At 40.7% G+C, this 68,167-nt stretch overlaps 9 protein-coding genes and 4 non-coding genes across 19 annotated transcripts in view; 7 read left to right on the plus strand and 6 right to left on the minus strand.

The window, feature by feature from the left end:
• Positions 1–1,682: 1,682 nt before the first annotated feature.
• Positions 1,683–2,975, plus strand: LOC115828891 (P2Y purinoceptor 3). The gene has a single exon (XM_030792990.1). It carries the CDS (start codon positions 1,683–1,685, stop codon positions 2,973–2,975), a length of 1,293 nt encoding a protein of 430 aa, XP_030648850.1.
• Positions 2,976–4,978: 2,003 nt separating this feature from the next.
• Positions 4,979–9,897, plus strand: LOC115828951 (protein FAM122A). The gene is made up of 9 exons (XM_030793052.1): positions 4,979–5,987; positions 6,260–6,344; positions 6,445–6,501; positions 6,691–6,737; positions 6,860–6,917; positions 7,100–7,167; positions 7,334–7,389; positions 7,480–7,564; positions 7,650–9,897. Exons 1-9 carry the CDS (start codon positions 5,887–5,889, stop codon positions 7,765–7,767), a joined length of 675 nt encoding a protein of 224 aa, XP_030648912.1. The 5' UTR covers positions 4,979–5,886; the 3' UTR covers positions 7,768–9,897.
• Positions 9,898–11,872: 1,975 nt separating this feature from the next.
• bacc1 (BPTF associated chromatin complex component 1) lies at positions 11,873–14,185 on the minus strand. Its single transcript, XM_030792995.1, has 6 exons — positions 14,106–14,185; positions 13,909–14,003; positions 13,219–13,320; positions 12,682–12,902; positions 12,460–12,561; positions 11,873–12,089 (listed from the first exon to the last, which is right to left on the minus strand). Exons 1-6 carry the CDS (start codon positions 14,124–14,126, stop codon positions 12,025–12,027), a joined length of 606 nt encoding a protein of 201 aa, XP_030648855.1. The 5' UTR covers positions 14,127–14,185; the 3' UTR covers positions 11,873–12,024.
• A 1,039-nt stretch (positions 14,186–15,224) lies between these two features.
• Positions 15,225–16,733, plus strand: rnasekb (ribonuclease, RNase K b). The gene is made up of 3 exons (XM_030793120.1): positions 15,225–15,302; positions 16,211–16,293; positions 16,589–16,733. Exons 1-3 carry the CDS (start codon positions 15,225–15,227, stop codon positions 16,731–16,733), a joined length of 306 nt encoding a protein of 101 aa, XP_030648980.1.
• A 1,383-nt stretch (positions 16,734–18,116) lies between these two features.
• On the minus strand, positions 18,117–19,631 carry med11 (mediator complex subunit 11). Its single transcript, XM_030792867.1, has 4 exons — positions 19,586–19,631; positions 19,240–19,327; positions 18,833–18,963; positions 18,117–18,563 (listed from the first exon to the last, which is right to left on the minus strand). The coding sequence occupies exons 2-4, from the start codon at positions 19,307–19,309 to the stop codon at positions 18,420–18,422; spliced, it is 345 nt and encodes a 114-aa protein (XP_030648727.1). The 5' UTR covers positions 19,310–19,327; positions 19,586–19,631; the 3' UTR covers positions 18,117–18,419.
• A 4,493-nt stretch (positions 19,632–24,124) lies between these two features.
• arrb2a (arrestin, beta 2a) lies at positions 24,125–29,633 on the minus strand. 6 transcript variants are annotated; one of them, XM_030792364.1, is made up of 16 exons: positions 29,530–29,633; positions 28,371–28,401; positions 28,167–28,227; positions 27,957–28,001; positions 27,567–27,763; positions 27,189–27,248; positions 26,885–26,952; positions 26,648–26,783; positions 26,364–26,448; positions 26,165–26,237; positions 25,649–25,786; positions 25,462–25,545; positions 24,938–24,961; positions 24,616–24,692; positions 24,438–24,492; positions 24,125–24,248 (listed from the first exon to the last, which is right to left on the minus strand). In XM_030792364.1, exons 1-16 carry the CDS (start codon positions 29,550–29,552, stop codon positions 24,158–24,160), a joined length of 1,248 nt encoding a protein of 415 aa, XP_030648224.1. In that variant the 5' UTR covers positions 29,553–29,633; the 3' UTR covers positions 24,125–24,157. The 6 variants fall into 6 exon arrangements, with proteins under 6 accessions (XP_030648224.1, XP_030648225.1, XP_030648226.1 ...); XM_030792365.1 differs by lacking the exon at positions 24,938–24,961; XM_030792366.1 differs by lacking the exon at positions 24,938–24,961 and having other exon boundaries at positions 24,598–24,692.
• A 1,452-nt stretch (positions 29,634–31,085) lies between these two features.
• ap4m1 (adaptor related protein complex 4 subunit mu 1) lies at positions 31,086–35,350 on the minus strand. 2 transcript variants are annotated; one of them, XM_030792884.1, is made up of 15 exons: positions 35,293–35,350; positions 34,988–35,073; positions 34,664–34,770; positions 34,346–34,442; positions 34,106–34,216; positions 33,828–33,908; positions 33,488–33,550; positions 33,255–33,321; positions 32,963–33,016; positions 32,712–32,818; positions 32,534–32,625; positions 32,353–32,397; positions 32,012–32,062; positions 31,711–31,828; positions 31,086–31,446 (listed from the first exon to the last, which is right to left on the minus strand). In XM_030792884.1, the coding sequence occupies exons 1-15, from the start codon at positions 35,348–35,350 to the stop codon at positions 31,255–31,257; spliced, it is 1,329 nt and encodes a 442-aa protein (XP_030648744.1). In that variant the 3' UTR covers positions 31,086–31,254. The 2 variants fall into 2 exon arrangements, with proteins under 2 accessions (XP_030648744.1, XP_030648745.1); XM_030792885.1 differs by having other exon boundaries at positions 34,976–35,073.
• Positions 35,351–38,904: 3,554 nt separating this feature from the next.
• and3 (actinodin3) lies at positions 38,905–41,241 on the plus strand. The gene is made up of 4 exons (XM_030792991.1): positions 38,905–38,953; positions 40,141–40,295; positions 40,531–41,067; positions 41,137–41,241. The coding sequence occupies exons 1-4, from the start codon at positions 38,905–38,907 to the stop codon at positions 41,239–41,241; spliced, it is 846 nt and encodes a 281-aa protein (XP_030648851.1).
• Positions 41,242–41,786: 545 nt separating this feature from the next.
• Positions 41,787–41,868, plus strand: trnal-uag (transfer RNA leucine (anticodon UAG)). The gene has a single exon. It is a non-coding gene; the product is annotated as a tRNA-Leu (tRNA).
• A 638-nt stretch (positions 41,869–42,506) lies between these two features.
• trnat-agu (transfer RNA threonine (anticodon AGU)) lies at positions 42,507–42,580 on the minus strand. The gene has a single exon. It is a non-coding gene; the product is annotated as a tRNA-Thr (tRNA).
• Positions 42,581–45,407: 2,827 nt separating this feature from the next.
• On the minus strand, positions 45,408–45,489 carry trnas-gcu (transfer RNA serine (anticodon GCU)). Its single transcript has one exon. It is a non-coding gene; the product is annotated as a tRNA-Ser (tRNA).
• A 906-nt stretch (positions 45,490–46,395) lies between these two features.
• trnal-aag (transfer RNA leucine (anticodon AAG)) lies at positions 46,396–46,477 on the plus strand. The gene has a single exon. It is a non-coding gene; the product is annotated as a tRNA-Leu (tRNA).
• A 15,641-nt stretch (positions 46,478–62,118) lies between these two features.
• per1a (period circadian clock 1a) overlaps positions 62,119–68,167 on the plus strand; it is a 9,676-nt gene continuing 3,627 nt past the window's right edge. The window contains exons 1-15 of the mRNA XM_030792561.1: positions 62,119–62,505; positions 62,783–63,036; positions 63,130–63,251; positions 63,352–63,553; positions 63,662–63,853; positions 64,065–64,143; positions 64,279–64,385; positions 64,548–64,701; positions 65,330–65,570; positions 65,755–65,863; positions 66,008–66,170; positions 66,375–66,493; positions 66,650–66,826; positions 66,955–67,263; positions 67,490–68,167. The exon at positions 67,490–68,167 is cut by the window's right edge and continues 410 nt beyond it. Of these exons, the coding sequence (XP_030648421.1) occupies positions 62,183–62,505; positions 62,783–63,036; positions 63,130–63,251; positions 63,352–63,553; positions 63,662–63,853; positions 64,065–64,143; positions 64,279–64,385; positions 64,548–64,701; positions 65,330–65,570; positions 65,755–65,863; positions 66,008–66,170; positions 66,375–66,493; positions 66,650–66,826; positions 66,955–67,263; positions 67,490–68,167 (3,229 nt within the window). The 5' untranslated portion in view covers positions 62,119–62,182. The remainder of the gene's footprint in view (positions 62,506–62,782; positions 63,037–63,129; positions 63,252–63,351; positions 63,554–63,661; positions 63,854–64,064; positions 64,144–64,278; positions 64,386–64,547; positions 64,702–65,329; positions 65,571–65,754; positions 65,864–66,007; positions 66,171–66,374; positions 66,494–66,649; positions 66,827–66,954; positions 67,264–67,489) is intronic.

A 68,167-nucleotide genomic window follows, 5' to 3' on the forward strand; every position in this document is an offset into this window, starting at 1 on the left:
CTTCTCGATAATGCAATAAATCTTATGCATTTATTTTGTATGTATCACGTGTCGGTATTCGTTTGCGTAACACTCCAGTAATGTCACAGTTCTCAAAGTCAGTTTCGGATGATCGTATGTGAGGTCAATATATATATCGGTGACAGTTTATTAAAAGAGCTATGCTGTGTTTTAAAACGAAATGAGGAGGGGCTTGGACATACTCCCCCCTTGTTCCGACTGTCGCTGTCAGACGTGCGTATACACTCATTTGATCATTTTAGCACCGCTCGGCAGGACAGAGACACGAACAAAAAGAGCAAGCAAGGTAACAGACAATGAAGTGACCAGTGAAGTGCAAAATGGACACAAAGTCATATGAGGAGAACAGTGAAAACATTGTTCTTACATAAAGAAGTTTAAAAGGTCCTGTTATCATCCTCCTCTTTTACCGAATGGAGGAAGAAGAGTTTTTTGAGGGGATATTAGATTTGTTTTTGTATGGACTTTGCAGTTTGGCAGCCTGACAACTAAAACAGGTAAGCATTACGCACACAAGTGTATTATTTCTATTTTAAAACATACAGATATGAAGGTAGTGAAATAATCTAATGTTTATTGATAAACATATTTAAAAGAAAAAAAGCATAAAATGCTTAATAATGATCTTGTGTTCAATATGCATCTCAGAAAATGATCTTGAATGTTTAGACTGACAGTGAAATGAATTTAATTTTTTTTTTTAAATGTTTCCAACTTTTTCACTCATTGTTTCATTGGCACTGGAGGAGTATACAACTAAGGTGTATTGGGTTTCTGCTTAGCATTTTTGTCTGAATGAATGGATATTAATTATTCACTAAAGCTCAGATGCCATTTGTCAGCGACAAACAGAGCACATGCCATTATTCATATACCATTTCATTTAGTAACAAACTCAGCATTTGACAGTCTTCACATAAAGAAATATCACTTATTTGTGCAGCGTCCATGTAACTGATGATTTTCTCACAGTTCTCCCATTAACATTTCTCAAGCCAAATATCTTTTTTTTTTCTCTTACTTCATCAACCAACAAAAATGTTTTCTGTTTACTGTCTGACTTGTGGCAATGATAAAATATCTACTGCTCATGGTAAGCATGTATGTACACTGCAATATATTTTGATAATGCAAAATGAATACCTACAATTACCAATAAATGGGGTAGAGAGGAGGTGGAAAAGCAGGGGGATCAATGGTATGAATGAAGCATTTTACGGAAAAGCCTGTTACTGATTGAAAGGTTAATAGACCAAGAGAGGCTGAATCAGCCAAATACACTGAAAATGTTTATGACCATGGAAGAGACATGGTCATTGACCAACTTAGGTACCTTCTGTCTGACCAGTCACTGCAGGTATACAAAAGTTTCACATTTGAAAACACCAGTTAAGAAAGAGATCTGAGAGAATATATATTGATGAGCTTGGTTTGCAATATATAAGAATTATGAAATCAGATTTAGATCACCGTGAAATTCTTCAATGTTGTCTTTTTAAAACCAGAACCATTTCTTTTGAAACTCACAGAAAACCTTGACATGGAAATATGGGAACTTAAACATGATAACAGGTCGATACCAACAATGAGGAACTCGTTAAAGAAGAAAAGTGGGAAAAAAGGGAGACAACTGTAACAAGGAGACAAAAAAACTATTGACTATGAAGACAACTGTTGCATCAGGAGCCATTATGAGTGAAATGCTGACCAGGGTCAACAAAACAATCTCTCTGAATAGCACCATCTCCCCGTTACCACCAAACTGCAGTAAAGATGAGTCATACAAATACATCATCTTGCCACTCTGCTACTCTCTGACTTTCATCCTAAGTTTAGCGCTGAACTCCACGGTTCTGCTCCGTTCCCACCGTCAACGCAACAACCACAGGTGGAACGCGTCGGTAATTTACATGGTGAACCTTGCGTCCACCGACCTAATGTATAGTTTCTCTTTACCGTTCCTGGTGATAAGTTACCTTATGCGCGACCACTGGGTCTTTGGGGACTTCATGTGCCGCCTGGTGCGTTTTCTTTTCTACTTTAACCTGTACTGCAGTATCTTTTTCCTCACCTGCATATCAGTGCACCGGTACATGGGCATCTGTCACCCAATCAGGAGCATCACTCTCGAGAGCAAGCGAACGGTTAAAGGGATCTGTGCTGTGGTCTGGAGTGTGGTATTCGCGCTCACCTGCCCCATCTTTCGTTTCGCCCAAACTGGGCAAGTTATAAGGAGAACGGAGGAAGAGGGACAAGAATTCGGGGACGCGGAACAAGGATCAGGAGACAAGGAAATCGAGGCGGAAAGATTCTGGAATTGTTGGGACGACGCAATCGACAGAGAATTCTCAGAGTACGTGCCCTACGGGATCGTCCTTCATCTGCTGGGCTTTTTCGTCCCTTTCGTCATCATCGCTTGGTGTTACTCGCGAGTGGTCCGAACCATCTTCCAGACGCTTCACTCTCAGCCTCAGCTGCAGGAGTGTGTCGTCGTTAGCGGGGGGGCAGAAGGTGGCAGGGAAAGGACTTCTGTCTCGTTTTCTGGCTCTCAGCACTCTCCCTATGTCAGCAGGCGCCGCAGATCAATCAAAACCATTGTCACGATTACCCTCCTATTTGCGCTGTGCTTTCTCCCGTTCCATGTCACACGCACCCTGTTCCTCGTCCTCAAAGAAATCAAAGAGGTGGAGTGTCACACCATGCGCACTGTCTCCATTTGCTACAAGGTCACGCGTCCGCTCGCCTCTTGCAATTCCTGGCTCAACGCTCTTCTTTACTTCCTGACGGGCGACAAAAACATGCCATGCTGTGTGAAGACTGACAAAGCTCCTGACAGACTGCTCTGGCCCCTGAAAACCCTTCATAAAGCCAAAGAGAGAGAGGTTCCAGAACCAGAGGAACCAGAAAAAACACAGCACGAAGAGACAGATTCAAAATCTTCAGGGATATCCTAGATGTTTTAAGACAATACAAGACTGTTCTATTGTATGATGGCGATAATAGGAATTTTTGTTTTTGTTTTGTGGATGTCATAAATATTTAATTTTTCTTAATAAACCAATATACTACGCTACATTACACTATGTAAGAACTGTGTAATACAATCTACAGATCCTGTAGTTCTTGCTAGAATCATATGAAAAACAAATTTCCTAACTGTGCTGCTTTCCGGACTAATATAAATGAAAAACATAAACAACCATGTGTTAATCACCTAATCAGTGATACAGAGCTATCTGTCACTTCAGGAATGTCAATGTTTTCTCCCTTTTAATCACGAGTCTCTTTGTAGAGTTGCTTTTAGTCATTTATGCCCTGTGGTAAGCCTCTTAACTGCTAGTCTGAAGAGCAAAACAAATTTTCTCATGAAATTACATCTGGAGATCAGGATTAAGGAGTAAGAAGGTTTTCACTGTAGCTGTGTTTATTTTGTTGTCATACTTGGATTGACATTCTTATCCAGTTAAAACCTCCTTATGGAACTTTTTTTTTTTTTTTATCACATCTTGCCTCCTGTAGAGACTATATAATCGATTAACTATTGCTGTACGGACTATTTAAAAGTCTATGTGATCAATAGCTTCTTAAAAAGTGTTTTTAAAAAAAAATCCCAAACTATACACATCATGCTAAACATAAGAAAAATCTTATTTTCAATTATTCTGAGACAAAGAAGAAAGAAGAAACAAAGAAATGAGACTGTTCTGCTTTTAACCCCATGCATTTACCACACAAATGACTCAAGAGGAAATTTAAGCAAAACAAAAACAAAAACAAACAAACAAACAAACAAAAAACACTTTAACGGTCACGTCCGAATGTTTGGGGACCACTTGACTGCAGGGATAACCTATGGACCGCTAGCTTTATGGTGACTGATACCCAATATCCAGTTTGATGTTTTAACCTCATTTAGCGCTTCTTGAGATCACAATGTCTTTAAAACACATCTCTTGTGGTTAGATTAACTTTGCCTGTATTCGTCAAAGTTGTGAATAAAGCAAGGTGTCATTACATTCTGTCTTACCTGACTGCACTATGTCGTACCATTTCATTTTTCTCACCAAGAAAAATGTGGGGTTTTTTTTTTTTTTTTTTTTGCAGTGACTCTCTACTTCCATTGACAAAAATGAAAATGTAAAAATACACATATTCATTAAAAATAAGTAAAATAAATAAAGGTAAGTTCAGCACATGGTGCATGTAATTTAATGTGGTGAATGGGTGTTATGAGTCATTGACAAGTTGGTTGGCAAGAATAAAACAGTTACGGAACAAAGTTATTCATCTACACTGTGTCAACACAAAACTGTGTCACCAAGCTATTATGCATGTTATGCATGATATGCATGTTTCTCACTGCTTCTGATGCTTCGTTACCAAAGAAGGAGTTAAGAATGGAAAATCACAACCGCTGACTGTGTAACATCATCATGACATCTTGCTTGACACATCACTGAACTGTAATCTTAAGACCATAAGACTAAAATGATTTAACCACACCAAAAGCTGGTACGTTAAGCACTCTTTCAGTAAGCATCCGATGACCCATAAGGTCCAGGCTCACCAAAAGCCAACTTAATTGCAGCCGGATGACCAGTTGACCCCAGTGTGGAGATAATGATTAAACTTGGTAGTGTAAGTGACCATGCACTTTCATGAACTTTCATCGGGTTAATATACAGGAGTGACATCTATCTTCATCCATATCAATTTCTAAACATATATTTGTGTGTGTGTGTGTGTGTGTGTGTGTGTGTGTACAGTAATCTCGCATGGAACACCATATGCTGCGAAATGCATCACTCATCATGCGAAAGTTCTAAAAGCGTAAAAGTTGCCAAGCTGAGGCGAACAATCACGATTTTCATTTATCACATCCCTCTCATGAAGACCTGCATAACCATTTGCAGTTCTTTTTCTGTCCAGAACGAGGTGTTGTTGCCTCCATGCAAGAACTAACTTATCTCAATTTGGTTGCGGACAATGTTATTTCTTAAATTAATGAAACACAGATGAACTTTTCTGTTGTTTGAAGATCTGAGGCTTTTTCGTAATGAAAGCGCTGGATATCGGGGCAGGACAATGCATTCTTTCTGTGAATTCGCGCTTCTGAATTTCTTACCGAATGTGTTATGTCATTTTTCGACGGGTTTACAAACTAGCAGGTAAACTTGGTTGCAAACGTAGACAAGATAATCCGATGAAGAGTACAGTTAGTCGTGTTACGCTAACAGTGTCTTGCTTAAGTGTATGAAAGAGTACGATTTTTTTCCTCTGTTATACCACTATTTGCTGTCGTTGACAGCGCTACAGATAGTTCGCTAGGTTAATAACGTTAGCTGACTTAGCTACATCCCTAAATAGGTGACTTATCTATCTTGCTGCGAGTTAGCTAGCTCAAGTGGACTCTCTACTTGGTATCCATCAACGCGTATACTCAATAAACTGACTAGGTTGTCTCTGACTGGACGCTTTAACTCCATTAAATCTAACATCTGGACAAGTTCCCTGACAGCACAAAATCAGGGTCTTCAAACACATCTGAAGCTAGTCACAAAGATTATAGGAGCAACTAACGTGCCTAACTTAGCGCATCTGATATCTTGATACCCAAGTTGTCGATTCCTTTTTTAAATTCGAGCCCTTGTGCTGTTTCTCTCTCGTCTAATAAAATGCTATAGTGGGAAAATATACTGGGAGTCGTTCCCATTGAATTATCTCGCGGCCTGAAATTGAACCGAAGACCGCGGCGTTTGGCCTGCTGGTCAGGCTTTCGCCGGGTTCGACTGGGGGTTCATACCGTCTTTGAGCGGGTTAAGTCCAGCCGCAAACATAACGCATTCTCAGGCCTGGGGACCAGCAATGGAAAGAATGGAGGTTGACCAGTGCGCAGGCGCATCTGCCGTAAGCGGAGGCGGAGCTCTTCGGAGGTCGAACAGCGCCCCGATGATCACAAGTGTCAGGTGAGAGCAATGCGGCGTTCTCTCTCAGAGAAGAATTAAATGATTCCGTTACCAACAGACTGTTCCTCTGTACTGACAAAAGGATTTAATCAGTGCCTTCGGCAGTATCATATCTTTCTGTCCTTGTGGGTAAAATGTAACATCTCAGTGAAAAAGTTACAGTAACTTTATCAGCTATGCCATGTATGAATATGACAAAGAAATATATGATCATCACGTCCTAAGCATAATCAAATAATCAAATGTTTTATCTCTTTGAATGTCTTCATCAGCGATGGGATGACAGTATTTAGTCAAAGCACTTCAGCTCGCTATCGACGGAGCAGTGTCTCTGTAAACCCAAGCTGTCCCTCTAGAGTGAGTCTGTTCATATGAGTATGAAAAGAAGATGTTTAGTCTTGACAGTCAACCCCAAATAAAAGTCAGTAATACATAATTCTGTTTTTTTCCCCCCCAGGTGCTCCCCCTTTCACCTTTCTCATTTCCAAACGAAAGACCAGAGCACAAAAGACAGGTGTGTGGAGACATGACATAGAAATAGTATGTCAGAATTATTTTGTCTGTAGTTTTCACCAAGGTTACAGCAAAGGTTGGCTTAGTCTAAAACTCTCTAGTTAGGTTATGTTCCGAATATCTTTCAAAGATTCATTGGACTAGATGCGGGTTATTTTTATTCGTATTGTCTGGATTTTTCTTGTCTCAGGTAGAGAACATGGAGCTAACACTCAGAGATAGTCTGCAGAGGCTAAGGTAAATAGAGCGAATATTTCACTGCCCTTTTCTCAATATAACCTAAACCACGTAGACCCAATTTAAATCTCTCTCTCTCTCTGTCTCTCTCTCTCTCTCACACTCATGTTCTCTTTCCCAAGTGCCTCTCCTGTGGTACCTCTGCCTCCTGTCAGTCATTGGCACGACCATATGTCAACAGTGAGTACATTTGTCTCTGTAACATGACCATAGATGATGTCTAGGCCACGTTTATCAATGTTTTCTCAGACAATACTAAAATCAGCATTGTAATTGGAGAACATGTTCCCCTAACTTAGTTCAGGACCGAGTCCTTGTCTGGGGGACCAGTTGTCTTAGTTCGGTTGTCTTTCCTGTTTCAGGGATTCCATTCCCAGGACACGGGTGTCACTCCCAACTCGTCACCAAGTCCAACACGCCGATTCAGGCCGTAAGTGTCACTCTGAGCCGCTAAGTAGTTGTTGTTTTTTTTGTTTTTTTTTTTAAGACGGACCCATTTTTACATAGGCCCTCAACAGTCAAATCTATGAAAGTCATAATTGCCTATGTTGTGGAAAGTGTGTTTAAATGTCTACTACACATTTGTCTCTGAGCAGGGGGACAGTAAATTCTAGTGTGAGATGGCCTGCTCTAACACCTCTCAAAAGGAAAGGCAAGTACGATTCAATTAATTTAAGTTGAAATGAGCTTAAATTCATTATGTTCATGATGACTTAAATATGTTCTGTTGTTATTCATACAGGTGGAATAGAATCTGATGGCCCACCCAAAAAGCTGTTTGTCGCCGGCGTTACAGACCCCACCCACATACCTAGTTACGCAGTCAGGTGAGTCTCCCAAAACCCAAACAAAATGGATCATTCAACTATTCTTTATACATTTGATATATTCCCGTTTTTGTTCTGTCCACAGTGTTTCTCAGTCTTCAGACTGTCCCTCTGGAACTGTCCCTGTATGTACAAGTCCTCAGAGTAGCCCCCTTTCCATTTCCTCACCCCCAGCATTCACCTCTCATCATCAGAGCCTCTAGATATCCTCGCACCAGCATTAACCAGCTCAAGAAACCCCTTTGACAGTCTGTCTGAGCCAGGGAGAAAACCTAGTCTGTCTGAGACCCAGAGTCAATACGGACTGACTGTCAAAGAAAAGGGCGAGAGGGTTCATGCAGTTCACCAATCAGGTTCCAGAGTTTAGTAAGCCAATTGGAGGTCAGTTTCCCTCTTGGTTCATCCGGATCCCACCTTAAAAGAGTCTTGATAAACTCGACGGGCTCTTCGTTTTTCGGAGAAGCCATTTCGGTCCGTAAAAAAAAAAAAAAGTCAAGATGCAGTATGAGGAGGCAAAGAGAAGAGGGCGTGGATTTTATCCGATAACTGCGCGAAATGCACAAAGACGGAGGTCTCCTGACCCGTGATTTGTTTTAGTTGTACCAATCTTTAGGTCTTCAGTGTTTATGGAATTGCACATATAAATACTTTTGACTTCCAGACTTGCTCAAGGCAATCTCAACAGTGTGTGTGTGTGTGTACTGTAGTGACGGCAATTAAAGTTTTAAAGAAAAGAAAAAGGAACATGGACCCTTCACCGGTGTGCAAATAAAGACCAGAGACAAGCTCTCCTCTCGATTCCCCCACCGTACAGGATAAAGAGAGGCAAGTTGTCTTTTGGTTCGGAGATCACTGGTGCTGTCCAAAGAGGTCTTCCAAAACGGAGTCCGTATAGTAATTCAAATACCCTTTTTGAAGGGTTTTATTTCAAAGGGTGTTAAAATCAGTGAGCTTTGGGTAGCCACGTTCCTGTCTATATGTGTATACTGTATGTGAATAATCAAGCAAGGTTTAAGATCTTCATTTTTTTTTTTTTTTTTTCTTTTGAAGGAATTTTTAGGATATATTTTTTCAGATATCCGAGAGTATGTTTTCCTAGTTATGGGATCTTCTCACTATATTAATATGCTGGGTTTTTTGGAACCACATGTTTTAGTTTTGAATAAAACATGGGTGTGGCTAGAAAGAATATGAAATCCATGACAAGGATGAGGAATTCTTTCTCCAAATTACATGTGGGTACTGAAGAAAAGGATATTCATAGTAAGATTAGCATTTTCTTAGCCATTCATACAGAAATTTTGCATCGTCAATGCTTACGTTTGAGTCGGTAAAGCAAACCAAACAAATAATTCATATCATGTTTATAGAGTAACAACCTCCTGATCCTTAACTTGAAGTATGTATATATAAAGAAAGTATAAGCTGCTTGGAGAAGGTGGTCATATATGTAAAAACGTAAGTAAATGAATTTGTGTATCCTTCACACAATACTTTTTTTTTTTTTTTTGTAATTTCGAAAAGAAAGGACAAAGTTTCCTTAAATGTATATCAGTTTGCTTCCAACTGACTATTTGCACATTGTTAGACATTATCAATATATATCAGTATTGCTGTTACGTGAGTGGGATCATATTTCTTTTAAAAATTGTTTTATTGTACGTTGGTCCGCTTGTTTTTGATTCTAATCGGCGGATCAGCGTTTTGGTCTTTTTTTTTTTTTTTTTTTTTAAAGCCAAGTATAATTTTTGTGTACTGTCAGTCATGCTTGAGAATCACACGCCACATTGTTGGATCAGTAATGTGAAAGTCAAGATAGTTATTTCTGATTGACACCCAACTAAAAAATATTTAGTTAACATCCCCCTGAAATCAAGTTTTGTTTTTTTGTTTTTTGCATAAAACTGTTGTACGTAATTGAGTTCCTTCTCTGTCTTTCCTGTCAGTTCAGCCAGTTTTCAGAATTCACATTAAATCAAAATGCAAATGCAGTAAGGTGAGATTTAACAGGTGGGACCTCCACGTGTTTCATCCATTTCATACATACAAAACAGAACTCTCTTTACAAGTTTGATTGTATTGGTAGACTGGGTTATTCTGCCTGTAGACTGGCTAGACTTCAAAAATGCTTTTTTTCGTTTCCAAAGCCAAAGGTGTCTTGGCTACGTTTAGACACAGATAAAGAGTTGCACAATTACTGTGCATCTATGTATCATAGATGTACAATTTTTTTTCTCTGTCAGCCTTAGACATGTTAAAATTATTTTATTGCCTTCTTTTTTGTATTTCATGGTTTATGAACATTATTGACTAGTAATGCAGCTGAAAAAAAAAAACATGGTATTTGTTATCATTTGAACATTTATTATTACAAATTTACTTTCTTTAGTTGTCAGATACTATTTCCTGTTGTATAGTTTGATGTGTGTTTGCATCTTAAGTGGTTTGGTATTCCACAGGATGATTATTTGGGTTCTCAAAAACAAATAAGAATGTCCCATATCTTTTTTTAGTATGTTCATGAAATACTGAAAACCCATATTATTACTGTAAATTGATTTAATGTCCAGTGAACATGCCCAGTGCCTCTTTTTCTACGTTGATTGTTTCATTGCAATCAGTGCACACCTCAAATAATTTAAAACAAATTCATAATAGGGCAGATTCGCCAACTTTATTTAACGCCATGGGAAAATAGGTAAACCTGAGATAGAGATGCTGAATGAGGTCTCCATAACATGGAGTGGACCCTGCTTTTCCCTGTTAAAATCAATGCAGTCCGCAATCAGTTATTTTCTTTAACATTTGACCCATTACTTCTTTTTTGGATGACCTGGGGACATATAATGAGTCATAGCTTTTGATGTTCATTTTATTTTAACTTCATTGTCGTAAAAGTCAGCGTTTGGTTGTTTTAAATCCATATCAAACGTACCGCAGAAGAAAAGAAGGGAAGAGGGTAACAGGAAGATTCATGGAAAAAAAAACTGGAATGAATCAGTAATGGGAGATAAGACAGGGCAGGGGATGGTGTGTGAGGACTTCAGGTGGAATGTTCTAGAAGCACATGACAAAATACTCAAATATGTGCCACAGCCTACGGCTCTCATATTGTATTGGGATGTAAATACCTTTTAGGAGGACGCAAAAATAAAACAAAGATGATGTATTTTTATGAAACTGTATCATAAAACAAGGAGGTAACAAATGTAAATTCATTCCCTCTGAGTAACTCATGTCTGTAAAATTGACAAAATTTGTCTCATTTTTAGTGTACAAAAATTCTGTACACCTTTTAATATACATTATATATTGTATATGAATAAAATCATGAAAATAAAAGCGACATATTGTATCGGAAGTTGGATGCTGCTTCATCTGCATTGGATGAGATTTCTCGTCGTTAATATAACATTGACTGATATGATTGCTTACGTGATTGCTTTGATTGCTGATTGCTCTCGCCCGTAATTTGAGGGCGACTGATTTTTGGTTGCAGGCGTGTTTTTCATTAGAGGTACAGAATTCGTGATCAAAGATCAAGCACTTCCATCAATCACTGGCTTTGCTAATTACATCTTTCCCTTTGAGTTATAGTATTCCCTAAAGTAACACCTGTCATGTGACAAATGCCAGATTAGACGTCCTACGATGAGTCAGCTCTGCTTCCCATCTTCTCTAACAGCAATGCTATTAAGTCATTATAGACGACTGAGGCTTAGAAGCACTATGATACATTACCTCCATTACATATGGCCATGTTTTCTGATTCATTTACGAAGTTACACCTCTGCAGACAGTTTTTTTCCATATCCCTGTGGCGCTTCCATTTTGTGAAGTATCTATATTTAGCTTAACTCTGACAAACTAAACCCCCTCCCCCCAAAATCTCTTATGACTACTTCTAACACAGTCAAAGGAGACTGCAATTACTTTAATTGCCTTTACGTGTTTTGAGAGATGCAAGGGAATAAAAGAGAGTGAGGCATTTAATCTCGTCTTATTTTCCATAATCAGATGACATTTTGAAAAGAGCCGTGTATGAGTCTTCTTGCTCATCCAAACATATAAAATAGATTTCTCTCAATTTTCTCCAGAACTAAGCCATTCAATACAGCATAAAAGTGTTTAAATGTCTAAAAATAAAGAAAAAAATATAAAAATATGGGATAACACAGTCAACAATGTATAACAAGTTATTTGTCACTTAAGTAACAGACAAACAGGTAACCTACACAATAAATTACACTAAAAAAAAGGGCTAAACCTTTTGACAAGCTGTACTTCCAGGAGGAACCATCTGTATAAACCACCTTTTGACATCACATCATTTAGTGATCTTAATGTGGTAAGAAGCATTTTTGCAAATGTTTTCCTCATCGAGCGATCATACGTTCGAACGATCTTTATACTGCGACGATTCAGAGCTTGCATCATTTTTAGTGACCGAGAGGCTGGAGTCAGCGTGAGAGGAGTGGAAGATCACTGGAGTTCATAATGAGACTGGAATCCAGATTAAGGCTCTCTGGGTTGAAAAACAAAAACAAAAACAAAAAACATGGCAGGTAAATGAAGAATGGGGCACAGATAAGACCAGGATCAAACTCTGAATAAGTTATAAGTAATATTCACAATTCACACGATAGCAAACGAATATGATAATGAAATAATTTAGTCATTTTACCAGTGTGAAAACTCACTACAGAGCTACATCTGTTTTTGTTTTATTACAATTTTCCTGTCATATTACTTCGTTTTAGGGTAAATGGCAAACTTTCATGGACAAACAATTTTACACTATACAAACACTAGCTTGAACTTTTATGAACAAACAACTTTTCTCTATGCAAATGCTAAAAACAATAATGTTGACTTGTCAGCAGACCAACACTCACCTTGATCAAAGTTGGGTTTTTTAGTAGAGCCCTCACCGAGTTCTTCAATATCCACCAAGTCACTGTTTACATCAGAGTCATTCAGTGCACTCAGCGTCACGTCTGAGTCAGAGACATGCGCAAGAAAGACAAGCAAATGCATCAGGTTAATTGAGGTTAAGAGATCTTAAATTGCTGAGGAAAAAAAAAAAAACCTCCTCTGTGATTGAAATTACAATCCACCTGCTGTTTTCGGTTTCTTTATGGCTGATGCCATAGTGGAGGTGTGCAATCCCGTTGTCACGACAACTTGCGAGCTTGGCACAGCGACAACAGGGGCAGGTGCAGGGGCTGCTGCCATGGCAACGGTGGCTTTCTTCATTATTTTTTTGGGAGAGTCAGATGAGAGCGGCACCCTGCTGTCCTCATAGAGCTTTCTCTTCACTGTGGTCTTTATCTGCGCGCTGCGCGGGGAAAAAAAACAAAACAAAAACGAACAGGTAATGTGGGAAGATAAATCAAAGCGATGACTAGTCACAGATCAAGACACGATCTGATATTCAAGGACACGTTCAATTAATTTACAAGTTAAACACTGAAAATTCCTTCTAGGTTGCACGACACAACCCTTCTGTTCTGTTCAATTTAATTTTCTAAACTCAGAGGAATAGAGAAAGAAAAAGAAGATTAGCAGAAGCACAGACAGCATCTAGGACAAACCTATAGATAGTGTAACGATATGGAGAGAAAGAGGATGGATGGAAACAGACAGACTCTTACACTGTGCGCTCCTTAATAACAGAGCTGATATTGTTCAGGTCGTCACCAAAGCGCCGCACTGCTGAACGCAGCATCTCAATCTCGGTGTCTGTCCACTTGGCTCTGAGACACAAAATGAAGACAAGCAGACAGGATGAATGAAAGGAAGAGGACTCTTACATATTTACCATGCACTGTACTTATTACATAATATAATGCAGTCTTTTGTGCATTTGAGCAGGAGTTTGTACTAACTCCCACAGCTAGAAGAACGAATAAATAGCAAACTACAACATGGTTGTAAAGCATCATACGCATGAATTACGTCACTTAATGACCTAAGACTGAAGTGTCTCTGACATTTTTAGCCTGCTGCCTGACCAAAAAAGAGATTAAAAATAAAAGGAGCGTTCGGAAAATGCACCGCCACCATGATACATGGTAGTGTCTTGAAACTGTACTTCATATGACTGATGTATTATCCATATGAGACAATGCAGGCCTATAAAAGGTATTGTTTAAGTAACTGTAACATACCCTAATTCACCTACTCAAAGAACCGCTTCTTCGCCACTGGCGGCGATAAACTACCCTGAGACTTTTCTAATGACACTTCAGTCATGAAGAGAGGAGTGAACGGAGTTTAAATAAAAGTTTGAAAGTGCACGAGAGACTGTATGAATATAAGGATGGTACTTTAAAACCACTCACCCCGCAGGAGACGAATCGGCTACAGGGTGCAGTTGCATGGTAAGTTCACCAAGTTTCGTAAAAGCTGCACCTGCCGCCGAGAAGATTTCTCCCACCTTCCCAATAAAGTGATTGAAACTTTAAGGTACTTCTCAGTGTTACACAGAAAGGTGTCATAAATATTTTCTCTTACGATATAATTTAAAGTTGACTCCTACCTTGGTGGATGCTGAAGTCATTTTTGTTTAGGAAAAGTCGACCTGAGACTAAACACTTAAAAACTACAAAGAACCGTGCAAGGTCCAACGTCTGTCAACAGTTATTCTAAGTAGCAGTTGCTGCAGCGTTACCTAAAACAACCTTATTTAGATGCTCACTAATGATAGCTAACCCTTAAGCAAACTATGTTATTCAGTCAATCTTGGTACCTCACAGAGCATCACAGCAAAAATCATGTTAACCTAATTTCATGGATCTAGTTTTGTTTATGTACCTTTAGCACGAACATAGTTTTATAAACGTTAAGCACGTCAGCTAACAATAAGAATTAGTGCAAGGGAAGTAATTTAAAAGACTGGACAGATCTCAATAACGTCTCTACTGAAGTTACAGAAATCATACAAGATAATGTTGGCGTGGTATAATTAATTTAGGCTAAGCTATCCATACTGTTTGAATGGCTTGAGGTTGCTAACCCACCCAGTATACCGATAAGGAAGCTATCCCAGAAAACTTTGCGATCATGCCATAGTACCTCTCATTGGCTAAGAGTTATTAACGTCAGTAGATAGGTCACGTTCCTCTTAATCTATACCGTAATGGATAGTATAATGTAGCTCTATGGCTTTCTTATTTATAAACATTTTCCAACCGTGAAAGCACTCAAATAACTTAATTAATAAATCTCAGGTGAAGGGATCCAGAAATTCCTTTTATATGAAACTCGTCTTGATAATATTAGGGCTAAATGAATCGTCTGGAATAACGTCAAGGGAAATATTTAATTGCTTGTAATACCGAGCTTTACTTATCGAATCGAAAAATCGACAATTTTTCACCACTCTCCTTATATAAATTTTCTTACATACACAATTAGGTGCTTACTGTTTTTATATTTAGTGCAGACTAATTTTAACTGAACCACAGAATGCCGTTTCAGTGGATGCGACCAATGCAACGAATACAGACGATAAGAATCGGAAATAGCCGATTGGCCGCTTCCTTCGTGAATGTTGCCAAGCTGTAGGTTTGACACTACCGTTGGTTGAAGGCTATTTTTCAGCGTTTCTCTCAGAATAAATAGTGAAGTTCAGCAGGCCACATAGATTACATAAACAATGCCGTCTCTTTTATTTTGTGGCCCAAAATTGGCCGCCTGTGGAATAGTACTAAGCATATGGGGAGTTATCATGCTGGTAAGGTGGATGCTCATTGACGTTGTCGTATATTTAGCGAGTTGATGGCTGTTCAGTTACATAGCTAACGTCCTTGGTTAGCTAGCTTGCGAGCGGTGACCAGTGGAATTTCGTATAGCAGACAGTTTGTATAAGTTGCACTTTCTGATTTCTATGATCGTTTTGTAAGAATATGACATAAATCCCGACCGACTGTGGCTAAGTATACAACATAAGCCTGGAGGGCTTGACAAACCGTAGATGCTCTAACATAGCTAGCTAGCTCAGAAAGAATGACAGGGTGTCTCGGAGTTATGTTAAATATTAAATGTTATGGCAATGGAAATTCTTAATTTCATAGTAATCCAACCATACGTTTTTATTGTGCAAATACTAATGTGGTGATTCTGCATTCTGAAGAGCTTTTTGGACCGATTGTAGGCACTTGTGCCATCGTTCCATGATTACTCATACATGTCGCGGAAATTATTCCTTTTTTTACACTCAATAAGTGAGGTTCACATTTAACATTCATTTTGTTTGTGTAGCGAGTGATCAGTGGAAAACAGCATTCAGTGTCAGTGTGATGTACTACAACATTTACCTTAGATGTGTAGCAGTGTTTTAACCAGAAATCTTAGGCTAATAGACACTACGCCATACCAGAGGTAATGTTAATAAATCAGCAAATGAACGAAAGACCGAATATTTTTTGGACTAAGTGAAGTTTTATTATTTACACAGATTGGCAACTCTATAAGTGACACACAGACAATGGCTAAGCCATGTCCTGGGCTAAATTTTCTCAACTTCATTCTGAGGAGGAAATACAATGTCTTAATCCCCCTGAAAAAAGAAATTTATAACCTAAATCAGTCTTTGCTCTGTAAATTCAATATGAAACTTTTTTTTTTTTTTTTTTTAAACAGGCTATGCTTGGGATCTTCTTCAGTGCAAAATCCGCTGTTCTGATTGAAGATGTCCCCTTCACTGAGGAGGATATTCGTAACGAGTGAGTAATTTCTGATTACATCAGAGCACAATATTCCAAATTCTTAGTTTTTCCCACAACCAGCGTAACTTGTCGAGAAGGTCCCCATAATGTTCACCTAAAAAGAATGTTCAGAAATGACTCAAAATCATTTTAAGAAACACATAGAAATGTTCTGAAGTCCCTTAGTATTAATCTTGTTCTATGAGGGAGGACAGAAAGGGTATCTTTAACGTTTGTTTTATTGCTCTCTACTTAAGTTCGTGTTTTCAGTGGTATGCTCTTGTCACACTCTCATCATCTCTTCCGCTCACAGTAAGAACCCACCTCAGACGGTCTATGGATTGTACAACCAAGTTGCTATAAACTGCTTCATTGCGGCTGCCATCTACGTAGCAGTTGGTGCTGTGTCCCTCTGCCAGGTTCGACTTAACAAGCGCCAAGAGTACTTGGTCCAGTGATGCTAGTATATTTCATGCTGCTCTTCCAAGTCCTTTAAGAATTCAATATTATTTATTTGTTGGTGGATTGTAAGAGTGCTATGAATCATTCCTATCTCAATTTGCTTTAGATGCCCTACTTGAACTTTGAAAAGGTCATAATATTTGGAAAAATGCACATTTTTTGTTTTATGATGTCTAATTAGAGCATAGCGTTGAGCACATTGGAGCGAATTCACAATTCTGTAAGATTTTCAAAGACATTATTATTAGATGAGTTAAAAAAATAAATAAATAAAACCGTGCTGATGACATCAACTGTGTAAACAGGGAAATTCAAAAAGTGAAAAGCTTATGTGACCATAAGCATGTATGTTAAAATAATGAAACATGACAATACAGAAGACGACAAAAGTGAAAATGAAAGTGTTATTACACATTAGGACCATTTAGTAGATATATATATATATTTATGGAGTTTTATCTCTTGGTCGAGAAATCAAGAAAAACAGTATGAAAATAAGTAGTTCGTTAAGTAATGTGGAGCAGATAATAATCAAAGCAGTCAAGTATGTTTAAAGAAGATGTATTTGGATGTAATGGAGCAAAAGGAAAAATATTTGAATAGCTGGTGAATTTTTTTGTTTGTGTATGTGTGTAAAAATACTTTTATTTGATGCATGTGTGTGTTCTAACTGATGTTATGTATAATACCTTGTCCTGTTTGTTTTGCATTGCCCTGGCTGGTCTTGGTCTCTTGATCAGCCGTGATGTATGCAAACCTTTGTTGCACTCCTATACGAACACAGCCCTAATACTTAAGGTCAGATGGATCTTACTTGTATTTGTAGTAGCAGGGATGTTAAATGAAGGAAACACTACTGTACTTTTCCATGAAGGCAGCCCACTCCTGTTAAATGTTTGACAATATTTGCTTTATAGGTCAGCTCTGTCTTTAGACCACTGTTTTCCTAAGTCATATTCTAGGGACATTCCTTAAAATAGACCTGGGGTGCCCAATTTTTTTTTTCCTGAAGGCTTGTGTGTGCACAAGTTTTCATTGTGCATTATTTGGAAGATTGTACGACTGATTGGCTGGAGTAGCCACATTTGGTTTGTGTAGAAAATCTTCCTAAGAACTAGTCTACACACTGGCCTTCTAGAAAAGAGATTGGATGTCCCAGGATTACAGCATTTCATTGGTAGATCTTATTTTAATGTTAAACAAACATAAATGTTATTTGTGATGGAAACAAATGGTGGTTCTGTGATAATGTTTCTTCCAATAAAAGGAAAGAAAACCCACGGGTTTACTGTGTGCAGACATTACTGTGACAGAAGAAATGCAGAAACTCCAGAATTACGAAGAAGACTTTTTTTATTATGATTGTTATCACTGTTATTGTTAAATGTTAGTGGAATATAAATGAGGATTTGATAAAACTGCAAAACACAACTGGCAGATTCTTTGTCACATCTTGTTCTCATATGCAGGGACAAACACATTCATACAAATATAAAAACACAGGCGGTCTGATCTCCCAGTGGCTTGATTTGCCATTTCCAGTGAGCATGACGTCACAGACAGAGCCATACTCGGGTAAACGTGTCCTATAGAAGTGAGCACATTTCCTCTGCTCATTTAGTTAAGTTTTCCGTAAGATTTTGATGTTCCTGCAGAATAAACGCAATTTTAACACCTACAGTTCATGTCTGTGGATCCAACATGATCTCGCAGGTCCTTGCCAGTTCTCCCAGTTTGACACGGGCGTAGTCAGCACGGTTCAGGGCCATCTGACAGTCCTTTCGTGCCGAGTATGTTGAGCCTTCGTGAGGCTGACCTGTTGCAACCTGTAAAGGAAAGCAAATTGCCAGTCAACACATAAGGGAGAGAAACCTTTATTTCCTCTCTTGGGCCTCGCAGCGAGAAAACACATCAGCCCATCTTCATTAGGGTGGTACATTCCCTCTAGACGTGTTAACATTTGCATTGGTCTGACTGGCTCTATGCAAATATTTAGAGAATATTACTGTATGTAGGGACTTTGTGAAATCGACAGGAAAGCGTTCTCCATGTTCCATTTATTTGTGTAGGCGTGTGAGTGCACAGACTTCATAACCTGTGTGAGGTAGCGGATCTGAGAGCTGAGTTCACTCTCCACTCTGTTGATAGAGCTGGTGAATTGGTTGAGTTGGCGATCTAAAAAGCTAGCGTTGTGCTTCTCCTTCGACAGCTCCAGAACAATGTTGCCTAGTCACCACAGAGAATTTTATACATCCATATTAAGTTATTCAACAAATAATCGGTCCCGTCCAATAAGCACAACACATAAGACATTCATTATCATTTTAAATTATGAGCGGGTATACTTGTTTGTAGGTACATTAAAAGTGTAGTCCGATGTCATCAAGTCAGATCTGGTACAGTAACATTTACAGTATACTGCTACAGGGTATATTCAACATTTATGTAACAGAAGTATTGGGCTGAAGTGATGAACACACGAGAAAAGGCTAAAATACCAACCTGCACACTGCAGCACAACTGCGATCTCCTTTTCTACGTCTTCAAGCGCTCGCAACCTCTCATTAGCCATTTCGCTGACTTAATTAATCTACGAAATAACAAGGGGGGATATATAACAACAGTAAATTCAATTTATGCTGTACGTTTCGATGAATATTCCGACCAGTCCAAGTTAAATGCAACAAACTTAGCAGTCGAAGTCAACTTAAATGCAACAAACCCAGATACGTTACAAAGTGTAGATTGAGATAAGAGCAGCAATCAAATTAACAACATTTGTGGCTGCATCCCAAGGCGAGAAATTAATGATATTTTTAAGACAATGACGACGTTGAAGTAGCCATACCAATGTTTTTTTCCGCTTCGCCATCCACCGTGCTTGAGACTACGGCGTGCAGTGTGGGACAAGCTTTATTCCACAGACCACCGCGGAATAGTATTTTACTTAGAGATAGCCTACGGGAAGATGGCGTGAAAGTTCCCCTGAATCCTTTGTCGATGCTATATGTTTCAAGATTAAGTGACAGGCTGTGCCACAATAGTTTTGTGACATTTAAGATTTTTGCGAAAAAATAAACAAAACAACAGAAAGCCAACTAGAACTATTCACTTTTTTCGGATTTAAAAGAGGTTTGCACTCTAGAAGTGACTGCAGAAGACAAGCCATGGAGCCTTGGAAGAGTCACGTGCGTGTGGAATTGTTCAACAGGGACTGTGCTCAAAAGGATCCCTTCTTAGGGCTTTTCACCTCACGTAAATATCATCTATTTATAGTTACATGTTATTTTGACCGTTAACCGTGTAGATTTAAAGTGAGCATTTTCTACCCTGCCATTTTGCAGTGTGTAGACTTGAAGCAAGACTGGACTTACACCTAAGACTATCGGAAGACATGCAAAGATGCAGGTAAACAAGCCGACTAAAACAGAGAGGAGAATGATTTGTAGGGAGGCGTTGAAAGGCGTTAAGGATTGCACTGTGCTTCTGCCTTCACCTGTTGTGATTTATAGTCTGTGTTCATTTGTCTCTTTTCCATCAGCCCCAATGGAAAAGCTAGATTTCAGTTACAAAGTGATGGAGAGGAGATACGCAGGCTGTACATGCAGCTGAAAGAGGGAGAGAATGCCATTCATGAGGTGAATTAGTGAGAGTGTGTTCCCTATTAAATGCTATGAGGAGAGATTCAGTTCTCCTTTGATTTGACAGTCAATGTGAGCATTCAGTGTGCAGAAAAAATCTCTTCCTCTGACGGTTAAGTCCAGAAATAATACAGAAATCACTCAGAAATCACACACATTTGTGTATACATCATATGAAAAGTGGGAATACACTCTTCTGCAATTTCTAAAGAGTGAAAGTGCACTTGTTTTACCCCGTCCTATGTAGTATTACTTGGGACTGCTGTAAAACCTTTCTCTGATACAAGACCCAATTGATTTGTCTGTCATTGTCATTCATTTTTAATTTTCACTTTTGACTTTAAATGATCTGTTTCAGTCATAATCTATTCTTGCTCTACATGATAGTCGTTTGTTTGTGTGGCTCTGTTTGTTTTTACCTTCTCCCTGCCTCTCTGATTCTTCCATCTTGCACTCTTTTCATGACCAGCTCACTGAGAGGGTCTCAGACCTGACCAGCACAGCGTATCTAAAAGAGGCAGAGTTGCAGTATTGTCACTCACAGTAAGTAGACAGCTTATGACAAACTGAGAAATGAATCACCAGTCACAGGGTTTGTTCAGTGACAAGTTTGATCCCTCCGGTTTTAATCCTTCAGAGTTCAACGTTATCGCAGTGAGGCCGTACTTTTGGCCAAGCAGGTGTGCTCTTTAAGGACTGACTTGTCAGAGAGCGAGTTTATTCTGGAGTGTCAGTCAAAGGAGCTGGCAGCTCTTCGACTGGAGCAGAGGACACTGAAAGAGGAGCTCGCAACAGCTCGAAAGGAGAAAGATGAGCTCCTGGATCGGTGGTTGCAGGAGAAAATAGAAGAGGCGGAGCGAGTGAACAAGTACAATGCCACGCAGGAGAGGTGAGTTATTTGTCATAACTGCCTGGATATCTTTACAGTGTTTTTTTATATATATAATCAGCTGTCAAAAGCACAGCTGAATTAACAGAAGATGTAAAACTTTTCAATGTTATCAGAATTTATACTGAGTTGATGCTTCCCATGAAAATGTATGCATGCGTCTTGTTTTGTTTTTTAAATCCACCACTAGGTGGCATCGTTTTGCTGGTCGGTTGAACCATTATCGCAATGGGGGAGCTCATAAACCATCTTCAGCCAAGAGAGGCCAAGTCATCTGGACATCCACAAAAGAACAGTCACCATGTGAACAAGACTGAATACTGATTTACAGTTTGACAACAAAATGTAAGTCCAAATGATTGTTTATGCAATTTAGGAACTGGGTTATTTGTAATTTAACATATTCAGTTTAGAGAGTGATATCGCTACAAATGTATGAAATGTTACCTCCACATAATCTCTTCACATTACTATAGTTAGCAGGTCAAATAAGAGGCACATATGATGTAAATTATAACTGAAGGAAATATTTATATTGGTACATCTCTGGTCAGAGAGATGTCATTAGCAATAAGGGAACAATACTGGCTCGAAACATCTGTCTTGACATCTGTTCTTCCCCTTCTTTTTCCTTTCACATACACAATAATGTGACTAGATACCCAGGGTGCATCGGAGGGAAGGCTTGGAGCGTGAGTGGAAAGTAGAATCTAATGAGTCGTGGGAGGTCTCATTTGCATACAGTGGGTGGAATCTCAGTCGGAGACCGTCACTCCTACAGCATTAGTAGTTTTGGGATATTGACTGAGGCATATTGTTGCTACGAGATGACACACAAAATATTATACTTGGAAATCTGCAATGGTCTCTTATCATTATGCTGAAGCTAAATTTTCGCCCTATCTTGCTATTTCCGACGGTTATGTTGTTAAATTAGGTCCCGCAGACACACAGAAATCACTGCATGACTTCTGCTAGTTAGGCTTTATGATCGTGAAAAAAAGGTCTTTATGAAACCTACCACTTGTTTTTCGTTCTGTTTGACCTTTTGATGGTTGATCTTTTTAACTGTCTTTTTTTCAGTGATACAACCCTTATCTGTCTGTTTACAATAACTCGTCTTCAGTTCAGCCTTGCTTATTGCTACATGACACCATTCTAATTCCATGTTATCGTAAAACCATAGTTTGAGGACAATTCATTTAAATGCTTGGAGCAACGATGCCATATACAATAGACATTCAATTCAACTGAACTGTGCTGCCGTTAAAACAATAAAATAATTGTAGAATTCTCATTGCATAAAGCAGCGGTTGCACTATTAACCAATTAAAAAACACAGGTGGCAATGGTTATTTCAGTGAAAGTACTTTTTCAGTTGTTGCAGTTTAAATTTTTGGGAAAAATATTGTAATATGCATTTTCTGTATTTGACCAAAGAACCAAACTGAAGATTATTAAGGACACACCACACAAGTCATGTGACATTTAATGTATATATTCTCTGTTTTAATAAAAAAAATTAAATAAAAATTTAATTTTGAAATAAAAAATAAAATGGCAAATGATACATTTCACGATTATGACAATGCTATAACATGTTTACAGTATTTCTTTCTCTGAGTAACATCTTGTCTAAGAAAAAAAAAAATTAAAAGTATATTTACGAAGTAGAATTGCTGACTTTGTCAGGTCAGTCTGTTACGATGAATCTTGTGGTTGCCAGGCAACCGGTCTGAAATTACAGATGCGAATCTATGGACAGAGGTGTGTTAAGGTGTTGGTCTGCTGAATCCGCATTCTAGCTTTATGAGACAGCAGATAACAGATGTTAATCATTCAGACCGACTGCAGCAATCAGACATAACAGAAGCAGCGATTTTGTGTGTGTGTGTGTGTGTGTGTGTGTTTTTCACACCAGCAGGAACATCTTAGCAGTGCAAAGAAGTATTCTTTAAATGCACAAAGAATCACAGGTCGCAGTCACAGCACCACTAAAAGAACATGCTGGATCATTGACTCCATTTTTTTTTTTTTGGCTGAAACTTATGGAGCCTCAATGTGGTACAGCTGGTATAACCTGGTACCAGTAGTACAGGAGTCAAATTATGGCAAAACAAAATTCAGATTAACACTTTGCTACAGGTAAAATTATGGAAAAAAAAAACAAAAACCAACAACGATGAGGCAGGTATGTGGCTGTATTCTGGAGATGTTGTTCTGTTGTAGTTTCATAAAAACCCCCACACTTCTGAGTTTTATACTCAGGTCGCTTAGTCCTTAATGAAATAATATTTTCATGGTAGCAAAACATAATGTACGTTTGAGGTTACAGTTAATATCAAGGGTTGCGTCGCAACATAGTAAAATATAGTGATGTGTGTTGTGTGCAGTGATTCATATTTTCAGTTGTATATTTTCCCCAAAATTTCCCCCTCCATTTTGGTGCTGCTGTCCATAGCAGATTGGCCGCAGCAGACGTTAAGGTATAATTTCAAAATCAGCATGAAAAAGGAAAAAAAAACGAAAGAGAAAAGAAAAAAAAAAATCCCTGTGGCATTTCTTCTTCATGATCACTGTTTCTTTCTCTCTTCTCCCCAAATCCTCCTCTTCCCTGCTTTCGTTGCTTTGACAAAAGGTCTCTCTCCGTTTTCCTCTCGTTATCAGCAGAACGACGCTGCTTCACCATCAAAAGGTTGGCCAGAAGAATATGAGGAAAATTATAATGTACAATCTGTCTCCACTGTATCAAGTTTTTTAAGTTGATTTGTTTTTTTTTAAATTTTATTTCTCTACTTCTGTTTGAGGTTTTCTTTTTTTTGTTTTTTTTTTTGTTTTTTTTGAACTGTGTAAATTGGAGAATAGAAAATGATTGATAGCGAAAGGAGATTCAGCAGTCTTCATCTTTGTCATCAGTCATTCCTTTTAGCCGTAGGCGAGCGAAGTCTTCAAACACAAAGTCGTCATCCTGAGTGAAACAGCTGGAAGAGTCATAGAGAGAGAGAGAGAGAGAAAGAGAGAGAGAGAGTGTGAGAAAGAGAGAGCGAGAGAGTGGGCGTAGAGGCATTAAGAGAAGAAAACAAAGTAAGCTATCTGCATAAATCGACGCGAGAGCAAATCGATATTTTACCGCCTCAGGGCAGCGGCGCAACAAACCGAAACGCACTCACTTTGTGTCAAACTCGATCAGGTTGGTGTCGATAGGGCAATCCACCTCTGGGACGGCTGTCGAACACAATAAAAAATTTGACTTTAAAACACGATTCGAGCTCGTCTGCTGTAAAAACACGCGTCTGAATGATCCCAGTAAGACGGAGATTTGATTCGAGCGCCCCAACGGGCGTGTACCTGAGGCCGGACGAGAAGCGGAGAGGTCTGCCGGTTTGGGGTGCATTAAGACGAACGGCAGCTCCACTGCGACGTCTCTGCGAAAGATAACGACACGAGACATCGGGAAAATTTCATTCAATTTCTTTCATTTAAGATGCAGAACCGGGTATAGTTATGACAGCACAGCACGGGTCAAAGTGAACGTTATCAATTAAGAATAAACAAAAAACGGGTGAGGAGAACAGGACAAACAAGCATGCTTCTATATCTCTGTTTAATCACACACACACACACACACCGACAGGTATGGAGAGAGCGAGCTGCTTGGATGTATAGTTACCTCTCAAACAAGTTGCTTAACAGCCTGATGCAACGCAGGAAGGGACAAACAGATGGAAGGACAAAGCAGAGCCAAAGTACAAAATAGGTGAGCAAGGAAGAATCAAAAATGGGGTGAAAACGAATGAAATGGGGGGGGTGGGTGGAACATGAGATGGGATGTCTCAGGAATCATTCAGAAACCAATGCTAAAGCCAAACATGGAGGAAATGAAATATGGAGTCAAGTGTGCACAGAACAAAAGAAAGGGATTCAATCCATACAGATGGAAACTGGCTAGAGGGGTGAAAGCAATTCCATGGAAACTTTGTTTTTTTGTTTTGTTTTGTTTTTGTCTTTTTTAGTGTATCGCCTTGTGTTACAGAGTAATATTCACATTTCTCACTGGCTGGAAGGGAACTGCTGAGTTTAACGATAACCTCTTTACAATGAGAAGTCTAAGAGAGAATACAACACACAAATGAAATACCGACGTGTAATTAAAAAAAAAAAAAGTTTTCATATAAAAAAATAAATAAAACTCACCCTCCGCGAGAGACGACCAGTTTGACTTTGACTCGGTAAGACACCAACACTCCAAGAATCTCCTTGTTACTCGCATCCTTCACTCTGCGGGGCATCGACACATCAGAACAAATGACAGCGTTAAAGACTTAACACACGGACAACGTCAAACGTCACATGGGCTCTCGCGTCCAGGCGTCCGACCTACATGGTGCTTGAAGCCAGGTTCGTGTCTTCGTGCTTGAGTTTGCCGTCCAGGGCCAGCCCCCGTTTCTCCCTGTTATTGTTCAGCGTTGGGGTGAGTGTGTAGACCTTACAGAAGGTGGAGCTGGCCGAGACCTGGTCGCTGAAGAATGATGAGATTTACACGTTACAAAAGGTGTCGTGGAACCTTTGGAGACTTTTAAAAAAGTGACCAAGACAAAAGGGACATTGACTTTTCTGTGTAAACCTGTGGCTTATCATTAATAGTCATAATATAACAATCCAGGGAAGACACGTGTCCCCAGGCAAAAGCGTAAACATCTGTTCAGCGTTAACATCTGTTATGTAGAGTTGCACGGTAAAAAAAAGCAATATGAAATATGTCCCCGATCAAACCAGACGTAATTTATGGGTGTCATTTTAACAATGTACATATTGACTGAGAACAAAGATCAGGGAACTTTAAAGAACTGTTCATACTCTAACAGTGGATGTGTGTCGCTGTAGGAAAAGTACTTACTCTGCTTCTATCTGGGCCACTGGGCATTTGTACTGTGCTGTGCTGAAAAGACAGATATCTGCGTATTGCCGCACTGAGGGGAGACAGATTAACAGTTTGTCTTTGTTTTGGACTGAGACTGCCAATAACAGCGCCAAACAGAATAAACTCAAGTCGAGAACGGTGTATGAAACACTCAAGCTTCTTGAATGGTACTCACCAGATATCTTGACTTTTTTGACAGTCTTGGTAGAGTTGTTTGTGACATGAACATTCACGCTGATTGGCTCTCCATGGTAGTAGATCTGAGGAGAGAGGTTTCCATTGGACAAGTATTAGGGGTCTAAAATCTTTCTTAGTTGGAGAGCAAACAAATTGACCTTTTGCTGAAGCAGGTGCAACCACTCAGCAAAACTGATAGTGAGAGAAACTCAAGTGTTCATGACAGCTGTTACTCAAAACCAGTATGTGCATTCACATTGGAAAATAAAGGTTAATGAATACCTCTTTATCCAAAGAAGCTTCTAGATGCAACGAGCGGTCAGACATTAAAAAACTGCGCGTGGTCTCGACCATTGGTTGTGGGCCAGGTTTCTCAGGGGCGTACTGGACTTTGCGGATCACTAACCGGACAGAATTCCTGAAAAAAACAAAGTAAACATCCGAAAGAGATCAAGCTCAACGGCTGACACTAGCTTGTTACTCCCTCTATTAAAAAAAAATAGTAAAATGAGCTTTTACCTCTTGTGTATCTTCTCCTCCACAGATTTGGCACAGAAAGCCCTGATCTCAAAATCTACCCCACATGCCTTAGTAGAATTCAAGGAAAACAAGCAATGATGAGAAGGGGAAAATTTTTAGAAGAGATAATATCTCATTCAAATTCTGACATGTTTTCCTGAAAATGACATCATAAAGAGAAACTGGAAAGTGAAGCCAATACCACCCAAACCTGAAAATGTCAAACAATGAAACCTGAAATTTGCAGAGATTGCAAAGATAAGCGTGTGTCTGACTTGACGTGATTATCTGCGTTTGACTGTACCTTCCCAGTGTCCTCTGGGCCAGGCTGCAGGGTCACGGAACAAGGGAGATTTTGAGGGATCTGAAACAAAGGCGATTAGTCAGAGCAGTCTTGTGTGGTGCGTGTAGATTGGTTTCTCGGTGTTGCTTCTGAGCTCTAAATACTCGACATGACTACTGACGCTATTCCTCAATCATAACAAGCCAGAGACATTTTACAGTACTATTTTAATTTTTCGACTGAGCCGTCCCTTCGGCAAAACATAACATAAGATACGCTGACGGGAGTCTGCAGAGTGATTCGCACAAATTCAAAAATGTAAAAGGGTGTAAACGTTACTGCAAGGGGTGGAGTGTTCAATAAAAGAGTCTGAGTATGTGCAGAGTTAGCTGCACTCACAGTAAAATGGAAAGGGTGAGCATGTGGGCCCAGTTTCTTCAGCAGCCTATCCTGTAGACGACTGTTAGGCTTGCTCTCCTCTGGAACGGGCGGGAAGGCTTGAAAAGTGGAAATGTAAAGGTCTTTCCGGAAGGAGAGCCCAAGAACGTCCAGATCCTCACGGCCATAGCGGAACGCGCAAGTCAGGGTCACGAACACTTGGGGAGGTAATAAGTGAGATGGATATGTTTATCTGGTCAAATTACTGTACAAACATATGAGATAAAGACTTGGTGTCTAAGTAGTGGCAAATCTTCACAGGAGAGAACTTCTCAAATGCAGTCCATTCACTAAACACTACTGACTTCAGTGTCCGAGAGATTAGTCTTAATATCATGGTTGCCAAGTTACCTTTCCTGTCCTTCAGGTAATCTGCATCCACCAGTATCACCCCATCTGTGGAAACAGTGACGATTAAAAACAAAACTGCAAATGAACCACATTCAGGATGATTTTATTTAATGTGCTCGCTAAAATGTTTGTTTGTTTATTTGTTTGTCTAGCTGGAGGTAATGATACAGATCGTTTTGATATGTTCCTCAACACTATATTTTAACTTGCCTACTGGGTCCACGTGATCAAGATGATCCACAAAATCTCTTTTCCCCAGGTATACTGTAACCTGCAGAGATAAGTACAGCACATAACAACAAATATATAAGCTATATAACCGTGGACAGTGAATATAACAAACAGGACTGTATATGTCTGTTGTAGAGGTGTGGTCAATGTTATTTTCAGACATAAGGATATACTGGTGTTTACCTTGCCATTGGGGCTGGACTTCTTGAATACCCTTCAAAGGATAACAGATGGAAAATGAGTTATCGGTGCTCAGTTATCAAGGAAGCTAGAATTATAGCGCAATATTGAAGAGGCAGGGCTGCAATTATATTTCCAAAATCCAAATATGTTTGTTTGCAATCAACAGTGTGACTGCACATAAGTTGTTTCAATGGTTTCTTTAACACATCCCACAGTGGCCTGTGTATAAAACATATCTACATAGACCTAGGCCACAGCTTGGTCACACACTGAGGAAACCCTAGAGGGCAAGGAAGTAAAACATTTAAACAAACAAACAACTGTTTACTTTATGTTCACTGTACTCTTCCTTAATCGGGCGGCGTAGTTAAGGCAAAAACATGTTATTTATGCGGAAGACACATCGGAACGAGCTCGTTTCGACCCCTTCAGACGGCCAAAAAGAGATGCATGATTCTCTGTAATGTCATGGTTCACTGCAGCGTGCTGCCACAACATTCATTTACCCCGCAATCTGAAATCTTCGGTATGCATTCTGCGGTTCATACGCTATGATGACAGCCATGTGTACCGTTTCTATGTTGCGTTTGTTTTACTCTTGTGCGTTATGCTGAAATTTGCATGATATCAGCAAATGCTGGTTTACAAGTCAGCCTGCAGTATTAGACTTTGGTCTGCAAGTTCCCAATGCAAATTAAAGACCAACTCATTTGAATGATACATGAGCAGTAATAACTTAGGATTCGTTGCACAAAATCACCTAATTGCGAACATCTCTAAACAAGTACGAGTACACAAGTATTAGCTAGACAATCCTGAGCAACTTTAACTTATGGCTTACAAATCTGTAAGCGATTTAAGAGTCAAATATCGCAAGCTACCTGTGATAGCTGGGACGACCATCATGTGTTTGAGGCATGAGCAAAACATTGCATATATATCGAACCTGCGTCACTCATTATATTGGTGTACAATGTTAGGTGCAAACGTATTACCATAACACAGTAAAATTTCGCAAAGCAAACGTATCTATTCGATTCCCTTCCCAGAAACATAAGTTGACTACTGCTAGCTAGCGTTACCCGAGTTGCTAACTTCGCTAGCCAATGTTACTTAAATAAAGATAAATAAATCTGGTTTAAATATCGTATTAACTTACCGGGTCCCCGCTTTATCCCCCATCTCTGGTGTAGATTTGGTGAGTCAGTAAGTGAACGCAGTCAGTTGGTGATTAAAAAGAGAGAAAACAAGTAGCTAGGCAGACAGTTAGCCACCTAACTAGCTGACGATGTAGTAGCTGCCTTGTTGTGCCCGCTTCTTCCACACCTCCTGCCTCATCTCCGGAAAACATTCCGTGTGACCGAAGAGAGAAGTGTTAGGGTTTACTAGCGCCCAGATGTACATGTTGGCACACACTATTTAACACTCATTCGTAACAGGATTCATTACCCAAGTCAACAGAAAAGTCAATTTGCTAATATTAGATTTTTAGAGCAATCTTAATTTACACAGTACCACAGCTTAATTTACACAGTACCACAGCTAATACATATATATATATATATATATATATATTTATATAAATAATTGTTAAACACACATATACCTGCTCTGCGTACGTCTGCCTGTATTGCCAGCCCTCGTTATTACAAAACACTGGTTTAAAATGTTTCTCGAGGAGCAAGTGCGCTTTTACACTTTAAACAGGCTCACTTCTGATCCCAGTGACTCCTTCCCACTGTCAAGATAGATTTACAAGTAATATTGTGTGAATTAGGGTGGTGGCGGGTGTCACGGTACAGTGGACGTATTAATAAAAGTAATACATAATTTGCGAAGCGTTGGCTCTGCGGTTCTGTGCAGGGTTTGTTCGTGCCATTCAAAAACATTCGCTCTGGAGACACAGTGTGTAAAGGAAGTTGGCCCACAGTGAAGTCTTCAGTGTAGGATGGTCACAGACCTCCACACATATATAACTTTAATATACGTATTATTAAACTAAAAGTCACGGGACATACCGTGGGTAAATCAAAGGCTGCAGCCAGCAGATGGCACAAGTGTCAATGAAAATCTCTCTATGGCGAATGAGCGGAAACAAAACAATGTTTTTCTTCCCCCTCTGTTGAACACTTAATCAAAGAGTAACTATCTGAACGGTTAATAGGTTGTCGGTTGTCGGTTAATAGATCGAGGTGTGAGTGCCAGAAGTAGAGTAGTCATGGTTGTACAAGGTCTCATTTTAGATGAGTACATAATATACATCATCTAAAAGTATTATTCAGTCAATGATTTACAAGTTGAGTCATACTCAGTGGTCTCCAGGCTTTAGGATTTTAATCAAGAGCCCATTCAGACGCTCTTCTACTAACTGACATCCCTACACTCTGAGCCTAACTGAGGAAGAGAATAATCCACACCTGCCACAATTTATAAGATCACTCTGAGGTAAATCTATATGTAACCATAAGGAAAAAATTCATGTGAGATCTTTATGCTACAATAAAAATGAAAATTCGCCTCATGGAATGCTTCTTCTTGATAACAGAGGTCATCCAAATCAATATTTAAATGCTAAGACCACAATCTACTACTCTCAAACAATGTATGAAAAGAAGCACTCTGAGGATCCAGCGCGGTAAATTCTCAGCGTCTTTTATTTTTTCTCTGCCAGAGAGAAGCAAATCTTCCACAGGTAAGTCCCTATGATACAATAATGCTTGACCCATGTTCACTGTCACTCAGATGGGAAGTCCTCAGATAGACCAGTGAGTTCTGATTCTGATTCAGATGGGATGCTTTGATTGGCCTTTGCATATCCTGCCAAGGTCACTAGGCCACTGCAATTCGCTTGTTTCAACACTGTTTTTCTTTCTTTTTGCTGAGTTCAGATACGGATGGTATAGGAGTCAGAGTGTGTGACATAGCGGACCCAGCGTTGGGACAGTCCGGGCTGGGTCGGGGTGAGGCGAAGGAACCGGATCTGAAGTCCTGTGCAGGTGTATTTAGGTAACTCGAAGCTCATGCTAACTGGACCAACCTCCAGTAAGGAGGCAGAGCTAAGGCCAGGAACCTCAACCTATAAGTGCAGTGTGAAGAGCAGTGATAAACACACACTGATGAAAACAGACACAATGTATCACTTTGTATTAAATCCATTTAACACTAGGGCAAACTGAATTTAAAACAACTAGATCTAATTAAGACAGCCAGAATTTTTGACACTTAGATTTATTAAACACTAACACAGCCTGACCTTGTCAGCAGAGCTATTTAAGACTAGCATCTATTTGAATAAACAACTTTATTTAAATCACCGTTTCTGAAATATTACAAGCATTACCTTAAACAGTGCAGAAAGCTGTGCCCCTCCAGGAAATCGAGGTATTTCCCATAAAATGGCTTTGTTTTTGGGCTGCAGCTCTGCACTCTGGTCTGGACTGCTCAGCTCCTGAGACAGGCTGGATTTAGAGATATCAGGCATAAAAGAGGAGGGCGATGTAGTCCGAAAATTTAAACCCAGACACAGATTACAGACTCAGAAGCATATCTGACTCCAAACTCATTGTTGAGACGTGTGAATATGTTGAGAGAGGGAAAAGAAAGGATTGGAAAGAAAGATAACAATGGATGACATTTCTCACCTCAATGAGCCTTTAGGAACAGGCACTGTTATGGAGACGTTAAGAGCAGAACTACAAGATACAGGTAAAAAAAAAATATTATATAAGCATTACACAACATTTTCACATTATCAGGACAAAAAGAGAAAACAACAGTCGACAAGAACTAGAGAAATAAAGACGAATTGAGAACACTAATAAGGGAACATTGCTTTAAAAAGTAATTCTGTGACTGAGATGGCTTTTCACTACACTCAGACAGAGGACACTGGGTCTTTCATCTTATAAAACAGACTGCAAAGACTACAAGACAGAGAAAACAAATTACTATAAGAATCATTTTTTTTCGCTAACATTCAAACCTTTTGGGTGGCAGGTCACATCGTAGTTTAAGGTATATCAGTAACCTACAGGATAAGAAGGAAAAGCTCATTTAGAAATAAGCAAATGTTATTTAGAAATGTTATAGCTGTTTAGAAATAAACAAAGATCAAAATAAAGTTAATGTAGGAGTCATAGGATCTCTGTCAGTAAGCCATATACCTGTTCCCATAATCCCTTTCTAGTGTGGGAAACAGACGAAACGGTGGAGCACAAGGAAGATTGTCACAGAGCTGGTACTGCATTACCGTTTGCTGTGAATAACAAAAATATTTATGTTACTCCAAATTTCCTACAAGATTTATGTGTATGAAAACGCGTTTGTGATTTCCATAAGTACCTCTCCCTGACTGGGACAAACTTTCAAGATTCTAAAGGAATCAAACTCATCCAATTTGACAGCCTGGTGAAAACTGCATTCGTCTACATGTACTGCTGCCCCATAGCCTGAAAGAGTGAGAGAGAGAGAGAGAGAGAGAGAGATGGAAAGAAGTGGGAGGTGAAGAGCACAAAACGTGATACTGTTTGACCGAGGTGAAACAGCAACCTGTGAACCTGTGATGGTGCTAGAAGAGAGGTTTGTTTACTCACCTCTTAGCTGAGATTTCCCAATGCTGAACTCCTCATTCAATCCAATTCTCATCTCTGAAGGAAAACAGCAGCATGGAGAAAAATTGTATGAAAGCAATGGAGAAAAAAATAAGTGGAATGTAAGTTGAAAAAAAAAAAGCATTCCAGTGTTGGACAACGAAGAACTGTAAGGAAGAATAAAACTAACAGCAGGTCCAATATTTCAAGTTAATTTAAATTATTTCAGCTTTATTTGTACTCTACATCTAACTGCTTCATTTTCTGGTTGTTCTTGACACTTTGATACACTCACCTGAACAACTTGGTAGGTAACACTTCACTCTGATTTCACCCTCAATATCTGCCTTCATCAACATACCCTGCAACAGACAGAGAAAACGACAGTCAGTGAGAACGAGACAAATAAAGAGGTGGGAGTAAATAAAGATGGATTGAGAAATAAACATGAGAAAAAAGGGTAACTGAGAACACTCATAAATGGGAGCACTATTTTAAAAAGCAATTAAGTGACTGACTTGAACTTACATTGGAGCCAATGACCACTGAGAGTCTCTCTATCACGTCCACAAAAATCTCATTTTTCCCTCCCTACGCTCAGGCAAAAGACAGAAATGACACATATATCATGATACGATATAAATAACATTAATAAATACAGACTGACACATTCAACAACAACAACAACAACAAAAACGGTTCAGCTCAGCTTTGACCAACACAGGCTTTTTTTCAGCATTTCCATACACACAGTGATCAGATACATTTCATTAGATCAGATAAACGCTTTTTGAATCTTCTATGATGATTGTTCACGTCTAGTTCCAAGCCCAAATGATTCTGACTCAGACAGCTGAGCAGCACACACCTGCTCTCCACGACCGGACATTATGGGACGAGTGGCTGCAGCACTGGGAGCCACTTTGCTCTGCTGGGTTTCAGCTCCAAACTTAGAGAGACAGAGATGGACAGAAGAAAACAAACTACATTTCCCATGATTCCACACAAAAAAGGCAAAATGCTTCTTCCCAAACTAAAATTTAAATTGCTGATGGCAGCAATGGAGATTTGATTTTGGATCGTCATCAGAGGTGCAAAACATCTAAGACAACAAAAAGAGAATAGTACTGAAAGAAAAAATCTTACCAAGCCAACATTACTAAGGTCAAACAGACTAAAGGGTTTGGAACTGACTGCTTCGGTCTGAATGAAGTTTTTGAGGATATCAGTGGAGGTTGTCTGGATGTAGCCATAATCCTGAAGAAACATATGAGATCAGGGGATGGACAGGACCCCTTAATGGATCAATACAAAAGAATAAAGTGGTTGCAAGCGGTTGTATTTTACGGTTGTGCTGCAGTAAAAAGAAAAAAAAAAAATACTAACCACCATCTCATCCAAAAGCTCATAAATGAGTGCAAAATTCATTCGGACTGATTTCTCAGACAGACTGCCACAATAATCCTTTGTGAGTGCAGCTAATCTGTGACACAGGTAGAGTGGTTTTAGTATATAAAATGACATAATACACACAGAAATAAAGAAAACAAGAACATCTGTATTTGTGCAATACAAGGTGCAGATATCAAATTTCATGTTACGATGCAATGGCCTATAAAGGAACCAGATACTGGCTATATAACACACAACATGTCTGCACAAATCATGCACAGTCATCAAACTGTGCAGGCAATGCATGCCAACCTGTTGAGAAATTCAATGATAGTGAAGGGGGAAGGATTCACTTTTGTAGATGCAACCCAGTAAAGTCCACCTTGCTTGACATGAATGAAATGCAGGTCTTTGTGAGTCTAGAAAAAGAGTTGAAGCAGTATGAGAAAACAGACACACAATTAGTTTTCTAGGGGATTAAAGTATTTTTTCGGCAGACAATAACTCATGGGAGAGAGACAATGCTATAGAAATTTCATTTCCACTCCAGCATTATTAGTTTTACAAGTACATATTGTGATGAAACAACGACAACCATGTCTCGGTCACTGACATAATTAATACGCGGAAAGTTACCATGACAACCGGTGGCTGGTCACCACTCAAGGCTGTGACCATTTCGTAGAACACGCTGATGGAATCTTTCCCAGCCTCGCCACGGACTGATACGGAAAGTTAAGCAACATACAGGGGCTGAAAACACATTCATATTCTTCTGCTATTTCCTCAGATATGCTTACTCCCTGCCCATTAGACTTAACACTTCAGACTGAAACAACAATTTGCCATTGGTCCGTGTGGCAGAAATACTAGTTAGCAACCTAGCTTAACTTCTTAAGGAGCCAATATGCAAATAGCCAAAGAAGCCTTAGGTAGGATACAGTCTTTGTAGATGAGATAATCGCCTTTGGAAGACAAGATGAACACCTGCGAAATCATTCTTCTGAATCACAACAAAATAGCCGGTTGTGGACAGGGGCGCTGTCACTGTCAGGGACTGGCAGCAGCAGCTCACAACATTCCTTACTAAGTGGAGGCAAAAACTGTCTATAAAGCCAGTGCCTACCTCTTTACCAATAGTGTAAACAAGATACGAAATCACCGCTTAATTTTTCGCAAGATGAAGTTGTCAAAAACCAGCTAAAGTCCCATCTTGATAGCTCATTTATTCAGTTTACAAAAAACAAGTGACGTTTTGTAGTATCATTTCCTCTTTGTTGGTAGGTCGCGGTGACACATATATGGGTAGCGCCACCTTTTGGATGGGTGGTAGTGCTGGGGCTTTTAATAACTATGATCATTGCTGATGCATTAATGTGATGATTTCAAACAAACCTTCGATCAGTACAGGACCTTCAAGGAGACTAACGAGCTATTTTAAGTAAAAGATGACACGTTGCTCAAAAACAAGATTACAAAGTTCGATCATCTCACGTCAGCTGATGACTCCACTGAACGATAAACTGATGGTGAGAATATGATAAATAATATTACATAATAATACATACATTATAATATTACATTGCTAAATCTACGTTAGGAGCAGCACAATGACAAAAATGAAAAAACTGTTGAGAAGTTTAAAGGTTTGCTGATCTAACAGCAAGAGGTTGGCATTCAAATGTCGTTCCTTTCACGTATGATTCATAATCGTAAAGGCCTCAGTAAACACAAGACAAATACCCTCAGAATAAAAGGGATATTACACAAGCACTCTGCAGTTACTGAGGATCTCACACTTTCACAAACTCTTTCTTAACAGGGTATTAACATGCAGGTAATATCTAATCGTGGTGTACTGAGACTTAATTATGCCACGGGCATCAGCCATTACTTAAAGGAACTAATAAATCTCTGACATATCAGTGTTCGTAAAGCAAGTCGTATGTATAGACATGAAATTATTTACGTATAACGCTTTGTCTTCACCCACACCATAATAATTCTAATCAAAGAAATTAGTTTACGGCTTCCGGCCGGGCTTTACTTTCTACTTGAACATGTCAATTTACTTTCTACTTGAACATGAACAGCCGATAGTTTAGAACAGATGTTTAGGTCCTTGACGGTGAGAGATGAACATTTTTAAACCGTTAAGTGGCCTGTGCAAATGATTTAAAAACATTCTGCGTCGTAGAAAAGAACACAACTTGCCGTGTTCTGACAATGGTCAGCTGGACAGAGTAATGACCTTGTCACCACACATAAGCGGCTCCTACCACCAAGGGGGCCACTGCACAGTTGCACGCAAATCTAAGCACACGAGCTACGTTATCGCGGATGCACTTGTAAATCGGGAGGTGAAAGAAAGCGCTGATTGACACATATCGAGAGGCTGAACCTTGATGCCACATAGTAATGGATGACTGAAAGTCTTCAAATGCACTAAACGTGACTCTACGGTCTGTAATTCTGGGCACAGAAAAGCTCCACGAAACGTTCTTCAGTTTGAATGAAGACCAGTAGTTAGACATAGTATGATTTTGTTATTTTCGTGTACTGCTGTTATTAGTTGTAACTGTAGCAATGGTCATTTTAACTGTAAACATCAATAAATGGGAGCAGGGAATAACAGTGAAATATGACGGCTTTTAAAATCTACAGGCAACTGCAATAAATTAAAGAAACACAAACATTAAATGTCTCCATAAATCTATGAGTTTCAGTGAGCCTTGACATAGAGTCTAAGAATGACTAGAGCTCTTTTCGGTTGATACTGTTTCATTCTTGTCTAAGGCTGTCTAAGCCTCTGCTTCAAAATAACTTTTTTGTTTTTGTTTTGTTTTTGGCATGGGCTATGCATACACATGTCCACTTGCTGAGAACTGGTTGAAGGATGCCTCAGGTAATAGTATTCCCCACTGTGAATTTCACAGTGGACTATCCATGATGTAGATGCCTGCTCAGATCATATAGGGAGATATTTGCTGTTCCCTGACTCAGACTTGTCCACCTGTATGACATTATGGTCGAGGAGCATGTGCTTTCAACCACAGCTGACCTTAAATAGTGATGTCTTTTCCTCAGACCTCTATGCCGCTATCACTGTTTCTTGTGAAACATTGGCATTGGTAAACTGGCCACCTGACCGCTGCCAGCCATGTCCCTATGATAACCCTTCATTTAAACACACAAGACAAACAAGAGATCTCTTCCTCTGGCCATGTTTGCCAAAGTAAAAGGGAACTGAGCCTGCAAAACATTTGTACTAGGCCCTGGACATGACAGAACATTTATTTCTCAATTCAGAGACCACGTCTGTGTGAAAGCACCAACTGTATATATCTCTCATTCACTCTTTATTTTGACAGTTACATGTAACTGTAACATCAAAATGCTAAGAAGTAATCTCATTATTGGTCATATATATATATATGGTTTATGGTTTCCCCCTCCAAAAGCACTTCACTTACAAGGGTTTAAACTGTTTCATTCTGCGGAGAGACTCACAGGAAGGAAATTCTTTCGTAACCTGATGGAATCTGGGAATGGTAGTGGGGTAAAGCTACCAGAACACTTAAAGTGAAATATAATGTATAGCATTATCATTACTCTGTATTCTGTGGTTGTTATTGTCAAACCCCTGTTTTAGTGCATATCTTAGATTCTTGCCCTGGCCCAATCACACCTGTTTCAGAGCCTCCTCATCACTTTTCTCCGCCCCCCAGGGCTGTTTTTCACTAGGCCCCTCTTCTCTTGGCTCTGTGCTCAAACCCAGAGGCTTTTAATACCCCACACACCTCTTAATCTATCAACCCCAAGATTCACCATGAAGTTCCTGATATTATTTTTAAAAACGTGATTTGTTCATTGAGAAAGGTTCACAACATTCAGTGTGAAAGTAATGTAAAGTTTGACATTTTTTTCCTGACTCCTGTTGAAAGATGTTTTTCCCCTGAGCTCAAAGTTATATGTTTAAACCAAAACTCCAGCTGTTTCTCCTGAAAGAGGGTTTTAATTTTGCTGCTCAGATGTGCGCGTTTCTTCAACACGGGGGTTATCATTACCTCCTGGACACACATCTGAGCAAGTCTGAAAACCAGACAGCAGAGAGGGCTAAATTTGTGTCACGCAGAACATGAAATATCAAAGCGAGTCAACAAGGGTACTGCGATCATAATTATGTTTTTTATATTGCCATTACATTGTGATAGAACCTTGATAAAAAAAACACACATACACACACATTTAAATCTTTCAAGCTCAAATCGTGCAATGGAGGGATCTATAGTAGCACACTGCTTTCCCAAGGTGTTTGTCCCTTACCATTTTACAAGCAGTTAATTACCGTTCGAAGGTGTTTCTTCCTCCTGCGCACACAGAAATACACCGCATATGTGTTGTTTTAATAAGTCAGTTTAAGAACCCTTTTAGTTTACCGCACGACGAATCAGGCGCAATAATGTTCGATGGTGGGAGGGTGCTCTTTGAACTTTCTAGCCAATAGCAATAACCAGCGTAATTACTGGTACAGACCGCAGTATTTATCAAGAATGTTCATTAAAGCTCTAACCAGAGAAGAGAGGTTGGAGAGACACAAAGGTAAGTCTGTCCAGTTGCTTCAATTAAGGCACATGTAGATGAAATAATTTTTGTATATGTGTTATTCTGTGTTGTGGGATACAGATCATTAAATGATAGTCGGTTATGATACTTTCGGTTCACTTGAACAATTTTGTCAGCTTGTTTTTCTGCCCTCCCCAGTGTGTTGAAGTGTTCCCTCTAACTGGTCTTGTGAAGCATTGTGCAGTATGTAGATGTTCATAGTACTGACTGACTTAGCTGTGTACCATCATCACTCAGATTCTAGTCTTACAGTCAAGACATTTTGTGCAAACTTTTTTTGCGGCTCAGTCCTGGGAAAAAGTGTCTCGGAGGGTGCCACCAGATAAAGACAGACACCGGTGGCTGAGTTTGACCACGGTATCTGTATTTGTCGTTTGAGTACTTAATATAGCTTCCTGGGTGTTGTTTTAGTGAAGAATCGAAGTAATACGCGAAAATAGTTGGTGCAATTGGAAGGAATGTTCTTGTCATGACATCATCACATAAAATAAATGAACATTTTTGTATGTAACAACTTCAAACGAAAAAACAATATCTGACTAGGTGCAAAGGGCGCATAAATTGTGAAATGTGAAATGATCACAGACACACACACACACACAACACAAGTCCGTGTAAAGCGAAAACACTGCCGTAAGAAAGGTTCTTCATTAAAGATTGAATCAATGTAAATGTTCAGTATCGCCTGCATAACATGTCGCATATCTGAAACTGTTCTTTGTGTGGCATCAACATTTTCCTCGCTGTTTGCAGGCGTTAAAGATGATCTCCCGGGTGTTACTAATGGGGACACTTCATTGTTTGCTAATGCTGCCAGGTAAACTCTAGGTTTACTTCTCTTTTAATTAACTGATTTCACTGGGAAACGAGTTCAAATTTTAAGTTGGTGTTTCTTTTTTCCTGACAATATTACAGCTTTGCTGGAATGCACATCTCTCACAAAGATCAGGGGAAGTAAAGGTAACCATTCAGCACTGTTCCTACAGTTTGATAAAAATACATTTTTACCACATTTTGTGTATGTGACATGTTCGTCTCATGCTTTGTAATTAATCAATCTGTGCCAGATAAATTGAATGGAATGCTTAGATATGCATCTTACTGGACTTACACATGATATAAAACCATACACATTTTTTAAACTTAAGCTTTGTATTCAGCAGTGTCTGTGGATGGTGTCAGCATTGACTCCAGCAAGGCCAATGACTTCTTAGCTCATTCACGTCCCAAACGTCAAACTGGTCCAAAGTGGTATCACAAGAACCCAGACTTTCAGTCATATTACCGCTTTTACAACAGCATTGGACATATTGAAGGGGTGAGGGCAAAAGATATGGGGACTTGTTTCATGAAACTGCTTTCTTTCTTTTGAGTGAGTGTGTGTGTGTGTGTGTGTGTGTGTGTGAGTGTGTGTGTGCGGGCGCATTGCACTACATGTTGATTTAGTTGCTTCATTTTCTTCATGAGATATTAAGTTGACATATTGCCAACACTCTCATTTTGTCACTACAATGAACACAAAAACTCACGTCTTTTCCCTTTAATTCTTTCAGCTCTATGAAATTGATAAGATCAGAATGCTGTACCAGCAAATGCGCCATCTTGAGCAAGAGTACGGTCCGGATGCTTCCAGTTTCCAGAGCCGTCTTGGCCTTCCAGCTGCCACGACGACTTCTCCAACAACACCTAAACCCACAACCCCACCTCCTCCCCCACCCACCACTCCAACTCCACTCGCACGCGCTCTTTCCCAGGGTGATGTGATGTATCTCTGCAATCCTAAAGACCCATTGTGTAAGCCACACATTGTCTATCTGCCAACAGGCGGCATCCCTATAGTCTGTGATCCACGTTATCATTCAGACTGTAAACTTCCAACTCTTCCTGAAGCCCCTGCTGAGCCTGAAGCACCTTCTCCTTCTGCCTCCAAGGAGTCCCCTCCATCTAATCCTATAACCTTTAAAGGGATGGAATATGATTGCGATCCATATTGGGATCCAGACTGTTTGATTGACCACCCGCCTAGACCTATGAAAGAAAGTGTTAAGCCTCCATCACTCCCAACGACCCTCCCCGTCAGTGAGAAAAAGGTGGAGGAAGAGAAGCCGTCAGAGAAGCCAAAGGTGGAGGAAGTCGCGACAGAAACCCCAGCCTTAGAGAATAAGGAAACAGAGGTGGATCCAGATCCTTATGATCCTTATGATTTCAATCGAGATCTCTTTGATCCATATCGCTATTCTTACCCAGCCCCAGAGCCTCAGTAGTCAGCTGGTTTTAAAATGACCTGTTATCTGAATAAGAACAGTTTAACAATAAAGACAGAATAAACAGAAGAATACTTATATGCCAAAGCTATGTATAAGTAACTGTAAGAAATACGATTATATTTGTTCAGTTTTGCGAATTGGGAAAATACAATGTAAATTAAACCTAAAGACCTTACTAGAAAAAGCGCTGGAAAAGCGCCGGTTTTCTGCTCAGTTTTGCTGAAATAAATATACATTTCAACACTGGGTCTATTTATTTCGAACCATGTTACACGGCGATGTATAACGTTGATTTCTGTATGCATGTTTTCTCAAAACGTGTGAACTACGATAGAAGTTGTGCCAGGACATTTTTGTTGCGGCGAACACCTAAAACAAATCTTTGGTCAAATACTTTGATAACATATACACGGGGTAGTGGAAGGTTTTAAATAGAAATGCGTGATGATTAAAAAATCAAACACGTTCTATTAACTTCTTTCTACACAGAAAACTCACGCAATCATGTGCATTTATACTGTATTCTCACCTTTTGAGCGCACGGTAGCGTGGCCGAGCGGTCTAAGGCGCTGGATTTAGGCTCCAGTCTCTCTGGAGGCGTGGGTTCGAATCCCACCGCTGCCAACATGGTACTTTTGACGATATGCACTGTATGTACGTATTTAGGTTTCAGGAAGGAATAATATACAGTCATAATATACAAACTGATTTGAAAATACGACAATGCCTGTACGAATCAATAAGTTATTTGAAAGATCGACAACCAAATGCGAACACAAAATGGCAAGATTTGTGGAACGAGTTCCCAGAAGAACAAATTCATCTACACTACAATACATTACTGAAAAATTCAGTACTGATGTAATATACATATTTATATAATGCTGATGGATCCATGAGTGCAAATTGCCAATCTTTTATGTTTTATTTATGACAGGAGATATGCTGCCGTATGGAAAGGTATTTGCCATGTATATTGTCTGACAAATAGACATTATAAGTATACATTTCACAGATTTCAATAAATGCAAAAATTAAATATCAGTCCTAATCAGACAATTCCATTTTTGGCTACGCTTCCTTCGTGCGTTGAAAGTCCATTTGCCTCTCTTTCTACTGTGGCTGTGGAACGCTTTCTTTTTTTAAAAATCTGAAACAGGGTGTAAAGCCTTTGACCATTTCAGTTTGAAATAAATTAGCATTACCTACCATACGTTATCACAGTTTACTGCGTCTACTATGCATGATGATGATATCCCAAAAGGCACCGCTGGGATTCGAACCCAGGATCTCCTGTTTACTAGACAGGCGCTTTAACCAACTAAGCCACGGCGCCGGATGGCACATTTGCAGAATCGTCTTTTTTTCAGGTTTCACTACAAATGTACATCTATCACGGTTAATAGAATAGAGCAGATAGAATATCTTTATTGCCCTTGCAGAAGTACAGTTGTAACTGCGCCAGTACAACGAGATTGAGCATGCAACTTCCGCGCTCGATGCTATAAAAAAAAAGATAAATAAGGTAAAAACAGAGCAATAACTAAGATAAAATAGTAATAAAGTAGTAAGTAAAAGAGTAACAAACAATATGAAGAGTGCAGTAGTACATAAACAGTGCAAAAGCCCAGATGTGCAAAGCGGGAACAAATGTGCAATGCAGCAACAAGATGTGCAATGCAGCAGTTGTATTCTTTTGACTCATATACGCTCATACTGAGACTCCTTAAATCCCTCTGGTCACAAAGAGTTACCTGACTGCTTAAATTTCACATTTCTTATGGAAATCTGTGTGATATCTGCGAGATGTCTGTTGTTAAGATATGTTGAGCTTGAGATATCCGAGAGTTGAGCTATATGGATTGCTTTGAGTCTACTGACTGGAGTGTGCTCCAGGAACCACACGGTGAGGACACTGAGGGACATACGCGCTGACTACCTAAACTTCTGTATGGTCATTGTTGTTCCCATCAAAACTGTGCATTGCTTTCCAAATAAGAAGCATTGGATTACCAGTAACGTCAAGGACCTCCTCAACAAGAAAAAGAAGGCTGGGCAGAGCTGAAGCGCATTTAGGGGGAGCTCAAGGTCCGGCTGAGAGAGGCAAAGGAGTCATACAGAAGGAAGATGGAGCAGAGGTTGCAAGAAAACAGCATGAGGGAGGTCTGGGACGGGCTGCAAAATGAAGAGCAGTAGCGCAGCAGACAGGGATGAAGTGAGAGCAAATCAGTTAAGCCAGTTCTACAATAAGTTTGATAGCCCTGCTCCTGCTGCTACAGCCTGCCCAGTAATCACCCCGACACCTCTTCCCCCAGCTGCTAATCCCTGTCCAGTTCTCACCCCCTCATCTCCCCCATCAGCTACAGATGTACCCCTCTCCCCCAGGCTGCCATCATGGACAATGTGACCCGATCCCCTCCACCATCACCGCAGATCCAGTTAGAGGAGAGCTGAAGAGGCTCCGCCCCAGCAAGGCAGCTGGCCCGCACAGGGTGTGCCCAAGAATTCTTGAGGCCTGTGCTGTCAAACTCAGGGAATCCCTTCAACATGTTTTCAGCCTGAGCCTACAACTGGGGAGGGTCTCTGTACTGTGGAAAACATCCTGTCTCATCCCAGTTCCCAAGAAGGCACACCCCAGTGCACTGAATGACTTCAGGCCAGTTGCCTTAATGACACATATTATGAAGACCTTGGAACGGGTGCTGCTCCATCTCCTCAGACGTCAGGTCCACCGTGCACTCGACCCACTGCAATTTGCTTACCAGGAGGAGGTGGGTGTGGAAGATGCCATCCTCTATCTGCTACACATGGCTTACTGTCACCTGGACGATGGGAGCGGTGCAGTGAGGATCACATTCTTTGATTTCTCCATCCCCTCCTACTGTGGGTCGATGTGGAGGTTGTCAGAACCTACAAGTACCTGGGGCTGCAGCTGGATGATACACTGGACTGGTCAGCAAACACTGATACTCTTTACAGGAAGGGGCAGTGCTGGCTCTGTTTCCTGAGGAGGCTGGAGTCCTTCAACATCTGTAGGAAACTCCTGCTGATGTTTCACCAGTTGGCAGTGTTCTCCTCTATGCTGTGGTGTGCTGGGGAGGCAGCATTAAGGAGAGGAATGCTCTGTGGCTGGCCAGGCTGGTGAGGAGAGCTGGCTCTGTGGTTGGCACGGAGCTGGATTCCCTTATGCTAGTGGCAGAGAGGAGGACCCTGAATAAACTGTTGTCCATTGTGGACAATGCCCGCCACCCTCTGCACAACACAATCACTAGGCAGAGGAGTATGTTTAGTGGCAGACTGCTGTCTCAGTCCTGCTCAACAGACAGACTGAAGAAGTCCATTGTCCCACAGGCTATGCGGCTATTCAACTCCTCCCAGATGGCAGGGTGCAATCGACTATTACACATGATGCTGTCTCTCCATTGCTACCCATGCTCACCTGCATTCTGTCATTAGCTGCTGGACTGTTGGTTATTGGCTATGTTAGCCTTATGTGCAATTTTGTATTGTATTTGTTTATATATGATGTCCAATTTGGTTTTTTATATATAATTTACAGTAATTCTTATTCTTATTATATTATATTATATTATATTATTATTCTTGCCCTCTTAATCACCTTGCATTTGCACTACCTCCACTGGCACATAATCTATCATAGTGACAGCTCTCTGTAGTGGTTCTGGTGGCTAGACTATCACTTCACTGCTGTGTTTTTGTTATTTTTGTGTGTATTGGTGCTCTGTATGTGTTGTATAAGCCACAGGATGCCTACATTTCCCCCAGGATTGATAAAGTATCTATCTATCTATCTATCTACAAAAGTTGTCCATCCACAGTGTAAATTTTAGGACATATTTGAAGTCATACCATTACCGACCCATACTCACCCAACATCTCAAATGATGCTGTCTCACTTCCTCTGTGTGTTTCTCCCATCCACGTCCTTCATTATGCAATTTGAATTAGTGTGATCAAACAACTACCTAACCCTGCAATGGACTGGCAACCTGTCCAGGGTTTTTCCCTGACTTTTGCCCAATGAGCGTTGAGATACGCTCCAGCACCCGCCGCGAACCTAATTAGGATAAGCGGCTTAGAAAATGAATAAATTAATGAATACTACTATTTAATGAGACAACGTGAAAAAACTAAACATTTTACGACGAGGATGGGATTCGAACCCACGCGTGCAGAGCACAATGGATTAGCAGTCCATCGCCTTAACCACTCGGCCACCTCGTCAGTGCTGCCACGCTGACGCTACGTAAGTTACGTATTTATAGCACCTGTTTTTCTGGTTGCGCAATTTGTAATATAACCTTTCACTGGCCGCTGCGACGTTTCAGCGTGAGAGACTTGCCAGCCAAGTAAGGAGCTTGGTGGAAGATGTTACTCCCTGACATGAGACCTCTTGGCCCTTACACTCATCCCAAATGATGATATTTAATACGAAAACATATTATTTTATGATTACTTCCATACCCTCTCGTTTTAATAACCCATTCTCTAGAACTGACAGGACTGACTGCACGTTTTACATTTATACCAGACGTTTTGCCTTCACGCCTGCACATGGGAAAATTGTGGAAATGGAAATAGAACAGTGCAAGTGTGCCTTCATTTTATGACAACGAATTATTATTTTGTTCATATGCAAAGGGTTCATGAGGGGTCTGTGTTGTATATATTATCATGAGCACCACTGGTGGCTTGGGTTATCATCCAACTCCGAGACGTCTTCCCCCAACTTCATTTCAAACATTATAACAGACTCACCTTGCCAGTCTATAGTGTTCTCATTTTTACTAGTACTTCTACATCGGGGGTCTCCCCTATCTAGGAAAGGGGAAGGGCGGGGTATATTAACGTGCCATTGCGCGATTGCCCAAATGTGGAGGGAAGTTCCGGTTTGAGTGTGAAGCTTAAGGTCGTCTATCCATGTTCTCCACTTCGGAACTAAAACGCAGGAATGAATTGCATAACTGCAAGTCATTTACCATCACATGCTTGTGAATACATACAGGACATAAAGCTTACTACTTTCGAATCACATCACGATGGCAGAAATCATGATATACAAGACAACAGTTTTAAGCATACATATAGGCATATTTTAAATAACATCGAGTACCAATATACAGCCAATCAGGTAGCGTGGCCGAGCGGTCTAAGGCGCTGGATTAAGGCTCCAGTCTCTTCGGGGGCGTGGGTTCGAATCCCACCGCTGCCAAAACATTTTCCACTGAAATGTTAATATAAAGTATTATTGGCTCTAACAATATGTTGTACCCTATATCTGTGAGCCAATATACCTTGTTCACTAATGGATGTAAATGGAAAAGCCAGAACTATAAAACAACTGTGGAGCCTCAACTGGAGAACCTGTTAATGTTCTGGATGCATTAAACTGATTTCACTAAACCTTGAGATTCACTGATCATCATCCGACAACAGTAACAAGAGGTGGATGTTACGGGAACAATTTGTCTACCCGGATGCATTACTCTAAATGCTATAACCTTTTATTTATGCGGTACTCATTTTGCCTCACAAACAAATAAATATAATGCGCAGCTGCCCTTCATTACTACGTGAATGTGTACTGGGCATCATTCCACCCCTTCATAGACCGCCATTTTGTTTATGTTTTGTAAACCCCCATTGTAAAAAAAAAAAAAAAAGTATTATTCGAATAAGGCAAGAGGGACAATATTTTGTACGACTTACACCCACCCGGTCGCATTTATTTCCCGAGAGCTCCGCGTTTATAACATCACTGAAAACTGTCAAATCAATGAACACACCGTCTCCCATCTCTCGTAGTCACCTCTCCAACCTCCAGCTTCCCGGATGACGAATGACGTCAACGAGCCATCTTTGTTCCCCTAATCCAAGCATCTATTTTTTATGTGTACATAGTGACACAGAGGAGACTAGCGGTTGCTTGTTCATTGTAATAAAGAAATAACAGCGAGGCGCGGCACACTAGCAGCGTTCGACGCAGACTAGCGCAAGAAAACTAGCTGGGAATAACACGCGCTGGAGTGTGAGCACAATCATCACTGAAATAACAGGGGAAGAGAATCTGTCGCGGACAGAGAAAACCGCCTAAGGCTGCCCATCCAACAATTTATACATACAGTTGGAATTGTTGATAGCCTACTCTTAATCTACGCCAACAATGTGAGTACATTGAGATTTTGATTCCGTAAATTGTCAATTATTGCATGACATTCTAGAATTTACTCTTGTACCCAAATGTGTTAAAGAGAATGAATGAGGTGTCAGTCCAAACCAGAGAAAATGAAACGCGTATCAGACGTTTGAATAATAAAGAAAAAATTCTAAAGCAGTGTGGTTTCATAAATAGCCTAGATCACATCGAAATACAGCTATTCAGTCATTGTTTTTTCAAAAGGTATTTATCTGAACTACCGAACAGCTTATTACTATAAATAGGTTATTGATGGCTTGACATTTCCACACTTATACTGGCCTCTGTCTATAGCACCCAGTCAGTATAATTATATTACGGTAGTACAACATCTTCAGCAGAAAAAAGAAAACAAGTTCCATGAAATGTTTTATCGTTATGAAATGTTCGGTTCTGAAATGGACGACCGCAAAAACACGCCTATACACCGGATTGGACTGGTTTGGTTGGAACAGGAATACGGAATCACCAAGAAATCTATCAGTTGTCGAATTATTGTAGTGATTTAAAATAATATGGTGAGCATATTATTGTTATTTTAATTCGATAGACAAAATGTCGGTCAGAAAGAAGATATTATAGCCAGGCTTACAGCCTCACGATTGCATAACAAATGTCATTCATAATATTACACATATACCCCGACTGTGTGGATGAAGGTATATAAATGTCTGAAACGTTTAGTGGATGGCTTATTTGACTAATCTGCCGACAGTAGTCCTCAGACATGATATTGTACACAAATTGTGGGGGTTGGGATGCTGACGGTCATGTTTATCGGGCTTGTGAAGCGCAATCGAGGACAATCATGTGTATTTCTTAACAGACTTGGGTTTACTTTAATTTGTTCCGTCGTTATATTTCGTTCAACGAGGCCAAACCTTTGTACCAGTCCGAAAGTGTCAACCGAATGGCAGCCACAATAGACGCAGGTGTTCCTCTGCAAGAAAAGATGGCCGTGGCAGCCTTTTCTCCGCTGCTCTCCCTGGGCGCGTTTATAAATTGGCTGAAACGGTCGTTGAGCCAATTATTACACTGCTCTGCCATAGTGCTAAAGCATCTCATTGAATCAAATTCGAAAAGAAAAGCAAGGACAAAGCCTACTTAGTGAAATATGTCTTCTATCTTTGATTTAAACACCACGTCCTCTCATGTGTCGGTGTACGCAAACATAATGTCGTAGACCTCATTTTTTTCTCCTGCAGATAAATTATGTACACAGCATCGTAGTTTACGAAACCTTTTGGACAAATTCACATGATATAGAGTTGTTGCGCACGCACACACAAGTAGTCTTATATTTAAAAAAGGCCTTTCATGTGGTTATAGGGAGGCTGTCCCGTTACTTATTAGTGCGTGTTGATAGGCCGACTGAATTGAATGACGAGCGATGAGCAATGAAAGAGCAATGACACAGACTGCCTCCTTAATATAACGCAGTTACAATTTTAATAACGTTTGGTGGCATTAAAATGGCCGAATGACCGTTTTAAAGGCTTTAGCACTTTTTGATGCTTTAGCTAAAGTGCCACTGTACGATCTTGAATGTGTGAATACGCTCTTAACTTATTCCCACGGATAGTCACTTGAATTGCTAGATGTTCGCAATCGGCCATTGTAGGGGTTCGTATGCTTGTCGAATTATTTGGTTTGTTAAAGCCTGGTATCTCTTGATTACAAGTAAGGCAGATGCGCAACACGTTAATTGCATCGGTTTACGTATTATTTTTCTTGAGAGAAATGATATTGATAAAGGCCTCGCCCATCCCAATAAGGTCGCCTGATAATTCAGTCGTGACACGGAGAGAGCCTAAGCGAGCTCTGTGCGTAGTGGTCTCCTCAGTCAGGATGTCAGATAATATTGGCTGATTGTTGAAATTACAGACACCGTTTTTCTGGACCTTCTCGTTTACAAATGTCAGTTTTTATCATAAAGAATACATGAACGGCGTAGAGATTTTTTAGAGCCACAAACGAAGGGTTGTACATGATGTGATAATGTGAATTCGCAGGATTTTCTTTTAAACATTATGCTGATATACAAAAAATGATGGTAACAATGAGGCCGAGTGAACAAGATTTAATGTCTAAATTGGTTATTTAGAACAACAGGCTGACAAGCTGGATGAGCAAGTAAACAACACATTGAAAAGCTATGAAAGCATGATCGTAGGCCATACAAACCTTAAAATATCCATTTTGTTTCTGCAGTGAGGCATCTAGTCATCGGTGTGTGTACTTATTGTTTGGAGGGGAAATCTTTCTTGCAGATGAAAATATCAGGTTAAATTGGGGTAGCCTAAACGTGGGATTAAATGAAGGATGCATTCAAAGGTGACCTTTATACAGATTTTGTCTCCTTGTGGCTAAAATTTTTCCTGGCTTTTTTATCTTCCTCTTTTCATTGTAGCAAGTCCCCATTCACAAATTTAAACGAATAAATACAAATAGAAATAAACTGTTTGACTTTTACTTCAAAAGGAGAAATATTCCTTACTCCCCTAATGGACTAATATGTAAACCATAATTATTTCACCTCACATAAATTAGAATATATTAATATTCAGCACTGTGTTTTATTTAGGTCACCTTAAATAAGTACTTAGTACTTCTTAAAGCTTAACATTCAACCACCCTGTGGCTAGTTGTTTTACTAGTCATTGAGAATCTTAAGGGAGTAATAACCTTCTCCAAGGTTCCAGATTTGTGCAGGATGTGTGTAAGTACATAGGCTTGTGGTACTGGATAATGGACTTGAATCAAGGATGTTCATTCAGGTATTTGGGACAGGCCATTTGTTGTCAAAAATGACACGGTTGAATTCGAAAATGTTGGTTTGTTGTCTAAGACTGATATTCAAACAACCAATCATTAGTTACTCTTGCTCTTCAAGAAGGCTGAAATGAATGCTTTATTGTCCTTCCATACATGTCCGTACCTAATGGATACCTCATGGGCTCTTTACAATGTTGTTACAAGGTCACAAAGATCAAGGAGAGGAATTTGTTATTGAGCTTTTTAAACATCGTGTGGCTTGGTTCTCAATGCACCAGCAGTTCCAGATGCACAGGGTCCCCAGGCAGATCATATGTCATGCTTATAGCAGCTTTCTAAGGGTACCTTGACTGTCTGACTTAACAATTTCAAAAGCACTGATTGGTTTAGAGAGCCTTGTTGTCTTTTGATGTCTTGATCTCTTTCTCTATTTGTATCTATTTTTCTCTACTTTCTATATTGCTGTACAACAGATTCCATTAGGGTTTTTTGGTGTTGGGTAACTCTGTAAACGTCTTCATGGTGGAGACAATGACGACGATGATGACGATGATGATGATGATGATGATGATGCTCTTTTTTTGTCATTCACATATGAGCACCAATGATGATTTTTTTTTTCATTTGCTGAATAATTTCATAACCCTTCCGATTGCTGGATAGCCAGGAAGTGCTGTGCTGAAGCCATGATTGAAGCCATCCCAATTCTGATCACATTGTGTCCATGCACAGGTCTGCCCCAGCCCCTGCCGGTGCCCCCGCTGGTCCCGAAGGAGGGAACCAGCCCCCTCCCAACCTCACCAGCAACCGTCGCTTACAGCAGACTCAAGCTCAAGTGGATGAGGTGAGTGACTTCTTCCTAAGCAAACAAATGTGTAAGCGATGATCTGTCACATTAAACGAAACAGGGAGAAAAAGGTAACTAAAACACAACGCTTCGGAGCAAACAACCCGTCATCTGTGATCATCAGGGAGGGAAAGTGGATTAGGTCGTGACATTCAAACGCACAACTGCATCTGTCTCGTTCTTTCACTCTCTGAAATGACATCCCGCTCATCTCTAGGTGGTGGACATCATGCGTGTAAATGTAGACAAGGTTCTGGAGAGGGACCAGAAGCTTTCAGAATTGGACGACAGGGCTGATGCCCTCCAGGCTGGGGCTTCACAGTTTGAGACCAGCGCCGCCAAGCTGAAGAATAAGTACTGGTGGAAGAATGCCAAGGTAAGCAACATTCAGTGCGACTGAAGTATCGCTGTGCGTAGCAGTCGTGTAGCGCAACATTTTGTGAATGAAGCCCTTCTTAAAAGTTAAACAGGACAATCATAATCTTTTTGCTTGTTGGCGTGTTTTGAGATTTTTGGGGAGATTCAAAGATGTATTGGTTTGAACTTTTTTGGGGGGGGGGGGGGGGGGGGAATGAAAAACTATTGTATCTTCTTGAATGAGTTTTAATGGCAAGGCAAAAGGTCAGATCAAAATGGCATTCCCTTTTCTTTAACTTTCCCCCTGATTCCTCTAATGCATTTTGCTCTTCTCTCTTTAGATGATGATAATCCTTGGGGTGATATGTGTTATCGTCCTCATCATTATCATCGGTAAGTCTATGTTACTGTTTTTCTCTAATACATATAGTGATTTTTTTACCATAAATGCTTTCCAGGCCAATGAAATGGAGTTTGCCTATTGTTTTTTCATGATGTAGTGCGATACGATATACGATGTACGATATATGACACGATACGATATATATTGTTTTTAATTTCCTCTCTCTCCAGTCTACTTCAGCACCTAAGATGGGTGACGCCTACCCCAGTCTGCACTCATGTCCGCCCGATTCCCAGCTACAGAAAACCCTTCAAATAAAAAAAAAGATGAGAAAATGACTTTCCGCAATTATCTAATTATCTACCCACAAAGAGTCTAAATCTGCCCCTTTCCAAATTCCCTAATCCCACCCCCCCTGACCTCCACTGCCTCACCTCTGGACCCCTGTCAGTCTTCGTCCTGTGAGTCTGTGGCTTTGTCTCTCTTGTAAATAACTCCTGCTTTTCTGAAATATTGTTCATTTTCTTACTCCAAAGTTATTGTTGACAGCAACAAAAAGAGGACAAAAGAAAATGGTTACCCCAACAGTTACTGATATATGATATAAGACGTACAGTATATACAAATCGTTCTTTGTAGAGTTTTATTCTGATATAATGTTTTTTGTAGATTGTGTGTGAGTGTGCATTTGTATTTTTTTTTTAATTTTTGTATTGATTTACTTATGCTTTAGACTGGAACTACTGCCTATTAATGTGAGTGTGTGTATATCTTGCACGTTGTCTCTCATTCTTTCTCTTTTTCTTGCACACTTTCGCTTATGGAGTGTAACTTTACACATGGGGGTTGTCTCCTTTTATCACGGTTCTAAATCAATAATCCCAATTTTCTCTCATCTCCCTTTTTCAATCTCCTCCTACTCTGTCAGTGCATGCGTACATCCAGCCATCTCGAATTTCTTCTTTCTTTCTTTCTTGCTTTCTTTCTTTCTTTCTTTCTTTCTTTCTTTCTCTGTCTTCCTCTCTACCTTTCTTTCTGTCTGTCTCTCGATACACACAGTAGTCTTAGCCTTTATTTATAAACTGCCACAATAGAGTTGGACCAATGTCTCTAGATGTTATATTTATTTTTTATGTCTTTAGTGTCTTATCTCTTAAACATTCCTTAAAAGCAGTGTAGAACTATACTGTCTATAAAACACGTACAAAAGCACGTGTAGGTGGAAGTACCTTTAAAAATGTAAGCGTATTCCTGAAGTTATCTTTAATCACAAAAACAATACAGGTCAACGGGAGAAAAATCTTTAAGAACACAAATGAGAGAGTACAGTTAAGCTGATAAAATTTGAGCAAGGATTTCCAAATTTTTATTAATGCAATGTTAAAAAATAGTATGTGCACAATACAGTTCTAGGCCTTGAATGCTAGCTCATGATGCTTAGGTTAGAAAAAATGCATTTCAAATGGGAAAGCTGTATGTTAAAAATATGACTGAAATGATCATCTCCAGAAATGATGATGGACTTCTGTTCGATTCTGCTAAGATCCTAAGGGCCAGAGATCTTCCATTCACAGGTTAATTTGATGGTGAAAGGGTTATCCAAAAAGGGGAAATCATCTCGCACAGCAGCTTGTTTTTGATGGCGCTTTTTGAACAGTTTTTGATCCTGAGAGTGAGTGAGAATTTTGTGCAGTACAGCCTCCTTAAGCGCGGCAGAAACGTGCAACTTCTCATCTCAAAAGACAAGACGTCCTTAAATTCACATAAAAGGGGAGCAAAGCTGATGCGCTGTCAGACCTGCGGTTCAAAAATGTTATCAGCTCATCATAGATTAGCCCAAAGCACACTGGTTAATTGCATTTTTTTCTACTCTGGTAACAAGTAGGCTGAAACTGCCGTAGTTCTCTCTTTCTCGTTCTCTCTCTCTCTCTCTCTTTCTCTCTTTCTCTCTCTTAATTGTCTTATTACTGATAGATACTGCCTTTTTTTTTCTTTTTGTAAATGTAGAAGTAGAATATATTTATATATTATATTTTTGTGTGAAGCTGACAGAAAAAGGGACCAATGCATTCAGGACTTGATTTAGTGCCGTGTTTAGCGAGCACCTTTGTGTCCCTCTCTCTATATACACCTGTCTCTGTGCCTGTTTGTTGGTTTAGCTTTGTAGTTAGTACACTGCCAAGCACCTGGGAGGGGAGTGGAGAGGGGAAAGTTTCTTTTTCATCGTGCCCTTTACCAGTTTGCTCTTAGTGGTTTGCTCTTATGCACATTTTACCCTTCCCTCTGTTGCCCTGTTGTCCTATGGGGCCTGATATGTCTGCATGATGTGAGACAGTGACGATAAGTGGAAACGCACGTGATCGGAACCCCTCCCTTCTCTTGTTCGGGCGAATGCCTCACTCGGCACTCTATTGTGGGTTGCACTTAGGCTCTCGTGCTAACGTCGCTAGCTTTTCTTTTCCCCGGCTATGTCGCCCAGTGTGACCCATCCCCCTCCTCAAGCATGCAAGTTACTTCACTCTCGCGTGTGTGTGTATGTGTGTGTGTGCGTGTGTGTGTGTGTGTGTGTGTGCGTGCGTACGTGTGTGTACATGTGTTTGTGAAGCTTGTCGAGCTCGGCCTCTTTGTGGAATATCCCTAGTTCATCCTGGCAGATTAGGCCGCTTAGACCTCTAAGGTGAGGGCAGGCTGTTACCATGACAACCTTCTTAGTGGAACAAACAGGGGGAGGAAACAGATCAGCCAATTGATTGTGACAAGGAAGGTGGTGTTGTGTTAGTCGTTAGTCATGTTAGTCATTCTGTAGGTGAGTGTCTGCAGTGTGCCATGTAGATCACTTGTCTGAATAACCTCGATTTACAGTCAGTAAAAAAAGTAGGACGAATTTATCTCAGCACAAAATATCCAGGTTTTCTATGGGTGCATCTTCTGGACACCATCTGGACTGTCGTAGAGTAGGGAGAAGTTATTGTTGTTGTTTTTTGTTTTTTTTTCTTCCTGATCTTTGAGAGAGTTGAAATTGTCTTCCCACTACGTATCACCATTCAAACAACCTTAACAGATATTTTGACAAAACAAATCATCCAACAATTATACGAAAAATTTCCTTAATTATTTTTCTTTTAAAAGGAGATGAACGTAGTGCATCCCCCCCCCCTTTGAGCTCCTTTACTCCACTCAAATAGAGCAAAACTAATTTACCAGGATATGACCAAAGACCACATTCTGTCTTGCTTATGCTGCCAACTGCCATCAAAAACAAGTAAAAGAACAAAAGGCATTTCCCCCGATCTCTGTGCAGCCTTACGGTCGTAGAAGCTTAACCCCTATTTTGAAATAACATTGCTGGTAGTTTAAGCCTTTCAGGTGTAGATTTTTTTTTCTTTTTTTTTGCTGTTCTTGATTTGAGTAACTGTAAACAGGTGACAATGTTTGTGAACACGAAACTGAATCCATGGTTAATTATGTGTTAGCCTTAGGCCCGTTGCCAGATTTATATGTGTGTGTGCCCCCTGATCCGATGGTTTTAACAACCAATAATAGCACAACCCCTCCTTTTTTTCCCCCATCTATGTAATGCTGGCGATGCCACACGACATTAAAACATTGTTAAGATACAGTGTTAAAAAACAGCAACAACAACAAAAAAAAAGAAAAACAACAATAAAAATTGTATTGTTTAGTGTTGTAGTGTGGGGTATGTCTGGGGGTAAGGGAGGCTTATTTCTTCAGGACTTTTAAATTGTAAAGACTAGAATCAGGACAAGACACTGACCAATGACAAATCAGGATTTTTTTTCTTTTAACAGCAATCCAAAATAATATGGAGGAACCCTTTCCAAAGGTTAATGTCATTCTTAGGGGGTGGAATGATTTAACACCATTTAATGGGGTAGGACACTAATTTATGGACAAATCATTAAAGTGGGGTTTGAAGAGTGCTTGACAAATTAAGATGAAACAAAAGAGAACTAATAATATTTGGTGTATATGTGTGTGTGTGTTTTTTTTTTCTTTTACTTTTACTTTTGTTTTTCTTTGTGAGAATGTATGGTGGCGTTTCTGTTTGTCTTGATACTTTTTTTCTGTTATATAATGTGTGCTGATGGAATTTTTTTTTTTTTGGTCATTGTACCAACTTGTGAAAGTTCTGTGTCTTCTACGTAGGAGGGAACCTTCAAAGACATTTAACTTTGACATACTGGCACAAAAGTCCAGGTTGTTTTGTCCATCACACGTATATTTTACATTTCTCACCGGATTGTTTACTTAATTTTACGACAAAACAAGTTATGGCTTCACATGGGTGGGAACTTAGTGGCAGCTTGTGCTTTCTGAGGCCAGAATGAAATAAATCTATCTTTTGATTTGTTGAAGAGAATAGGAATCTAAGATATCAGGTAATGTAATAATTAGAACTGAAGCCTGCCTTATGAAAGAGTACCATGTCAGTGCATAAAACAAAACAAAACAAAACGCTGAATTGTCTTTGAATTGTAAGACTATGCTGTTTTTTTTTTTTTTTTTTAAAAACAAAAAAAAAAACAGGAAAGCAGGCATACAGATCTGGAATGTTGGTTTTTCTTTTACTTCATCCTGAGAATTTAGCCAGTAGAGCAGAACAGGCAGGATGTGTAGAAAAGCATTATATTGAGAGGCAGGTTATTGTACTGTTGTACCTATATTTGTATTTTATCTGTTCACTTATTTTTAATTTAGTTTGAGGAGGAAGGTTGGAAATGGGTGGGTAGGGTAGTCAGACATACATTATTCCTGATCATCTGGCCTTGTTGGAGGGACATGGGCTTGACAGTCATGGATAATGCATTCTAACAAAGTCTCTTATTTTATTTTCAAATTATTTTATTTTATTTATTGATGTATTTATTGTGTCTTCATTTTCGGGTGGATTGAATACTAAGGAGAGTGGATTACACTGTAACCGAGGTGACCACATGAAATCCAGAACTACATGAAAACAGCTGTAGAGTAAATCTGTCAATGTCTCATTATATCGATAAACACCATGGGGAAAAATATATATATATATATAAATATATACATATATATGGGAAAAATGAATAATTATGATGACCTGTGTTTATTGTTCCGAGTTAGAAAAAAAATGTGTGTGTGTTTGAAAACAATGATACCATTAAAAATAAATTAAATATACAATATGGTGGCTCTGTCATCATTTTGATGAACTGTCTGTGTTACTGTGTAGTACTGTCTATTTTTGTGTACACATCCTTGGTCTGGGTGTGGGACATGCATAAATGGAAAAGTTACATAATTAGCATTTATTATATAATGTAAACCTTGTGCATTCTTTGGAAAATGAAGTGTATGTTACACAGGAAGTCGAAATTGCATTCAAGGTTTTCCTGTTAGTTACTCATCACCCACTTGTCTGAAATGACTATTGTCTACTTTTCTAACACTGATATGCATGCGCAATCTTGTTGAGCCTGGGAAGATGAGTTTATTTTGTATTTCAAAGATCTTTTTGCTGATATGCATGGTGTATACAAACTGTTTGGCAAGACAGGCAGAATGTCTCGTAGAGCTGGTAATTTTCTGTTGCATTGCTCAGCGGATTGCACCGTTGTTTCACCGTGCACTGCTTACCGGTTTCCCTAGATATACTCAGTAACACGTGAGAGGTAACCTCCCCAGACTGGGTGTTTCCACTCTTTTAGGATCGAATGTATACCCATGTCCCTATGCGAGATACAGATCCTCCTTTGCGATTCTCAGTGCGCCATCTAATGGCCATTTGTTAGAATGCAGAACGCAGTGCAATATTTCCAGCCATCAGGTTTCACTGCCTTTTAATAATAAATTGATTCCTCCATATTAACTTTTGCCATAAATACTACTGATAGGTGTAGAACTGCTGATGTGAGCAAACCAAAAGAGCTATATTAACACGAGTTACAATGCGCTCTGGAATGTACATAGTGCATAGCAAAATACAAAGCATATGCACAGAAATTGTATATCAAATCAAAAACTGCTTAAAGCAGTATATATGACATTTGGGAAACACTGGGTTTAAATCACTAATCAAACAGCACAATAGACACACACTATTCTAATTTAAAGGTCTGCAGATACAGATTACACTATTACATATTACTTATTTGTAGAGCGTGTCATTATTGGTGTGTATGTAGTGTAGTATGGAAATACTACATGTTGAGCTGATAAAAGCTGTGTGATTGAATAACGTACGGGAGCTGTGACATCATGACCCTGTAATTTATTGTCCTCCTCGTTCGTGCCACTGAAAAGCTCTAACGGAACCTGTGGCCGGACAGTGGAACCAATACAGATAAGCCTCAGTGTAAAACATACAGAATGTTTTACATGCAAATTCAAGAAAAAACGGATTGACCACTTCAGTCTTGTAGGACAGAATTTTATGTATGGTGAGAGTGAGAAATAAGAGATGTGCTATGTGTCTTCCAAACAACTAGTCATAATATACTCAATACATAAATAATTAAATAAACAAATTACAACCACAAACTGAGATCAACCAGCATGAATTAAAAACTCCATTCCAGTTAGCTGGAAAATAAAGAACTGGAGAACAACAGCACATGTTAGTGCCTGTTACATGAATAATCTATAAACTACTGACGGGTACCACTGATCTGAAATTCTGTTTATATTGTTCAGTACAATAAACATCAAGTTATTATGGGTCATGTCCTAGAGAAACCCATTTGGTCATTGTTGACTCGAGATAGAAAGCTTTAAGCCCTCTGCATTCAAAAAATGGCATGATTTTATGATCTGTTCTCATGGAAACAGGTATGTTTTTTTAAACATCCCTTTGCTCAACTAATCATACACATGAAATGTACTAATAGTTGGCAATTTTGTAATATCCTTTCTATTACTTGACAAGTTACCCTTTTAGACTTGTGTTTCAACATACTGAAAACCTAGATGGGTGTTTGCATGGTTTAGAGTTGCCAGACTTTTTCTGCTGTGTTGATCTAGGTCAGATCCTGGTCAGTGAGAGAGAATTTCGGATCACATGAGGGGTGAAATAAACTTTGAGAGAAGTGTGCGCATGCGTGGACACCGCCCCCCCCCCCCCCCCCCTTCCTTCCCCACACACACACTGCTGTCCATGTGCCTGTAGCAGCTGGACTGTGCTCATGACATCATGCTACGAAAGATGTCAACGATGCAAATGGAAATATACATCATACAAAAATAAAATGAAAAAAAAAAATTCACTCTTTTGTCCCTGTGACGCATCATTAGTAAGACAAAAAACATGCCGGATCAGTCCAACGAGTCTGCCCAAGTTTATTTTTGTGATTAAAGTAAGCCTGGAAATCACATGAAAAGCTTTGCACTTCATCAAATTTTGCATGACTAGCACAGTGGATGGTCTTGGAGTGGCACGGCTTTCCTGCTGCAAACTGATTTGAATTCACTTTTAGTGATACACAACCACCTGGGGTATCTGCCCTCCAGTATTTTGGTGCCGTTGCATTTACCATTAATTAGAGTAAGGGGCAACATGCACCATAAAATTAAAATTACAATACTTTTTTAAACACCTTTTGCATAGTCCGTATTGACAAGTGTGCCCTCTGTCTTTTTAATACTTTGCATTCAGATAATAATTTCCCTTCTGTTTTAAATGTGTGAAAAAGCGGTATTGGGGCTCGTCACCAGTTTCTCTGCCAGTGTTCTCTATCCAGAATTTACTGACTGATTTTGTCGTAAACGGAAATGATATTAAATAATAAAATGTGTACTGAGTTACAAATCTCAAAACGCAGCAAATTATCAGCCTAATATTAATTAGAAGGTTAAAATTAATAAATCAACTATTGGCAAAAACGTTCATGCAATTACAAAGTGATAGTTTCATTTATGCCACGTGACCATGTGAGAGTCGTTATATTGACATGTGATAATAATGGTTTGTTGTGGACGGTTGTACGTAGAGTACTGCAGTCATTGTTGTACCTTAGTATGACCGCCTTACTGCTCTGCCTAAGATCCCAAAATTAAGTCTAGTTCTTTGTCTCCGCACTCTCTTGCCGTGAAGAATTACAAGAGGAGCGCTGGCTCAACGTGACAGTAAAGCCCCGTGCAACAAGCTCCGCCCTTCCAACCAATGGCCTATTTTGTTTACAATCGTTGGGCGTGACTTAACGTGATTGGCCGAACCTACAGCAAGTAAGGAGCCAATGAACGTTGTCTGGGGTGTAGCGCACATTCTGTTTCACGTGTAGTACTTCGTGTTGTGTGTTCCAGGATACGAAACCAAGACATGTCTCACGCAGACGCCCAAGCACGTAGCACGAGTGTACAGTTTGGATGTTTCAACGTTAACGCGTTTGTACCTCAACAGCATAATACAGACTTTTATGGAGACGCGCAGTTTAATACGAGTGTGTGTTAAACGTTCCACTTTTGTCTCTTGAGAAGGTAAGAATGGTCATTCAGTTTTGAACGTTGCGAATGTCTAACATTATTGCTGATCGTTGTTAAACATTGTGTTGTGTCTGTAATGTGTATTGTAACTTGGACGCAGACGTGCTTCCCTGCACGAGCGCCACTGTTTGCGATTTAAAAACTATTTTAGCCTACTGTCCAATGACCAAGAACAGGCCTTGTTCGAGAATGCTAAAGTACGCATGAGCCTGTATCGTTAAACGTACTGCGAAATGTAAAGTGTTCGTCTCTTAATGTTATGGCTTTTTCACTATCGTAATTGGTTGTGGATCATGTTCACTGTCATGTTGACGACTGCGATCTAGATACGTGATCTTGAAGGTTTCTAGATACAGTAGATCTATTTGGAATCACAGTTGGACGATAGTCCCTTAAAAGTTAGCCTTCAGACGAGATTGCATTACGCTATGCAGTGCTTCCCTGACACTCCTTCTTGTTGGATCGTCGAGGTACCTTTGAGCGAATGCTTCGACTCCAGAGTTAAAAAAGAAACATGTATTTACTTAGTACGTAGTAACCTATTTCTTAATACAAATACAAAATCTGTACACTGTGTTACCGAAGATGCATTGCATCGCACGTACATGACAACTGCCTACCACACATGAAAGCGTCATTATGTACAATCGATAAATTAATGAGATTAAGAGTACAGATTCTTTCCGCCCGAAACACTGTGACGAGGTAATACATGGCCAACCATATGAATACACCACAACTCTCGAACATTTTTGTGCATTTGCAAAATAATGTGTAAAATCCATTGAGACGGTTCTGTTAGGCTGTAGTGTTTGTACAACCTTTATGCTTATGCTTATTACGTTCCTGTTTGGTTTAAGCCTCTTTGACAACGTAGTTGAATTTTCGCTGTTTGTTTTGTTTACAAAACAAATTTGATGTTCAGGCTATCCATTGTTACCATAACTGTCCGATAAGTCTAGAATAAATTTAAAGTTTGTTGTCCATTCAGTTTACACTATACACCGCTTGTGTACAGACAGTGTTCTCGCAGTATATTGTGAAAAACATGGAATGTCTCTCGTAAAGTGCTAATGCATATTTGCTGTTTGTTTGTAGCCATGTGGAACATTTGGCAAAGTAGATTCTAATGCATTGTAAGGATTCACATATAGATTTAAAGAACTCACATTGGTGGAAACATTTGGTCACAAACAGATTCTTGCAAGAGTGTAAACATTTCTCGTAAAAAACTAGTGTCAACAGTAAGTGTAAATACAAAGTTAACAGATTTTTGGTTGCTGCAGATTGAATTTATTGTAAAAAGGTTGTTTGACAATAAGATGCAATTTTATACCATTATTTATCCGAACATAGATCATAGATTTACTGTGATATGTTTCTTGCCTAGGAAACTGAAATATTACAAAGTTCAATTTTGTTTTTCTATTTTTATTTGGGGGTGGGGTGTGTGAAGAGATGGGACAGTTTACCCTTGCATCTTGAGGCAAATCCGTAGGAGAGCATATAGGATGTATATATATCCTATAAATACTAATTTTGTTTGGGATCTTGATTAATGTAAGATAAGCAAAAATATACATTACTGATCTCCAGAAATCACCTTGCCTCGTCTGCACTGACCTGCATTTGATTGTGTTGCTTTTTGAAAATGGTAGGTAAGACAACATTGCACCTGCATATATTTGTGGAGTAAAGACTGCTTTCTCTCTCCATTTTGCATTACCAGGCACTGTGCAATATCAAAGCGCAACTCCGTTGTGGATTTAAGATCGCCAAGATTGAGAGCTAAAGAAAAAAATTTCCTGTCTTTTCCAGCACTTTCCAGGAACTTTTTTTCCATCCATGTTTTACAACAAAAGCACTGCGATTGCCGCACACATGCAAGAGACACATCTTACGACATAGAACATTAATCAGCATTATTATGAGTGATGTCAATGTAGAGACCCCTGCGAGCAATGTTTCAGGTAGGGGAGCGCGTGCCGCAAAGGAGGACAGGGAGAGGGCACGAGCGAATCAGCCCACTGGACTCAACGCCAGCTCCATATCTGTGGGGAGTCAGAACGCTTCTGCTGCTGGAGGAGGCCCCAGGGCACCGCGAGGATCCAACTCGGACGACACAGATGCCCAGTCCAGCGGGAACGATTCGGGGGAGAGGGAATGCGAGGGACACATGGGACAAGAGACGTCCACTTGCAGCTTTCACAATGGAAAAGACTCTGCCATGGAGACTACGGAGAGCAAGAGGTGTCAAAATCCAACTAGTCCACTCATGATACAAATATGCAAGCAGGACATTTTTGAACCATGCATGCCTCAGATATAAAGATGGTTTCGTACTCAATCAAATAGTATAATAATGCTAAAATGTTGGCAGTAATTATTATACCGGCAAAGCCCATTATGACAATCCAGTTTAGAATGAATATAAATGATGAGATTGAGAAGGGACGAGTGAGTATGAAAGAGGACACATGCAGCAGACATGAGCCTGGGTCTAATCCCCTTTCCCGTATCCCTACAGCTCCAACTCACAGAGCCCGTCCCCGCCCGGCTGCTCCGTGGCCTATAGCCTGCTGAGCGGCAGCTCCGAGCAGGATCACCCGTCCACAAGCGGCTGCAGCAGCGACCAGCCGGCCCGGCTCCAGACCCAGAAAGAGCTGCTCAAGGCCCTGAGAGAGCTGAAGATCCGCGTCCCTGCGGACCATCGGGGGAAAGGCCGCTCCAGCACTCTGGCATCCCTGCAGTACGCCCTCAGCTGTGTCAAACAAGTCAGAGGTTGGTGTGTGCAGGCCAAGAAAACGTGAACATCTGAGTACCTCGAGAGATTTTTCTAAATGTGTCTAAGTCTGTTTGTGTACTTCTCCTTAGCAAACCAAGAGTACTACCACCAGTGGAGTGTGGAGGAGAGTCATGGCTGTTGTCTGGACCTCAGTACGTTCACCATTGAAGAACTGGACAATATTACTTCAGAATACACACTGCAGAACACGGTAAGAATCAGGCAGGAAATGATACAATGCGATTCAGATGCGGGACCTCAGTGTGGTGTTCTTATTTTGTCTCTCATTTTGTTCTGGCCTCTCTTTTCAGGACACATTCTCAGTGGCAGTGTCGTTCCTGACTGGGAAAGTGGTGTACATCTCTCCCCAGGCGTCTAGCCTCCTGCGATGTAAGCCGGAGCGCCTGCAGGGGGCGCTGTTCTCCGAGCTGCTGGCTCCACAGGATGTCAGCACCTTCTACAGCAGCACTGCCCCATGCCGCCTACCCCACTGGGGTTCCTGTACGAGCTCTGGTACGACAGATGATTAGACTGTTAATTGGCATAGGACATGGGCGAATTTGTTTGTCATGAGTTCTGATCATTAGAAGAACTAAAGTGAGATGTGTTTTGATTGGACAGCCTCTCCGGTGGACTGCGCTCAGGAGAAGTCCATGTTCTGCCGAATCAGCGGAGGGAAGGGGAACGAGGGGGAGGTAAAATACTACCCTTTCCGTCTGACCCCCTACCAGCTGACCATACGAGACTCAGACAGCTCCCAGCCTCAGCCTTGCTGTCTGCTCATCACTGAGCGAGTTCACTCTGGATATGAAGGTTAGACACCCTACACTCTTCGAAGTTTTGCCGCAAAATGTTCACGACTCAGCAAAATCTCATTTACGTGAATTGGAAATTGCGTCCACTTTTTGTCCGCCGACTACCGGCCTTTGTCCTGCTCCCTCGTCTCTGGTTATTTCTTTCACGTTCTCTTAACGGCTTCTCCTCTTATCGTCTTTTATTATGATTTAATATTTCCCTCGACCAGCTCCTCGTATACCAGCAGACAAGAGGATCTTCACCACTAGTCACACGCCAAGCTGCCTCTTCCAGGAAATAGATGAGAGGTTAGTGTGTGAATGCTGCGGAATGGTTTTGTGCAGTTAGGCCGTAGTAATTATATTTATGCATTATCGCTTATTATTGGTAAGTCAGTCTTTGTAACTGTGCACATTTTTGAGATAATTGTGTTGTGTCTTTAGGGCTGTACCGCTACTGGGATATCTGCCTCAGGATTTGGTCGGAACTCCGTTGTTGTTGTACCTTCATCCAGAGGACAGACCGCTCATGGTCGCGATTCATAAGAAAAGTGAGTTCCACTGTCGCCTGCTTGACCCACTAATGGACTCAGTGATACAAAGAGATTTAGAAGAAGTGTTTAATCATAGATGGTTAATGAAGTACTTGTAGTACTTGGTTTGGTTGAATGTATTGGCATTCAGGACAACTGTTTGTGTTCTCTTGTGTCCAGTCCTCCAGTTTGCAGGGCAGCCTTTCGACCACTCACCCTTGCGTATGTGTGCACGAAGCGGTGAATATCTCACCATCGACACCAGCTGGTCCTCCTTCATCAACCCCTGGAGCAGAAAGGTGGCCTTCATCGTGGGACGCCACAAAGTCCGAACGTAAGACACCCCTCAGCCCTCAACTCTTTCATTTCTAATTGTAGGTCTTGATCTCTTGATCAAATTTTCTGTGAACCAACCTCAGATTGTACATTCCCCACATTGTGGTATTCCTATATGCCTCAGTTATAGAACCATTGACAGATACACCCAGGTGAAACATGTCTGCTGGCCTTGTTTGGGCCCAAATTTCCATAGCTTCACATGGCTCACACGCGGTGCTGAATGGTGGTCAGTGGTTGGTCTGCTTTGGATTGTCAGAACGGAGGATGGACATGGGCCTTACCTTGGCCTACGTCAGATTTAATGCTTCAGGTCGGATTAGAGTTGGATTGAGACTGTCCTGCTTAGGCAGCACGTTTAGTGCAGGAACAAATCAGGCATGCCATCAAAAACACTCTGCTGAAACAGAGTCCTGGACAATACTGACCTAATAGATTGTTCAGTGTTTGCAGTTGAGGGTAAAATTTGACCAGTCACTAGAGTCCTCCCAGATCTGTATACTATCACTGTTTTACCTCGAAGGTGGCAGCTCGGTACAGCCCGAATTTATAGTTCCAGCACATTGACTGGAATCAGAATGTCACAGGGAGACCAACCCATTTCTTTCTGTCTGCGCCTCCCACAGGAGCCCCCTAAACGAGGATGTGTTCACCTTTCCCGCGGGAGGCGAGGCTCGAACCATGTCCCCCGACATCGTCCAGTTGAGCGAGCAGATTCATCGTCTGTTGGTGCAGCCAGTGCACAGCAGTGGTTCTCAGGGCTACTGCAGCCTGGAGAGCAGCGGCTCTTACGAGCTACAGCCCAGTACAGGTTCCTCCAGCGACAGCAACAGCCATGCGGTGGAGGAGATCGTCCAGCCTCGGATAGTAAGAGCACACGTGCGCGCAAACACGGACACGCAGTGGTCGGGTTTATATGTACAGAAACCCAACCACTGACACAAACTGATGCATCCACAAGCACCCAAACGACCTGCATTTGTCCTCACGTATTATAACACTGACGAATACTAACCTCTTACTTTCGAATCTGTCATGTTTCCTCTCCTAGATGACGTTCCAGCAGATCTGTAAAGATGTTCACATGGTGAAGACATGTGGCCAGCAGGTCTTTATGGAGTCCCGCAACCGAGCACCACCTGGCAAATGCGCCAGCTCAGGTAAGGGCCGCAAAATCTTAAAAACCTTAAATCAGAGTGTCGCTCCTGTTGACTGACAGAAACAGGCCAGGATCAGGTTTCTGTTAGCGCATCTCTCTGACCGACTGACCCTACGAGTACAGAGCTTTACTCTTTTTGCGGCAGGCTTGGCAATCATGAAACCGTCGGTGACGGAGCCAGTGGCCAGAGAAGGCCTCCAGGGGGAACCAGCGCCCCTCAAAACCCAGACCCGTACCCAGTCACCCAGGGAGGGCCCGCCGACCACCTACTCATATCAGCAGATCAACTGCCTGGATAGCATCATACGGTGTGTGTTTGCGTGTGTGTGTGTGTGTGTATGTGAGTTAGCATTTGTGTGGATATACACAAAAATAGTTTTTGATTTTCAGTGTTTTGACAGTGTCTGGACAACATCTGCAACAAACACAGCTTAGAAATGGCATAAGTAGATCTTTTTGTTTTGGCTGTCGTTTACTGATACCATTCCCCCAATTTATTTTTTTCCTCTCAGCTACTTGGAAAGTTGTAATATTCCCAACACGGTGAAGAGGAAGTGCGGCTCATCTTCCGGTACCACATCGTCCACCTCTGACGATGACAAGCAGAGAGAGGCAATGGGAACAACCAAAGGTGAGCCTGACCATAGAGCTCCAGGAAACAAGGCTAACACAGAAAGAATAGGAATTATGATTTAATCACTCAGATAGACTCCAGCATTACAGCTAAGTTCACGCAGGAAACTGAATCACTGGTTAGAGTGTGTTCATGTTGTGATCTGCTCGACAGACATGAGAGAGACCCTAGGGGTGAACGATGGGGCAAAGGTCGGCTCTCAGGACCCCACCCACCCTCTGACGCCTCTGGCTTTGCACTACAAGGCTGAAAGTGTAGTGTCTGTCACCTCCCAATGCAGTTTCAGCAGCACCATTGTTCACGTGGGCGACAAAAAGCCCCCAGAGTCAGGTCAGAACAACTGCCTGCGAACCCAAGCACGCCCGATCCAGCTCTCATCATAGCTCTGCTTCTGTTCTTTTAGTCTCTTTTTTTCAAACTCTTATATTCAGTTGAGCTTCCTCCCTTCTGTTTTCCAGACATTGTGATGATGGAAGAACCACCCACCACGCCCACTCCTGCTCCATCAACGCCGGCTCCCCCGACCTCCACGACTACGTCGCCGCCCCAACCCGTCACCTCAGCTACCCCAGAGAAGGAGGACCGCAGAGAGGACGTGGAGGTAACTCCTGTGGGCCTCACTAAGGAGGTGCTGTCAGCCCACACTCAGCAGGAGGAGCAAGCTTTCCTCACACGCTTCAGAGATCTCAGTCACCTCCGTGTGCTCCAGCCCAGCTCCGCTCCTCAGCGGGGGCACACAGTCCTACCCACAGTCAAAAGCAGCAGAGGTAAAGAAACTGTCTCCCTTTATTAGCAAAATTGCATTTCACTGTCCAGGCTAAAGCGATATTGGTGGAGACCCTTGTTTCATTTGGCTGTAAAACCAAGTCACATCAGCAGTTTTTTTTTTTCATACAAGTGGGTTTTGCGCCAGTCAGAAAGTTTTCCTTCCTCCCCCCCCCCTCCATATCTCTCCCTTTGTAATCACCGTCTCTGTTTTTGTTTTTGCTGTAGGAGTCCACAGCTCCCAAGACTATCCTGCAAGAGGTGGCGGCGGGCGTAAAAGAGGCAGAGGAGGGAAAAGAATAAAATACCAACAGGAGGGGTCCCAGCAGGGCAGCTATCCCCTCGCTCAGTCCTTCTCTGGCTCCGTGCCCAACATGTCGCCCAACGCGGCGGCAGAAAGGCCCAGCGCGTCCGCCTTTCCCTCCGCCCAGCACGTGGCGCTGGGGATGCAGACCTCCTCAGTGTCCTGGCCCCCATCGGTGGGCTCGCAGGCTAGCGTGCCCCCCGCCATGCCTTCCTATCCCCTGGGGTGTCTCCCCTTCTACTCGCCCTACGCCCCTTTCTCTCAGCAGCTCCCGCCGCCGCAGCTACCCGCCGACCCCGCCCTGCAGATGGGACTGGGCGGCCCACAGGCGGGGCCCCGTTTCCCCATGCAGGGGTCTCAGATCATGCCTCCCATGGCACCCCCTGTGATGGCCTTTATAATGCCCAACTACATGTTCCCTCAGCTAGGCGCTCCAGTGCCCCAGCTCAACCCCACTAACATCCAGCTTAACGCGCCAGTGCCCCAGCTCAACCAGACAGGAGTGCAGTTTAACCCAGCAGACGTAGGACAGGCGAATCCCGGGCTTACGTCGTTCAACCCTGCTTTGGGTCGTTTGCACCCGTCAACCACCCATCTCAACC

The sequence above is a fragment of the Chanos chanos genome, chromosome 15 (genome assembly GCF_902362185.1).
Source record: "Chanos chanos chromosome 15, fChaCha1.1, whole genome shotgun sequence".
Lineage (NCBI taxonomy): Eukaryota > Metazoa > Chordata > Actinopteri > Gonorynchiformes > Chanidae > Chanos > Chanos chanos.

Bases quoted from the DNA above. Each gene is read 5' to 3' on its own strand.
- LOC115828891 (XM_030792990.1), top strand. From the start codon at position 1,683: ATGAAGACAACTGTTGCATCAGGAGCCATTATGAGTGAAATGCTGACC.
- LOC115828951 (XM_030793052.1), top strand. From the start codon at position 5,887: ATGGAAAGAATGGAGGTTGACCAGTGCGCAGGCGCATCTGCCGTAAGC. The intron at 5,988-6,259 runs GTGAGAGCAATG...TGTCTTCATCAG, and splicing joins CCGATGATCACAAGTGTCAG to CGATGGGATGACAGTATTTA. The intron at 7,168-7,333 runs GTAAGTGTCACT...GTCTCTGAGCAG, and splicing joins CCAACACGCCGATTCAGGCC to GGGGACAGTAAATTCTAGTG.
- bacc1 (XM_030792995.1), bottom strand. From the start codon at position 14,126: ATGACTTCAGCATCCACCAAG. The intron at 13,321-13,908 runs GTGAGTGGTTTT...TTTGTGTCTCAG, and splicing joins GCCGATTCGTCTCCTGCGGG to AGCCAAGTGGACAGACACCG. The intron at 12,090-12,459 runs GTGAGTGTTGGT...TTTTCAACCCAG, and splicing joins AAAACCCAACTTTGATCAAG to AGAGCCTTAATCTGGATTCC.
- rnasekb (XM_030793120.1), top strand. From the start codon at position 15,225: ATGCCGTCTCTTTTATTTTGTGGCCCAAAATTGGCCGCCTGTGGAATA. The intron at 15,303-16,210 runs GTAAGGTGGATG...TTTTTTAAACAG, and splicing joins TATGGGGAGTTATCATGCTG to GCTATGCTTGGGATCTTCTT. The intron at 16,294-16,588 runs GTGAGTAATTTC...TTCCGCTCACAG, and splicing joins GAGGAGGATATTCGTAACGA to TAAGAACCCACCTCAGACGG.
- med11 (XM_030792867.1), bottom strand. From the start codon at position 19,309: ATGGCTAATGAGAGGTTGCGAGCGCTTGAAGACGTAGAAAAGGAGATC. The intron at 18,964-19,239 runs GTTGGTATTTTA...TGTGGTGACTAG, and splicing joins AGTTGTGCTGCAGTGTGCAG to GCAACATTGTTCTGGAGCTG. The intron at 18,564-18,832 runs GTTATGAAGTCT...TTTCCTTTACAG, and splicing joins AGATCCGCTACCTCACACAG to GTTGCAACAGGTCAGCCTCA.
- arrb2a (XM_030792363.1), bottom strand. From the start codon at position 29,552: ATGGGGGATAAAGCGGGGACCCG. The intron at 28,228-28,370 runs GTAAACACCAGT...TTATCTCTGCAG, and splicing joins AGTCCAGCCCCAATGGCAAG to GTTACAGTATACCTGGGGAA. The intron at 28,002-28,166 runs GCAAGTTAAAAT...CTGTTTCCACAG, and splicing joins TGATCACGTGGACCCAGTAG to ATGGGGTGATACTGGTGGAT.
- ap4m1 (XM_030792885.1), bottom strand. From the start codon at position 35,350: ATGATTTCGCAGGTGTTCATCTTGTCTTCCAAAGGCGATTATCTCATC. The intron at 34,217-34,345 runs GTTAGTATTTTT...ATGTTTCTTCAG, and splicing joins AGCTTTTGGATGAGATGGTG to GATTATGGCTACATCCAGAC. The intron at 32,626-32,711 runs GTACTTATGGAA...TGTTATTCACAG, and splicing joins TTTGTCCCAGTCAGGGAGAG to CAAACGGTAATGCAGTACCA.
- and3 (XM_030792991.1), top strand. From the start codon at position 38,905: ATGTTCATTAAAGCTCTAACCAGAGAAGAGAGGTTGGAGAGACACAAA. The intron at 38,954-40,140 runs GTAAGTCTGTCC...TGTATTCAGCAG, and splicing joins GAGGTTGGAGAGACACAAAG to TGTCTGTGGATGGTGTCAGC. The intron at 40,296-40,530 runs GTGAGGGCAAAA...TAATTCTTTCAG, and splicing joins GCATTGGACATATTGAAGGG to CTCTATGAAATTGATAAGAT.